The sequence below is a fragment of the Phaenicophaeus curvirostris genome, chromosome 3, assembly GCF_032191515.1.
Source record: "Phaenicophaeus curvirostris isolate KB17595 chromosome 3, BPBGC_Pcur_1.0, whole genome shotgun sequence".
NCBI classification, from domain to species: domain Eukaryota; kingdom Metazoa; phylum Chordata; class Aves; order Cuculiformes; family Cuculidae; genus Phaenicophaeus; species Phaenicophaeus curvirostris.
In genome coordinates, this window is record NC_091394.1 from 69,945,561 (window position 1) to 70,017,649 (window position 72,089).

Below are 72,089 nucleotides of genomic sequence, written 5' to 3' on the forward strand. Positions count from 1 at the left end.
TGTTTTTATCACAATAGTTTTAAACCTTTTAAAGCACTTCTATTCTGCATGCAGGTGAATGCTCAGTCCAGCCTACCCAGCCTACACTATAGTAGCACAACGGTAAGGCTGCAGAGTGAAAAGAAACAAAAGGTGAAGAAATGTGAAAGCAGGGTTTACAGTATGACTTTGCTGAGCATCCTATGGTAATTCAGTGCTACAGAAGGCTTGCACAAATGGATATTTTTCGTATGTTAGATTATGTCACTAGAATAGCAGGAAGACATTTTTAACTCTCCTCTTTCCCTCGGGCATCTTGTAACTACTGCTTCTGCCTCCTGCTTGCCAGACCTGTGTAACTGTTCTCCCTGGGCTGCAAGAGCAGCTATCAACTTGGATCAGGCATATTTGCTTCAATTTGATGCCACCTTCATACCCTGTCTTTGCTATAGGCCACAGAAGATGAGAGATGGACTCACAACTGGACACAATCTTCCTGCTTGCCCTGAGCCAGTGTGTTTCTTGGGCCATAATACATCTTGAATTTGATGTAGACTTTGTTCAGTATTCACTGATGTCTGCATGATTCTGAAATTCAGGAGATAAGACATCTAAATTTCAGAGAATTCACATACATCCATGGAATTAATAGGGAAAGGTTATGGGGAGAAGTCACACAGCTGACTTCATTTTAATAAAGGCTATTCTTTTTGCTCACATTCTTTGCTTTGTTTTTTGCATTATTTTTACCCCTAGAACATACAGAATACAGAGTCTATTTTTCAAGTCCCCCAGGATTAACAAACTGCAATTAGGTTATGACATCAGTTTAGGAAACCAGTGTCACTATAATAGTAAATAAATTCCTTTCCTTTCTTGGTGACATGGGCATGTTTCTGGAATGGGGAAGAGTGTTATTGGAATTTGTTCCTCCCTTGTTCAGTCTACAGCACATTCTACAACTTTTTGTCCTTCGATTAGCTCCATTTAAGTGATTAAATTCTTTATGATTTGCCTCTCCAGTTTTACTCTCCTTGTGAACACTGACATTGAGGAATAAATAACAGAGAACTTAGAAGCAATTCCCATAACCTAAATTCAAACTTCTACCTTCATGCAGGGAAGAAAATGAACAATGATGAGACGGAGTGTTTTGGAATCTCTCCAAACTTTCATTCAGTGCTACCCAGAAACATAGATATTTTCAGAGTACAAAAGGAAGAAGTTAGATTGTTCATGTTTGCTCATTCAGCATCCAGTTCTTTATGACGAAAGATTATGGAAGAAAGTTGCAATGTGTCTGCACACCAAAATTGCGCTGAACTCAAGGATGAATGTGCAAAACCCATGCATCTTCTTTTTCCATAGTAGCATTCATATATTATTTATGTCTGCACTGAGAAAAAATTAGGTATTAATACAGATTTTCTATTGTCACTTGGCAGTATTTCAGCATCTGTTTTCCTACTGTAGGGCACTAACAGCAAGTTTTTATATTCTTGGTCAGAAAGAGAATAATAACTAGATAACCTGATCTTATCACAGCATATTGTCATTATGCTGTGTTGTGATCAATTATAAAGATAAAAAATTAAATATGAATAAGCCTTGGAGTTTCCTAGGGAGAAATAAAAATAGAAGCCATATTTATGTGGCTGTCTTCACATTTTTGGCTTTTGGACAGAGCAAGAATCTCAGAAAGATAGCACCCTTCCTTTTTAATTTATTTCACTATGAATATCACTTTCCATTTTGTTGGTGGTTGACTATATAGTCCTCTATAAACATATTCAAAACATTTTGCTTGGGAAACAAAGGTGTACCAGGCCAAATATGACCATGTGCTGAAATACTTATTTTTTTTCCAAATACAATTATGGTCAAGCTATGAGGCTGTCTAAGCTTGCTATACTGAAATGGCAAACAAGATGCAAGACCACGAATTTAAGCTCTGAACAAAGCATTGAATGTGGAATAAATAAATGGAAACATAGCAATTTGCAAATGGCATCTAAGAAATTTCTAGGCCCTTCAAGTGCACCTGTTGCATCTTTTAGGAGAGTGGCAGTCATTTCATGATGCCTTGTAGAACCCCCATTCCTTTATCAAACAATGGACATAAAAAATTTAAAAATTCATTCCTTCTACATATTCCTAATAGAATTAAGACCTATACCTCTGTTTGATACTTCAAGGCCAGATGGAGTACCTAAGTAGCTTAAGAAGAATTTCATAGACAGTGGCATGTGTCATATACATTCATTCTTTGATCCCTGATCAAATTGAAAAAAAGTGCTGCTCCTTTACTACGTCAAACATTTTTTTTCCTGCTTCAGAAAACAGTAAAACAAGATGGGAACTTGATCTAGGTAGCTCGTTCCACCTAAGCTAACATTTTTTCTGTTTCCTCAATGAAGCCATGCTGGCTGTCTGAAAGCACTTCCCTGTCCTACATGCATCTGAGCATGGCTTCTAGGAGGATTCCCAGACACAGCGGTAAGGCTGGTGGGTTGGCATCTCCCAGGGTCCTCCTTTTAACTCTTTTTAAAAACTCGTGCAATATTTCCCTTTTTTCCCAGTTACAGTGGACTTCAGTTGACTGCCGTGACTTTTCAAGCATCATGGAGAGTGGCTTGGCAATTATATCAGCCAGTTCCCTCAGGACTCTTGGATGCATCTCATCAGGTCCCATAGACTTATATATATTTGAGTGCCTTGAGTGGCCTCAAACATGATTTTCCCCTAGAGCGGGAAGGAGTTTGCTTCCCCAGGCCCCGTCCTGTGGTCCATCCGCTCGAGAGGTGTGGTAAGTGAGGTTGCTGGATAAGACTGAGGGAAAAAGTTGTTAAGTACCTCAACCTTCTGCTTGTCCATTGTTATCAGTTTGACAGTCATTTTTATTAGGGGCGTGCTTTTTCTTTGACCTTCTTTTATGGCTGACATAACTATAGAAGTCATTTTTCTTTGCAACTCTTGTTAATTTCAGCTCCATTTGTGCCTTGGCCTTCTTGACCCTACCCCTACACAACCAGGCAATGTTCCTACACTCTTCCCAGGATACCTGTCCCTGCTTCCACTGTCTGTGCATTTTTTTCTTGGCCTTTAGTTTGACAGGCAGGTCTCAACTCAGCCACACTGATATTTTCCCTTCCATTCCTGTTATCTTACACCTAAGGATCAAGAACTCTTGCACTACATGGAAAGTGTCCCTGAAGATCTGCCATAATTTTTTGAGTTATTTTTATTGTTACTGAATGAGTAAAGTGCATTCAACACCCGTAAGAATCTTCCTCATAGGCACTGTCACGTATGACATTGTCCATCATACTTTGTAAAGTTGACACAAAGCTCCCTAGAGTTTGTTTAGATGATGTAATTGAATTAATTACTTATAGGATGTTGCTCTTGAGAGGGATATGAAGTAACAAATGTCAAACCTTTGCCAGGAGAAAACATGTCATTATTAGTAGAGAGTTTGCATTATGCCCAGTGGCAAATTTGTGAAAAGTCTTCATATTTCATGTGAAATTTGTCTTTTGGTCTCACAAATTTAACCATACATTTCGGTGGCTGAACAGACATAAAATTTCAAAGGTCACTAATGATAATGCTAATTGTAAAGACTCATAAGTGAAGGGGAGAGGTAATTTTTAAAGATTCATGTGTGTTTCTCTTTTACTTGCTATCCACTTCTATTTAATTCACTCAAGGTGGATAGCAATTGGAATATCCACCAGGATAATTCCATCGAGTGTCTTAAGATGACTTTGGGTACCCAAACCAGCGGCATCCAAAAATTAAAGTAAAAATTACTTTGGATTCCAGTATTATCAAGGCAGTTGGATCTTACCAGTAGATCAGCATGAATAAAAGAAAGAAAAAAAGAAGGAAGATCTCTCTATTATGCAGACTGTATTTAATTAAATGTGCAAAATGTTCTTATGTTTTGTTCAGAAGAAATAGGAGGAAAAAGAGAGTTTGCAACATATTCTAGCCTGAAATGACTCTTCAGCTTATATTTCATAAAATCATAGAATCATAAAATCGTAGAATCATGGAATGATTTGGGTTGGAATGGACCTTTAAAGAGCACCTAGTCCCTTCCATGAACATGGACCTCTGTCACTTGACCAGGCTGGTCAAAGCCCCATCCAACTTGCACTTGAATGCTTCCAGGGAGGGGGCATCCACCACTTCTGTAGGTGACTTATTCCTGTGCCTCACTACCCTCCTACTGAAGAATTCCTTATATCCCATCTAAATCTACCCTCTTTGAGTTTAGAAACATTGCCCCTTGCTCTGTCACTACAAGCCTTGGTAAAAAGTCCTTGTCTTCCTTTAGAATGGAGTAGGATGGAATGGAATAGACTAGAACAGAACACAGTCATCTAGTCCAGCTTCCTAACCAATTCAGGGCCAACTAAATGTTAAGGCCTATTATCAAGGGCATTGTCCAAATGCTTCTTACACACTGACAGGTTTGGGACATTGACTACTTCTCTAGGAAGCCTGTTCCAGTACTTGATCATCCTCTCAGTAAAGAAATGTTTCCTAATGTCAAATCTACAGCTTTCCTGGTCCACCTTTGAACCATTCTCATGAGTCCTATCACTGGATACAGATCAGCACCTCTCTCCCTACTTCCCTTCCTCAGGAATTTGTAGAAAGCAATAAAGTTGCCCCTTAGCTCTCTTTTCTCCAAACTAATCAAACCCAGAGTCCTTTGCTGCTCTTCATAGGACATTCCTTCCAGACCCTTCACCAGTTTTGTTGCCCTCTCCTGGATGCATTGGATGACCTTAACATCATTTTTAGTTTGTGGGCCCCAGAACTGCACACAGTCATCAAGATGAGCCTACACCAATGTTGAATACAGTGGGATAATCACCTCTTTTGGGTGGTTGGTTACGCTGTGATTGATGCACCTCAATATGTGGTTCGCTCTCTTGGCTGCCAGGGCACTGCTGACTCATATTGAGCCTGCTGTCAACCAGTAGCCCCAGATCCCTTTATGAAGGGCTGCTCTCCTGCCACTCCTCTCCCAGTTTATACTTCTGCCTGGCATTACTCTATCCTATGCACGGAATCCAGCATTTGGATTTACTAGATTTAAGCCAGTCACCCAATGCTCACATCTGTCTGCGTCCCTCTGCAAAGCCATCTGTCTCTCAGAAAGGTCAATCAGCACCTCCCAGTCTGGCCTCATCAGAAAACTTGCTAGTGGTTCATTCAACTCCTTCATCCAGACAATTGATAAATATACTGAACAGAGCTGTCCAGAGATTTGAGCCCCAAGGAGCACTGCTAGTAACTTGTTACCAGGCATGTTTATTCCCATTCACTTCAACATTTTGTAGCCTGCCTTTCAGCTAGTTCTTCAAACAGTGCAGTGTATACCTGCTCATGATACAGCTGGACAGCTTCCTCAGAAGGACAGTGTCAGAAGGCTTACTGAAATCCACAAAAACTACATTCACCACCTTCACTTCATCCACTATGCAAAAGGCCTTATAGTAGAAAGATTTAGAGAAAACTTTCCTTTTGTATGTAAGCTGCCTTTAAGTACTGAAAGATCACAATGAGATCTCCCTGGAACCTTCTCTTCTCAAGGCTGAACAACCCAAACTCTTGACCTTTCTTCACATGACAGATGTTCCAACCCTTTGACCATTTTATTGGTCCTCCACTGGACCTGCTTTTGACACATGCATTTCTCTCTTATGCTGGAGATCCTAGAGCTGGATGCAGTACTCATGTGAGCAGAGTAGAGGGAGAGAATCACCCCCTCAACCTGTGGGCTACACTGCTTTATATGCAGCCCAGGATATGACTGGTTTTCTGGGTTGCAATTATGTACTGCTGGCTCATGTTCAATTTTTCATCCCGCTCTATCCCCGAGTCCTCCACAGGACTGATCTCAATCCATTTACCTCCCAGTCTATACCAATATTAGGGATTTTTCTGTTCCTTGCATCATGGGATCTCAATCCACTTTACTAAAACCCAAATATTGTCCATGAGAAAATGTGAAATGATGAGGAATGGTCCAACCACAGACCATAAGGAATGTTTCTGCAAGTTGCTCTCTTATGTAATTTTTAAATCAATATAATTTATGTAATTCAATACAGCTAGTTAACCATTACTATTAAAATGATCGATAAATTAATTCTAATTTATTATTCTCCTTTTAGAAGAAAACTGTAAACCCATCGGGCACATATTAGATCATCTGCTTTTTTGAATAATACCATTGGAAAGAGTTACATGTTTGATTAACTGCTTGCTCCTAGAAATATCTCAGGATTTCTGAGTTATGTGTATTATTTTCATTTGTTTATAATAATGCAGGAATTAAGCTCAGTTAATGCTCATTATAAATGGGAATTTCCAATCTTTTAAGTGGAAAGATGAATGGAATATATAAGAAAAAATAAGGTTTGGGTTTGGCTTTTTTATATACAAGTTGGAGTATCTGATATTTGAAATATATTTCAATAATGGGGGGAAAGGAACAAATATAACCAAGCCAAAATGTAGCTATACTTTTTTCAGTAAAAGAAGATAAAAATATTTCAAAGAAATGAAAAACCATCTCCACTTCTGAAGAAACTAGGAACTAAGTAGAAGAGAAAAAGTACAATATTCTTCAGAACGGGCAATGGTGAAATAGTATTTTTTGATCCTATTTTATTTTTTTTTCCAGAAATCTTGCCTTAAAGTTAAGATCTTTTAGCTTGCAGAACCTGCTCATAAGTTTATTTCAAATTTAGTAGTTCATCAGTTAATGTATGCTCATCACAGGCCGTGATTTTAATATTGCAAAAGACTAGGAAAATCTCTCCCTCAAAATGGTAAAGTATCTCAGCTCAATCCCTATCACACAAACGTACAAGGTAAGACTTACAAAGTTATCAGACAGTAGAGGGAGAATAGCTAATTTCAGTTCCCATTAAAATACCGTGTTATGTAAATTGTCAGGGAACTGTGTGTTCAAGTACTTGAAATGCATAGCCAGCTGATGTCTGAGATCTTTTAATTATTTTTTCAAGAAAATTTCAGTGTCATTAGTACATGTCCACAGAGCAAAGAATTGGTTAAATTATTTTACTACATGATTTGCATTAGGTCTCTGGATTTTAAGCTTTTTATGAATATGGCCAATTTTATAAAGGAACTCCTTCAGGAAGCCCCTGATAGCACTTAATTTGGTCTTCTTTGGTGTCAAATACGCTATGAACATAATTCTTCATGGTGGTAGATGAGAAATACTTAATATGCTGTGACATATTTGATAAAATGCACCATCCCATGAATTTTGCTATCTTTAAGAAGCAAATTCTTCTCTTAGCATTCTTTCTTTTTTATTAGTTCTCCTGTGATAGTAGAGAGCATTTCTAAGCAAAGACAACAGTTCTTACTTTACTACCTAGTGTTTACTATGTAAACACACAGATAAAACTAACCGATTGTGTACAGCATAAATATTAAAATCATTTTCTAGAAGTTGCACAAGCCGGCCTTTATTTCTTGTCATAAATTCTTCTAAACAAAAGTGTGTGTGCAATAATATTATCACCCCAAAATTATTAAAATTATGCTGTGTCATCAAACTTCTGCACCAATATAATGTAAATTGTTTTTTTATTCATGTGCAGCTCTCCATGACAACAGAATGCTCTTCCTGAGTTCAGAATGACTGATACTCCTTTTATGAAGTAATACGACCAATACTTTGATAGTCCAACCCTTTAACATCTTCTATCCAAGTCATCTGTTCTTCCCATTAAACTAAGATATCTCCTTCTCTGACGGTGAGAATTTGTGTTCCCACAATCTCATAAGTAACCAGTGAATAAAGGATTCCTCAACTTTTCAAATGCATAGTTTGAATAAGCTATAAATGTCCTGTTATATTAAGTCTTTCACTCTAAACTCTTTCACTCTGACTGCCTCCAATCATTAGTCACTTTTGAAAACACAGCCTGGAGTCTCTAGAATATCACATGAGAAAATTATTAACTCAATAGAAAAAGTCCACTGCAAAGCAAAGGTTTTCTACTACTCTGTGGTAATGAGCACACAGAAAACTTGGAATACCAGCTGTAACATCCATGCATTACTAGGAATCCTCTATCAAGATGTTATGCTGGTTTAATTCTTGTATTTTTCCATACTTTAAGGAGATTTTGCCACTTTAAGGAGATCCCCTCATCTTGTAGTCACTGAATGGATGTAGCTTGCTCCCCTAAAGATTTTACCAATCCTGTACCAGTTTTCTGCTGAGTCTAACTACACTGATTTTGCCTATATTCAGGTTCCAGTACTTATAGTCTATAGCACAGAACAACACACATAGAAAACAGCAGGGCAGCTTACATATTAAGCTTGTTAATCATCTTGCTTAGACCTAGTTGTACCTTCTATCCTACTTCAGAGTCATTACATGAACAAATTCCTGCAGCAGCACGATTGTTTCTGATGAGAAAGAACAGTAACGTTTGAGTTTCAAACCACTAGATAGAGAGATAGATGGAAAGATAGGAAAAAAATTAAATAAAAGCATAGGATTTTTTTTTTTAGTTCAGTCCTGGCTTTCAGAATTCCCTCTACTCTTCAGATGAAATGTATCTTCATTTACATTGTGAAAGCTGAGAGATAGCAGCCAAATGTTCAAAGATGCACATAAATATCTACATATGTGTAACTATAGGCCAATAATTACATTATCAGCCAAGGCTTTAAACAGAAAATGGTTCTGCTAAGTGTCAGGAACTTTAAAATTTAAATTACAAAGAGACATGTTCTTGACTAATTCCCATCAGTCTTCTGATGGGCTGGAGAAGAAATACATGTTTATTAATGCTGACAGTAATTATCCAGCAACAGAAAGTGATAACTGTTAACATGTCAAGCTCCTCAAACCTAAAATACACAGTTTCTGAGGTGCTGCCAAGTGCAGTTAACTAATAAGAGCTATGCTGGAATGTGGTGACAGTGCTGACAAGCTCCAAGTCTGTGTAAGATCAAGGCAACTTAGAACCTTATACCAATTAGCTGTTGGATATATAACAGTCTCCTACAACTGCAATGTTTGCAGAAATAGAAATGAGAATGGGGAGAGGTACCTTAATGAGACGTATAGTGCAATGGTCTCTAGTGCTCTGACCTAAGCATGTGTCATAGATACTGCCAAGGACAGAGAATCGCTTCTACTTTCATCCTTCACAAGGTGCTGTATATTTGACTGGCTGCATAGGCTGTCTCAAGGTATGCTAGCTTAGACTGGTTTTAGAGCTGACAGAAAACAGAGTGATGTTACTTGGTGCAGAAGAATCTCTCACAAAACAGTATGCATGCAGACTGGCATGACATGAATCATTCCTTATACAACAAATAAATAACAAGAGTGAAAAATGAACTCAACATGTTTCCTAGCAGTCATCTGGCAGCATGATAGGAAAACATAAATATTTACAGTTATAGTCTTTGGCAGTGAAATCACAGTAGGTATTGCTAGCAATACTCAATTTAGCAGGTCAGCCAGTTGCAGTTATTAATCTCTAAATATTGACCAAAATGATAAAAGAAAAATGTTATCTTTATGAAAACCTTGAAAAGCTGAGCATTATCTATTAGTCTGAATTTTTAAGTCTTGGTATGGATGTTTTATTCATTTCATTTTTCACAGAAACAATTTGAACACTTTAGGGCTGAAATATTAAACTTCCAAATATTTCAGTAATTAACTTGAGTTAAAAAGTTATTTTAATATCAAAAAACTATTTTGGAAATAAATAGATTGACTAATGCTACAACTAATAATTTGTACTACCAAAGCTTTCTTGGATTAAACTCACATAAATCCCCAAAGATATTTGTGTATAGAAATGGATAGATTAAACTTTTGAATAGTTTACCTAACACAATGAAATTGAAATCAAGGGTAGGTGAACTAGTTCAGGATATTACTCTTATCTCTCCACTCCCAGAATCAAAGTAATCAGAAAATTAAATGTGAATAAATGTTTTATAATTCCAAGTAGAATTTCAAGGAGGCAAACTATTTTGTCTTCTCTATCAACCCCCTTTACTCAGCACCCTTTTTTCTAGCAAAAGTTCATACTTTGGAGACAAAAACAACGGTGGGGAACAAACTCAAAATGAGTATTATTTTGATACACAGGACTTCCAAGTTACATTCTTGCCTTTAGTATTCATGGGTTAACCTGACTGCACGTTCCCAGGTAGCTGACAATACCTGTTCTGGGGTTCATGAGGCTGCACTGAGGGCATTGCTGCAACAACAAAATGAGTCCACAATAAGTCACCAGAGAGAGGGTGCTTTCTGCATCACATCTGGATGGACGGTAATCAAAAATTCTGCATGATAGTTTGTTCAGCTACAGTACTGAATGTGAAAACTTCCTGCTTATTTTCCCACAGTCTTTTACTTCCTCTACATTTTACTTTCTTTTAAATAGTTAATTTTTGAATTCTTCTTATAGTATAGCCCATTTTTACATTTCGTGTCATAGGTTGGCTTTTCCCAGTATTTTGATTTAACTAACTGTATTAATGGTTGTAAATATTCACCGTAGCCACAGAGTCTTAATTAATTCTGCAAGATCTTTTGCAAACTTACTGCAAAATTCATGTCCAGACTGATCATGACAGATATTACAGTATCATGCTGAGTACATCTCAAGGAATATTTTTACAGGCTTCAAACCCAAACTGTAAGACAACATTTTTAATTTGCCTGATTCTATTGGATCTTTGAAGATCATTGGAGAGAGACAGGGTCCTGAGACCTAACCGAGTACTTTTACAATGGATCAGAATGTATTATATTAATGTTACTTTACTTTAGTAAATATTTTAGGCTGGGCATTAGGAAAAAAAAAATTCACAGAAAGGATCATTGGGCACTGGAACAGGCTGCCCAGGGAGGTGGTTGAGTCACCTTCCCTGGAGGTGTTTAAGGCACGTGTGGACGAGGTGCTGAGGGGCGTGGTTTTGTGGTTGATAGGAATGGTTGGACTCAATGATCCGGTAGGTCTTTTCCAACCTGGTGATTCCATGATTCTATGATTTCTGACATTGACCACATTATGCCTAACAGATCAATAATTTTCAGCTGCTTAATTATGTGAGTGACTCTATTTCCCAATTCAGGCATAAATAGATGTCTTACCTGATCAAATACTTTATAGAGCTTGAGAGATTTTCTTCAAACAATAACATCTTGTTGTCTTAAGAAGTGGCAATATTTCCTACAGCACTGTCTAATTGACATTTTTTATGTATACTGATATAATTTTTTAAGCATTTCTATTTCAGAAGTGGGATTAAGGATCAATTAGCTACACTATAAGAGAATCACTCAAAATGGTGTTATGACGAGGTTTATTTCCAAATTGTCTTTAAGAGAATTTAAGAACACAACAAAGATGTAGAGTACAGATAAGCATAATAGTAAGGGCTGCCTCTGGAACCAAAAATTAAACTACATCATTCTAAAGAACCTGGAAATTAAATCAACCAAATAGGCAAAAAAACCCCCAAACCACACCAAATTTGATTTTTCAGTAATGCAAAGAAATTCTGGCAAAGCTTTTGCTATGCTTTTTGTCCCCAGCTAATTAAAGAGAACTTTAAAATATGATGTAACGTGAATATAAAAAAATGTTTATTTCAGTCAACCAAGATAAAATCAGCATATCTGTTGCAATATTAACATGTTAATTTTAAAACAAAAGTTACATTGAAGTTCATTTCAGTTAAAATCCCATGTATATGAAAAAATTAAATGAAAAATTTAGCTTAAAATGCCCCATCTAGCTGTTTGCCTGAAGGAAACTCACATATTGTTTCAAGATTAAATATTTCTTTGAAAGTTCTAATAAATTTTGTTCCAGAAATATCTATATAAGATTCTTCTGACTTGCTTAAAAACCTCTCATCTGACTGAAGATTCAATGTCAGGGAGCCATGGCAGCTGAGAAACAGTCATTCTTTTCAAAATACATGGGTGTTTGAATTTGTTTTACAGGAACTGCATGGGTGTTAGTATAACATTTCTGACAATTTTCCTTATTCATGAAAGGTTAATCTACTCCCCAATATTTGGCCAGGGTATCTCTAAACAGAAGGAGGAAAGGATAAAATAAATTATATTTCTCTATGTAAAACTCCAGTGGTTGCAGCAGACCTTGTATCCTACATTTTTTAGTAAAAAGAACCTGTATTTTTCAATGTTCTACATAAAGTCTCACCTTTCTTTGCCTTTCTTTGATCTGTTCACCGTGTAAGGAATGTAGATCAGTTTAGCATCATTTATTATCAAAATTGTAGAAGCTACCTATTTTACCTTTTGTGTTTTAAGAGAGGTATCACTTAAAGAACTGTAAGTCTACATGTATTTTACATTTTGTTTTACTTCATTTGATCAGATGTACCTGGCCTCAAAAGCTGCGTCACCATTAAGGATAAGGAAAATATAATGTACTTTAAATAAGAGGATACTATCAGTCTCTTAAAATGGAATTTCTTCTACTATTTCACTTTTTCACTACCAGCTGCCTTATTGATTTATGATCTGTTTTACTGAGAAATATGATTCTTAACATTTGGCTAAGATGTTGTTTGCTTGCTTGCTTGCTTGCTGTCTGTCTGTCTGTCTATCTATTTATCCATCTATCTATCTATCTACCTACTTACGGCATAGTATTGGATAATGCTAAGGACTATCAGTTTTGGTTATGAGTAGCATTCAAATACAAAACCAAATGGATTATTTGCTGGTTTCATCATTAGAATTTATGGCAATCTGGATTAGAGTGCTTATCAAAATGTACCTGTAGCTACTGTGTCAGCTAAGTGAAAATATTTACTACTTTTGAACACCAAACTGAAAGGATGCTGGATGTAAAACATATATATGTTCCTGCTGGAATAATGTTTTATATGTTTTTCCATAGCAAGCCTTAGACTTAAGGAAGGCTGCAGTTTATATCATTGTGCCTCAGACAACTGAAAGGACAGTCATATTTCTCAGTGCAGAAAAATCCACCTTTTTCTTACAGCAGGGGAAAGAGACAGAACAAGATGACACATTCCTCAATAAAATTTCTCCAGATGAAACTGTTTTGTTCCTTTCTAAACGGTGCTATGGAATCACTGCATAATTTTATGTTTGTGCCTTCTTCTGTAGCTTTGGATACTGAATAGTTTTGCTATTGTAATCCATAGAATCATAGAATAGAATCACTAGGTTGGAAAGGACCCACTGGATCATCGAGTCCCACCATTGATTTCTTTATCAGTGTTAAACAGTTTCATCTAAAATGTTTATATTGCAGGTGAAATGAAAACAGTAGAGCAGGTATTGGGTGAGTCTGTAATGTTACGTTCTATGGCTCCTATGCCCTTCTGAAAACATATATTAGCTGTCTGAGCAGCTCAGATCCCCTCTGTAAAGTAACTTATCCACAATGTAAGTGTTGTAAGTCCAGTTGAATCCATTTAATTTAAAATACCTTGTGAGACAATGTGAACCAAATTTATTAAAATGCTGAAACTGTTCTAATATCTTACACAAAGTCTAGCTTTTGAACACTGAAATGATTAAATATTTGTACAAAGCTACACTCAAATTTCATAAATTTGTACGCATACAAATTCAACTTCTTTTTCTTTGGCAAGATGCAGTTGGTAAGTACATCTTTCAAAATTCAGTTCTGCAATTTTTTGTTGTTTAAACTTTAGCTCCCAGAAGGGAATATATGTTCCTTGACAGAAAGTCAGCAAGCTGTCAGACAGAATTCACTTTATATGAGCAATGTGGTTTCATTTTGAAGAAATATTCCAGAGAATTTAAGGAGCCATCAAAAGGAATTCACTTTATTACTGATTAAAATTAGATTCAGAACCAAAGTCACACAAAATAATTCCAGGAAATAAGAATAAAAAACACTAACAGTACTCCTGTCTTTCATTCTAGACAGCACAGTGGAAACAAACTGCATCACTTCTGTTTTCCTGTGGGAGTTTAGACTCTTAACAGAATTTGTAAATTTGTGGGTAGATTGATTGCACTGCTTGAGATTTAGCATATTCAGAAAGGGAAATGTAGATGTGATAATATTGATTATAAAAAAATGCTTGATTATATAAATTAATACTCTCTGGTATTTTAAGAACATGGAGTAAGCCAGTGTGATTAAAATAAATAAATCCTGAAATAAATATAGCAGCTTAGTCGCAATGCTTTATTTAATGATACATGTAAAATGAGAGCAAATAAATAAATAATTGCATTTTCTTGTTAAGTGAGCATATGATATAATTAAAAAGATATATGGAGAATATAAACTAACTAAAAGTGTGAATCTGACTTATATTAGATTCTGTGAAGTCAGTATCAGACCTATGGGAAGTATATTCAATAATGTTGACAAAATTTATTAATATTATTACAGTAACATGTACAAATCCCAGGAAGTATCACATGTAATGAAAGTTGAGCTGCTATTTGTTTTAATAGTCTAAATAGTCTAAAATAGTTGATCTTTAGCCTACAACTCTCAAACTGACTTCAAAATGATACATGGACTTACATAGTTCTGGGATCTACCAAAGTGTGGCATTTGCCAACACATTCAACGCAACAAGTTTCTAAATAACTGATCTGAATATCTTAATTTGACAGCACATGCCAAGGACTGGCAAAGGTACCCATGCCATCAGTACGCTCCTTTATATATGCTAATATATTTCGGTTTTTTTCAGAATGAGATGCTTTTCAGGTCGTGTCGAAACATTCATACATTGGTCTTGGTATATTTCATTATAAACAAAGATAGAAGCAATACGTCAAAGAGGAAAATATAGAAATAGTCAATTTCATTTCACTTAAGTCAGTCTCTCCTTGAAAAAGAAAACCCTGTATTGTTATAGATACCACAGAAAAAAATAGTGGCTGTTTCTGTATTTTCTGTAATTCTTTTTGCAACAGATGATGCATTTCTAAATATTCTTATAAAATGCATCTACATTTTTCATGCTTCTGGTGAATAATATCCCAAGCTATGGAGAAAATAATTTAATGGAATACATCTGCTTTTTTAAGAAGACAGAGTTGATACAAAATCAATATACCAAGGTAGCTCTTAGCTTTTGAAGATCTCATTTATAAACCTGACAATATCTGCGGTGAAAGGCAGAAAAAAGTTCCCAGTCTTTGGAAACTAGTGGAAAGGCAGCATTTAATCCTAGGATATATTTAATTTAGGTCAGACTTCTGTGTATTAGAACTTACTGCACAACCACCATAATAATAATTAGGTTTGACAAAGGTAAGTGGATATTTATCTTTACAATATGACTTGTTCAAGTAAACTGCATTGTTTATAAGTGTCAGCCTTATCATACATATTTAAAAAAGTATATGCATAAAGAAAAGCAATCAGGAACTAATCTAAGGCTCAATTTTAGTTCTGATACTAATATGTTCATAATTTTTTAATTTTATAAGTAATGTTCAGAATTTTCTTTATATGTAAAACCAAAGGTTTTTAAAACTCTTCTATGAAGTTATAGAAGTTTAAGTTATATGGATTCTCTAATTTATAATAATCAGTTTAAGAACAATCAATATTTATTTTCAGGGATTTTTTTAGAAATTTCTTTACATTATATTTATGGAGACAAGGGAACTGGTCTTTGAAAGTCATCAGCACCTACTTGTGCAACTTGTATTTTCAAAATTGACAGAGAACTTGGAGAGCAAATGATGCTTTTTTGCAACAGAACAGAATTATATAAAATGGAAGTTTTTCCAAGTTCTCTGATGCTAACCTAGTAATACATACATGCCTGTAAAAGTTAACACCAAATAGAAGCAGTAACTGCAGGATCTGTCCATCCAACTAGCATTCAAACCTCAGTATACCTGAATCAAATGCTTTTCAACATTGAGATTACAATTATTATTTTTTAATATATATTTGATATCAAACCCCAAAAGTTATACTGTGTTGTTTTTGCTGCAAAGAAGTATAAGAGTCAGTCAAAGGATTGACTTCTGCCTCAACATTTTTTCATCAGGTGCTAAGCCTCAGAACTTGACTGTATAAATCACAGATGCAGGCCTTATGAAAACGGCCAAAGCTGGTACGGAATGAATGCTTTGTACCTATCTACCTGTATCCACCTCCTCATCTCAAAAATATTTTGTATCTGTCTCCAAGCCTCCCTGCTCCCTGCCATTGTGAAAGATCCATGAAGCAAGGAGGAAAAAGACAGGAAAATTAATGACGGGGCTTACCACAGATCCGTACCCCAACAGAGCATGCAAGAACAATTCAACCAGAGTTCAAAGTGATGATTACTACTGGCCTTCATCAGGAGACCCCCAGATTGACCAAGGCTGCCAGGAGGAGCGCATATGCAAGGGGAGGAGACCTGCCTCCAAAGCAGAACATGCCCCAGACACTCCTCTCTTTGCATGTGTGACCTGCTAGGTGGAGATTGGCACATCTCCACAGGCAAAGGCGGGTCACAGGTGTTTTGACTAGCATGCAAGACAGCTCCGCAGCAGCTGAATTTTTGAAGATCTTCCTCAGCTTGAGATCACCTCGATTGAAAACAGAGGCAGTAGAACGCCTTTTTGACCGGGACCCCCAGAGACTACAGACATCTGTGGATCCATGGTGGTAGTGATAAACCCCTTTTTCTTCCCTTTCCTCCCCACCTCTTTCCTTATTCTTTCTCTCTTTCTATAGCAAGCTGTTTCACTGGCACAATTAATAAAGTTCCAATTTGTATTGAAATTTAACTCCCTTGACTTGTTGAATTATTGCTTTTTCCTCTGCATTCTAAGATCATAACTGAAATGAACTTATGAGTGGACCGTGACATAAATTGGTGTCATGAACAGAATCCACTTAGGAGTGGATCATGACAAGAAGGCATTAAGATCAATTGGCTGCAGCATGTGATCCACGACTTCTTAATAAAACAGAGGTTTCAGTGAAGGCTGTAGCTCTGAACGATCTACAAAATTCAGTATATTTTATCCTCTATTTAATGTATTTGCCTAGAAGAAGAAAAAAATCCTATGCAAAATCTGATGAAGAATTGGATCAAGAAAGGCATTTTCATATATTAGAATTTAATTATTTAAATTAATAGATTAAAAAACCCCACCCAAAGCAGTATCTCTGTGTAAATGGAAGCAAAGACCTGATATTATATGAGACAGGAAGTATTTATTTCGGCCTTAGCAAAGACAAACATGTTAAGAAAAAAATGCAAAACCAACTCTCTACGTTATTGATGTCTGACTTACAGAAGTCCACATAGGCCAGACTTCCTCTGCTATTTCAGACAGGTTCACAATTCCTCATCTCAGACCCAGCCAGAAATGCCTCAAGCTGTGCACCTCCTGGTTTTCAGCACCATGGACAGTACCACAAATTCCTTCTGTGCTGAGTATGACCCATATTTTACTGACGTGAAAAGTGTTGCAGTCACACACTGGAGACTGTAAAACAGGATAACTATTTTCTTGTTGTTAGCAGATCTACCTCTTTCTTTCCAGCAGGCGGGGAGACTTCAATCATCAAGGAACACACTGGGCTATTTTTTCACACTTCCAGAAAAATGCTTCTATTTTTCTCTAGGCACTGTGTAAAGCCAGCAAGTAACTTTTCAGTAATTAATTTTGTTTGAATAATAATGGTTTCTGGCTTGACCAGTTTCAGTATAATTATCAGGTGGGATAAGACCCTAAAGCTTGTCCTCAGTCTTTGCACTTGTTCTTGACTGCTTGTTTAATAATGAAAAATGTAGGTAGAGACAAACCTTTATGCCAGCAGAAAACTATCCTCAGGCTGAAGCCTAATGTTGAAGTTGATAATTTATTTTAAACCTCTTATATGCTAGTCTTATTAACAGGAAGACAGACCTTCTGCATTGTTTATTACTCAGAAAGTTGATCACTGAAAAATGTTTTTTTAAAAATTAAACTATTAAAATCTTAAAATGTGCTACTAAAAGTCCTGCTTAACACTGTGATTTACTATTGTCATAGCTATCAAAATATGTTATGCTACAGAACAATGAACTATAATTGAACAATATGAAAACAATTACATGTATATATTAGAAATATCTCCTTGAATTAACTAGGAATTATAAATGGTTTAGATAACTAGAAAAGACTGAAATAAACCAAACAGTGTGTAAAAGCAAGAGGTATAAAAGATCATCCCTTTTACTGTTTTAAAAAGCAAATGGATCTTATGAGTGTATATTCTGTATTGTTAAATTCTACATAACTTCTCCACGTGGATATTCCAGAAGACTTCTTCTGGTCTGAATGTCATATTGGCTCACAAATTCTCACACTGTTTTATATGATCAGCCATGCCTCCTGAGGATAGGGACAGAAATGAGCTCTGGTGTCAAAACTACCTAAAGATGATAGCCCATGAAACCCCCCCCGAAAACTTCCCTGTCCTGTACGAAGGCTATCTCACTGTGCTTAGTAAGGTGCCTTTCCACTCCTCAAGAGGATCACATAAGTTGCCTTATGCCTAAGGCAGCTCATGTGCAGCTAACCCTGATGCTAAAATAATGCTAAAGGCTCTCAGTTCATCGGGCACGATTGTGCTTAATTATAAATGAACTGGAATAGACAAATGCAAAGAATCTCTTCTGACACAGTGGCACAAAAAAGCATAGGCATTTAGAAAAACAAATTAACATTCATAACTGAACTGATTTAAATTCCTTCTTGCGAAATGGTAAAGTGATTGAGCAGATACAGCTCAAGAGTGTTTAGTTATGCACTGTGCCTGGGCAAACTGCTCATTAAATGAGCAAAGCAATGAATCAAGGTTGGTGTAAAAGTGGTATTAAGTAAAAAGTGCTGTTCTCCAAGGTTGCAAAGTCTTTGGACTTTTAGTTGTGAGACAGTTATACTGACAATGATGATTTTGTCAGCAGTAAAAGGTTGACATGGTACCACAGATAGATACTACTTCAATCACAATACTGATACAGGCTTGAGGTATTGATCAGAGATCATAGTCACTGAATAATGAGAGTTTCAAACACTGAAGAAAGAGTCTAAAGCTTAAGAGGAACTCTCTCCCATCACAATTTAGTCTTTTTAACTGGCTATTTTTAAGGTATTATTTGAATAAGTACATTCACATATTAGGGGTTAGAAATAAAATGATTTATCAAAAGTGCAAAAGATACATGTTACTGTTTCTTACCGTCACTTCTTGATTTATGGTTATCAACTAAGTGATCCAACCAAGCAAGACTGTATTCCGGACGGAATACACATCTTGACTCTTTGACCTCACCGGAAGTCCTCAGATGCTTTCAGATCTAAATATAATCAAATGCATTTCTGATTCAAAGTTACCAATATTGCATTTATTTTTAAATAGCTTTGAATTAATAAAATAAACCACAAAACTGTCTAATTACTAACATGAAATGCATTAGGAAAAAACGCATATCTAAAAAAGTATTGCAAGTTCACCTTGTTTATAACCCTTTTTTAGGCTCTGAAAGGTTTCTCACTTGCATTTGGATAAGGAGAGATGCATTCACTAATATCTTTGGAGCTTTTAAAACTGCAATACTAGTTTTAAGACAGTCTAATGCAGTCACACATTATTACCAGAATATATTAGAGAGGAAAAAAACATAAAAACATGGTAAACATAATAAAGAAGATCTTCATATTCGCTAACCTAAAAGGCTGAATTACCTAAATGAATATATGCAGCTGTTGTATACATGTAGTGTATAGAAACAAACAACGTGTTTTAAAAATCTTTAGACTTTTTTGAGTATAAACAAATAAAAATATAAATAAAATTCTATTCCTGAAAAACAGCTAATTATATATCACAAGGTTTTATTTCTGTAATGCTCAAGGCATCTGCATACTACAATTGCTGCCTTGATTTGTAAATGTCATAGAGTAAAAAAATCCCAATCTTTATTGGCTTCTACAAGCGACTTTTAAGTTTATGAAGTGCTTTGGAATGTAACTCATTTGTAAATACACTAGATAAAGTTAAGTAGTGTTACTATAAATTTGCAATGACAAAAGGAATCTAAAAATATTATTTCATTGATTTGCTAAAATGACAGCAAGAAGCTGGGTTTGTTCTTCTGTACAAATGTTTTTATGTTACATTGCTGCAGAACTTGTTTTTCCAATCATCTTGCCCTGTCCAGGAAAAATTACCTCTGTGGAAATGTAGAGCTGTGTAAGCAGGCACTAAAACTAGGGCCTTTGATAACACATTAGGAGATACAGATGTGGCTGAGGAACTCCATGGGATATTAATTCCTCTGGGAAAAGTTGTAACTAAATTACTGTGGAACAATCCCTGTGCATTTTTTTCATTGTAGACCTTTAGACCAACATTAAGAACTCAATAAAATGAAACTTGATCTGAAGAATTATGAGCCAAAATTTATCTCAAACCCAAATGGATCAGAGCAGGACAGTCACTGCATCTGAATGCATGGCTTTTGTATAGAAAGAATCATAAGCAAATAATTAGAAATTTAATGCCAATTTAATTTTTTTCCAACACTGCACCTTGGTTAATAAGCTGTGTTGTAAGGTATGTACTGAAAATATATAGTATTTAATTTAAAACTTTATAGTTTAAAAATATCTGTAGTATTCTATTAAAAATATTTTTTAAAAACCCAACCAAAAAGTGAAAATCTTGTGAAAGATTTTATTGGTTTCTTCCTGCAGAAGCCAAAATTTTTCAGGTAATCTCTGTATACATAGATTTAGTATATACCTCTCTGATTTTTTTTAAACTGCTAAAGCGATGGTTCATTCAATGAGTAGCAAAACAGTATTAATCAAACAAGAAAGATTTTTCCAGGCTATTTGAAGGATGGTGTAGTTTTCTTCAACTCACAATCAAATATTTATTTCTTGAATGAATGCAAATAAATTTCTGAACACAAGGTAGAGGGTTCCATAACATGTTCATGTCAGAATATACTAGCTCACTCTCTTTTATGAAAAAATGATTTCTCATTCAGGTTAAAGTGGTCTTAGACACTGAAAAAGTAACAGGTTTTGCTTTGAATAAGATAGAAGCATAACTCAGAAATGCAATGAAATGTACTGTAAATACAAGTTAAGAATCCTATAATGCATGAGAAAACCAGTTTATAACTGGACAAGGACACACTCTTTATCTGACAAATCTGCTTGGGTCCTACTCTGCCTAAAACATATTTAATGGTAAATGGAGAAAGAATGGATATTCATCATCGGCAGGGAAGTTCACAGGATAGCACAGCAATTCAAATCAAATAGAACAGGCATTACTAAAAAAGGACATAAGATTTATTTTTATTTGAACTTTCATTGCTTTAATGCTGGGGTTTCATGTTAAAAAGTTTGCCTTTTGCATCTCATTCAGCAGAAGCCAATTACTGTCAATATTTTGCCCTGTTGGCAGTCAGAACTTTGCCAGGGAATTCATCAATACTGCACGGAATATTTTGCCGAAACTTGTATACATCAGGAAAAACAACAAAACAAAGAAAAGGATTAATGTATTTTATGATAGCCACATCTCTTATCTGTGACTCATTAAACTCTTCTCATAAGGATTTAAACGAGAAAATAGAATGATGTTTTATCTCTTTCTAGTTAGACTGTTGTTTATGTAGGTTCTTAATGTGGAAATAAACCATGAGAAAGTATATTGTGTTTCAGTCAGTTCTAGGACAGCAACCACTTTCTGTGGGAAGTCTGGCTTGATTAAAATATTAAAAAATCTGGTGGCTATTTTTTTTTCAGAAATCATTCACATAACACTGATGTAAGCACATATATCACTGAGCAGGTCATTATGCAAATAGTGTAGCATTAGCATATGCCTGAGCAGTATTTATATGACTAGGACATTAAAGAAATTATTTTTGTGGCAAGACACACATTTCTAGCACTTTTTGAGGTGGCAGAAAGTTCTATTGGTCCAGAAAAGCATCTTCTGCATCTTATCTCCCAGGCCCATGTAAGTGTCTTGACATCCTCAGGCCCTTATGTAGTATACATTGGCACTTATTTGTCAGTGCGTGTGGAGCTGAATGGCATCCTAAACTAACCAGCACTTATTCATCTAATCCAATTTAGTCATGTAGGTTCCATTATAGTAAAAAAGACTGTAAAAGAAAGAGGGGGTCACCTACAGAGAAAGATTTCTTAAACAGAAAATATGAGTAGTCTTTTGGAAATCCTTTCTCTCTACTAGTACAGAGGAAGATGACTAATTTGCTCTACCACCCAGGCTGTTTAGGAAGATGAAATTTACTGCAAGGTATCTTTTGCAATTCCCTATTAAGAAATAGTTGATTTAAATTCAATTCCAAGTCACAAGAAGAAGCTACCAGATTTGTTTACTTGTTTTTAAATACATAGCTCTTTTCTTTATATCAGTGACTATTAATGGAAAATTGGACTTTGTATTATGGGAGAAGCAATCAAATAAACAAGCCCTAGATTTTCAATATTTTATGCAAAAATGTAAATATTATAGTGTTTGCAGTGTGCACAGTGTGCATGTATTTTGACACATCACAGTGTTAAATATTAGCTAAAAGGGCAACTAAAACAAGTGAAAAAAATTGATATATGAAATGTTTATTCATGCCCTGACCCTGAAATGTGATAAAACTGTAGATTTAGAATGCATAATTTTATCTAGGGGTTTAAAAATAGGTTAAGTCATAAAGACATTTTCTCTTAGATGAACACTGTAAACAATGAAGTCCACTGTGATATAATATGGGATACGGGATGAAATGACCTTCCCTTTTCTGTCAGACATTTGGTCATTACATTGACAGTTTGGTTTCACTCTTTCTTAGCTGTTACAACTTTGTTAATAGTGTTCTTCCCTTTTTACTCCCTGTAGAGTTGCTGGTGAACATCCCAAGTATTTCTGGGGAAGCAGGTCTTCAAGGCAGTGCTGAAATTTCCCAAATGATAGAATGAGGAACAACATCTGCAAAGATTCAATATTTGAAGGAATAACAGGAGGAAGTGGAAAAATAAACAACCAAACAACAACATAATAGACTTAGAGGGCACTGCTGCCATCCTTCCAAAATTTTGCAAAATACATTTTTAATACTGACATGAATAAAGAGTGGTAGCCTGTAGTTCAGGACTATTGCTTGGACTCACTTGGAACAGGTAAGCATTGGATTCCATGCAAAAATTTACTGATTAAAAGAAAAAGAATGTTTTTTCACCTGACAGGAGAAGGGGATGGAGGAAGGGAAAAGGCAAGAAAGGCGTGAAATGAAGGCGATTGGAAAGACTCCTAGTTCGTAAACATAACTGCATGAATTATAAAGAGCAGACTTGGGAGTGAGGGCAAGTGACTAGATTCCAAAGGAGGGTGAATTTTGGGGTGAGTTGAAAGACAGGAAATCTAAATTTCACATAAAATTTCATATCATTGCACAGACTGCAATTCAGTCAACTATTGTGAGGAATTGCAAGATGATATCACTCGAGAAAGACTATTTTAGTTGATGTGGCATAAAAACAAATACAAAAGTGCAAGAATATGCAAAAGAAAAGGAAACTACCCATTTGAGGGTTCCAATGGCAAAATGCTTATCTAACATGTGCATAGTTTATGATGCTTCAAGGATCTCTGCACAGAATTATATATGTATTTTACATGGCTGCATACCTATTATTCTCATTACATTAAGACTCATGGAATTACTAGCACCCATGTACAGGTGTTGTGTAGGAAAAGGTCTAAATTTCTTAACTCCATGGAATGATAAATTGATTATGAATTTTTAAACAGGAGAGTCTTCAAAACACTACAGAGCTGACTTGGTAAAAGGCAATATATTTTCACTCAGATATGCTCTGCCTTTGTGTTAGTTGAAAAATACTCAGTTTGTTTCCAAGTTTTCACAAAATAAATGCAAAACTGAATGATGCAATCTAAGAAGTGTTCTGAAACATTCAGTCTCCATGTTTGGAGAGAGATGGTGGGGGAAACTGGTTCTCTTCTGATGAAAACATCAGGGGAGGAATAGAATTAGGAGTGAGTTACAGGTAAAGTGGAGTATGGATGTCCTGGAAAAGAATTCAGCTGGGCCATCAAGACAGGCAGATGGAGCATTTACTTTCCACTCACCATTATTACCTTTTTTTTTTCTGGAAGTTCAGGTAGACCCTACTGAGGTAGTTGCACATATATAATATTATTTTTTTTCATCACAAATAAACAGGTCCATTTTTCATAGGAGAAGTGTTTATTATGAAGTATTTATTTCTGAGATTCTGATACACTGCCATTATTTTAGAAGAAGGAGTGGCAATTACATGATTATAATACAGATGTCTTAACCCGGTACTGTTATATCTCTATATAAAAATGCTCACATTCTTAGTTTGCAAAATAGTTCATTTTTCAAAAGAATGTGCATAATTAGCAAGGCAAATAACCAAAGTAAAAAAATATTATTTATAAGCTGAAAAGAAGAATAAAAGTGTAGTAGACTGAGTTTGCTAGGCAATCAGAAAACAGAGAAGGTAATCAGAGAGGAGATGGGCATTTCAGAGAATCTCAGTCGGTTCTTTGTACTATTGACAGAAGCTAACCCTGATTCTGTTCTTATTTCTGTCTTAAATTCCATTCATTACATTGATATAATTGTTGCCCATAATGACTTAAAGACACTGAAAAGCAGAAGAAAAGGTATTCTGGAACAGATTTAATTGTGTAGAACTCAGAAAGATCAACAGCTTGCAGATAAAACAGAAAATTTGAAAATTGTGTTTAGTACTCAGTAAATTTTTCTAGTTCTGCTTCCTACAGAATGTTGCAAATTCCACTTCTATCAAACAGAGTACATAGAATATTTTTAAACAAAAGAATGAAGAATAATGTAGAGGTACCAAGCATATCTTGTGCAGTAGCAGCAAGCAAAGCAGAGGAAGTATGGGAAGCGGGAAGTGAAAATTCAACACCACTTCTATGGCTAGACTATTGTGTAGTGATTGTCTCTTCTCACAAAATGTGGGAAACATTTGGAGCACACTAGCCAGAAATGGCATATTTACTTTTGCTTGTACACGGTTGAAGAAGATTAACAGAACCACTTTTTCCTGAAGCAACGTTTTGCATGGCATTAGGATAATTAGATGTGGGTGCTAGGAGAAAAGACATGGTTTTAGACATGTTAGACATGGGTTTGAAACAGCTCCCATCTCCTGTGACACAAAATGTGGGATGCACTGGTGAGTGCGAAAGGTAGAAAGGAAAGAAGGGGTTGCAGTGCTTGTCACCGTCCCACAGGCATATCTATGAACACAGAGATACGAAGTTGACAAGACTTACTAGGGCTTTTCAGATGTAAGCGGTGTCTGAGGTTCCAGCTTCTGGATTGCCTAAAGTAGCAGTTAAGGTCTGCAGTGTGACAGATGACGCTAGACTTAAAAAACAGATATAAAAGGACTCTTGTAAAACAGAGAGGAGTGGAAAGAGTAGAAGCAAAATAGACTAAAAAAATTCCTGATGAGGCTGCCTCGACAATGAGGATAAAATATTGATTTAACTGGTTTTAAACTGTGAGGGAGAGTGAATGATACTATTAAAATTGGTGAAAAAATAAAGTGCAGAGTTCTAAGGGTGATTCATGTAAATTCTTAAAGGGAAATCTGTAGTTTGACAAGGGGAATTTTATAGTTTCACTATCGACCTCTTATCCTGGAGGCACCCTTGAGCCTGGGGAGTTCCTTATGTATTGTGATTTTGGCAGAATCAGCTGTACCTGCTTTAAAACTGTCTACCTCTTCTGAATAACATGCATATTCTTACTGCCCTCCTGCAGAAAGGTTGCTTTGCAGTGTGACATAAAATCTATATACATTTTTACCCGACATGCATTTTCTAAAGCTCAGGATGTTTCTGGAGTTTGTTCCTAGAATCACTTCAGGCTGCCTAAGAACACCACTTGTCTTTGCAACCATTGACACTAAAAGTTACTTCAAAAGCTGGTTTGACAGTCTGATTTTAATGATGTGCACTGCAGCAAAGATAGAATACAATGTTTCAGATGGACTAGCCTGGAGTAGAAAGCCAAGCCTTCTGCAGTCTGATGAACAGCAAGTGAACAGTCACTTGGACTTTGAAGAGTTATTCTTCCATAGCACTAGAAGGGTGACTCCAGACCTGGCCATTCAGGCAATAAAATTTTTAAATAATTTACATGTATTGCAAATCTGATTTCAAGACTTGCCTCAAGACTGTATAGTATGGCTTTGTAGACTGAGCCACTTAGACCTGGAATTACACCTACTTGACTCCATGGTTCTAGTGCTACACTTATAATCTGAATATCAGAAAAGAAAGATCATTTTGCTATGGTAAATTCTTAGTCATAACACTGATACTGAGGACAGAATACTTCAGTTGAGCGCAAAACAGATTATGTGATTGGATAGTATTCTGTGGTGATCATGTTTCATACATTGGTATTTACAAGATTTTATTTGAAAGCTAAAGTATTTGACCAGAGTGAATGTTATGTAAAATTATATCTGATATACAAATTCCAGTATGGAGCATCAGATGATAGCAATGTAATTGTCTTTCAGGTCATCTGGCTTGTGTTCTTGGATCTGTTACTGATTATTGTTCACAAAATGGTGGAGGACAAGCCAAAATTATTTCATGGTGCCTCAGTTCTCCCATTTATAAAATTAAGGCAATGATGCTGCTCTAGGTTTTCTGGTTGATAACTCTATATCAGACTGAAATTATTGAAAAAAAAGTACTAATACGCCAATTTACACTAGATGAGAATCTGACTGACTAAAAGTACTTAAGTAATAAATAGAAGGAATAAAAGTGAAAGTAATTTTCAAATTAATTCTCACCCTTTCTTAGCTAATTTTTTTGTAGAAAATAGTAGGAAAAAGATGTTATGATTTTCCAACCCAGCTTGGATTAATATCATGATATTAATGTTCTCTTTGAAAATTACTATAATTTTGAGTAATTTTCCAGTGTGAATGAAAGAAAAGGGTTATGGTTCATAGATACATATTAATTTTGTTAACAGAAAGCAATTTACTTTTCCTCAATTAAACTTAACCACTACAGTCTTTGTTTTAAATTGATAAAGGGATTACAAAAATTATCTTTTCAGGTTTGAATGGCATTTAATGTTTGAATAAAAATGGCTTTTGCCTGAACTTGAGTAACATAAAGGAATTATAAAGAGAAATGCTCTTGAAAAAATTAAAGCCATTTATGTTTCTTCATTAAATAATAGAGTTCCCTTTCAATCCTAAATTATAAGGTTTGTATGATTGCTTGAAAACTAAGTTGAAGTACATAGGTAGAGCCTGTCACTAAAACTGCAAATTCCATTAATTAAACACATAGCTACTTTTTGTGACTATATTAAAAAAAAAAATATCTTTATGCCAAGAGCCAGACACTCTGAGTTTGTGGTGAGATTAATTTCACCAACTTCAGTGGAAGAAATGTTAATGAAAGCAGAAATGTCAGTTTGAACATACCACTCTCTGCCCATTAACTACTGAATAATATTGAGTAAGCAATAATGACATGAAATCTCTTTCTGACTCTACATCTGGGATGTGTCCTTGAGTGCAGGGTAATAGTATTCAGTGAGTCTGAAAGTAAAACTTTGTTATATATATCCCAAAATACTGAACATATTAAACACCTATGATGTACAAGTTGAAAGCTGAAGCTTATTGTAGCTGACTTTTGCTATGATTTGTCAGTTTGGAACATTATAGCTTCATGTAAGAGTTACAAGATAATGAGCAGGAGTGCTTAGTTTGAAAGCATAAGGCAAATGGGCTGGGAATGGCTTGAAATTGAGATAGATGAATAACCACCTAAAAATAAAATTAAGAGCATGCTGAGGGCCATTCTTTATTTGAAAAAAAAATGAAAAAAAATAAAAAAAATAAGAGTTTGATCAGAAAGACAAACATGTTTTGAAGACAGGAAAATGAGGACAGGATTAAAGTGAGTCCTGACAAAAGCTATGCTTAGCCACATAAAGTTATTTAAAATAAGTATTAAGCATGTCTTTTAGGTATAAAATGAGGCAAGGACAGAACATGGCCAAGGATAAGTGAGAACTCAGTTCAATAAGAATTAAATTTAATATAAGTTTAACATATATAGGGTACCCAGACAGGAATGTTTTGTCTTAAATTTTCACAAGGACAGTTATGCTGAGCAAAATGAGTAAACCAGAATGGTTTTGAGGTGATAGCTGTTTGAAGAATACTACCCACAGAACATGGGGGACCAGTAAAACTGAAATTTGGAAGGACCAGGTAATTCTCACGTTAGTCTTTGGAAAGGAAATGTACTAGAAATTGCATTCCCTGTAGTCAGATTTTTAAAAATGAAATCTAGAATAATATATAGTAAGAACAGGAAAAAGAATTCTCAAACCTGGGAGAGTAATTTATTTTACTGCTTATTAATCTGTTCTCAAGTAGAAAGAAAAAAAAAATACAGAAGGTATGTGAAAAGAAAATTAAATAGACATTGTGTGATTTCCTTAATATTTTCTTTTGCCAGAACAATAGTGGTCACTTTAATTTCTCCTTCTTCCTTAAAGTTTCTGATAAACTGCCACTAATCAATTTTTTTATGTACTTTGTCAAAGAAAGGAATTTAATAAAATTCACATGAATGGATATGGAACTGAATAAAACATAAAACTAGAATGAGTTGTGTTGCAATGTGTTCTGTGGGCCAGTGTCTCTCTGGGACACGGGGGGTTGCGAGTAATAAGAACTCCCCTTGCGGGGCTGAAATAGGGTCCTAAACTGTGGACAGGGTGGTGGGATCCCTGGAGGGGCCAGGCAGGTGCAATCAGCTCCAGTGCTCTCCTGGTCTTGTGGGCTCTGAGAAATTGCGAGCCATAGTTGTAGAAGACTCCCTGCTGAGGGGAACACAGGATCCAATATGTTGAGCAGACCCTGTTCACAGGGAAGTCTGCTGCCTCTCAGCAGCCTGGGTTAGGGATGTTGCTAGGGAATTCCCCAGTCTGGTAAGGCCATCAGACTACTACCGGTTACTTCTCTTCCACATGGGAGGTGACAGAGCTGCAGTTGTGGATGCTGCATCGCTGGAAGTGTTTAAGGCCAGGCTGGATGAGGCCTTGAGCAGCCTGATCTACTGTGAGGTGTCCCTGCCCATGGCAGTAGGACCGGTGTTAGTTGATCTTTAAGGTCCCTTCCAACTCAAATCACTCTATGACTATGAAATCAAAAATACTTGTCTGGAGGGTGATTTGCAGTTTTGTTTTAATATTGCAGTATAATGAGTGTAGCTGCTGCTGATTTCCTAGCTAACATCTTCAAGTAACTTCTGGATCAACCTGAATCTTCTGGAGCAACTACAGAGGCTGAAAATCTCACGTTGTTTTTGACCGTTCACATCCTTCCTGTAAGGTGGAATAGCTTGCCTTGTTTTTCTCCATCCATTACATTCAACTCCATTTCTGTTTTTGTGTTATACTAAGAATAAAAATATAAACTATTTGCTAAAATGTGTTCCAGTAGTATGTATAGACTCTTTCATTTAATGATCAAAGGTAAAAAAAAAGAGAACTTTGATTTTGGTTAGACAAAATATCTTTAGGGCTTTTTTTTCTGCTTGAGAAAAATCTTTGAAGCTTTTTCTGAAAGCCATGTGCTTATTTATATTAAGGCTGTCATCATTCAGTGAAAAAATAAAATCATATTTATTATCCAGATCTTTTGTATGTGCTATTCTTGTTCATATATGTTTCACTATTTTACTGGTGACTTTTACTGTCAGAGAGGAAAATTATCCGTATATTACTCACTTACACAACTTTCTTCAGGAAATGTATGCATCTTATTTCCTTAAAGGCTAGCTGTGATATGTAAGTTTAGAAATATTACTGTTACACCATAAATTTTCTCTTTTTGTATAGCTCAGCCCTATACTCCATTCTTTTATATTGTCCACAAGGTCAGGAAGCCAAATTAGTACAGTCCCTGCACCCAGGACCTCCTCCTTGCCTCCTAGTCCTAGAGGTTTACCGGCAAAAGAAACGTGCACAACACCCCACTGATTAAGCAGAATACAGATATTCACCTCTGCAGCAGCCTGCACTGGGAACGTAGGTTATGACCTGTGGTTCCACTCCAGCTGCTGACACTAAACCCCTCACTTCCTTCATGCCAGTAATTCCAAGTAGCTGTTCTTTTGGGACACACACCTTTCTGGCCGCTGTGTCTGGGGCTGAGCCCCCTCACCTGTTTCACTATCTGACATTGGTGTAACTGCTTACACCTCCTGTCTTACTCCAATAGCTGGTATCTGGTCCAGTCCAGCAGTAACTAGAACTTAGGCTGTGCAGCACTCATACACATGGGATAGAGTGAGATTACTTGGTCATTTTAAAAAGGATTTAATAAAAAGGAAGGACAGATGGTGATGGTCAGGCACAGGGCTCTGTCAGACAATCATACTGACTGTCCACATTTTATGTGCAACTGTCCACTTTTAGACACTTTTCCTTCTTTTCTTTATTTTGTTCCTTCCAGTTTCTTTCCTCTGCACGTTCCCTCACAAGTTTGTGTAGTTCCACTGAATCCCCTCCAACAATGCTCCGGTTTACATCCTTATCAGTTGCAAAGCCTGGATTGTCTGCAGTTTCCTGATAACCCACCAGAATTAGTGTGACTGACAAGGTTTGTAACTTGTCTTTGTCTCCATTAATTTTGCCTGTCACATTTGTGTCTCTCTGTATTTTGTCCCATTTCCTTAGTATCCCATCTGACAAGCTCCCTGATCAGATAATCTTACTGAAATAGACATTCCCACAATTCGCATACCCTTATCAATTAGTGTGGCTGACCAGGTTTGATTCCTACTACTGCCTCCCTTATAATTTGTCAGTGAGGTTTGTGTCTTTGTATGTTCTTGAACAGGCCCTTGATTAGATACCCTTGAAAAAGCAGACACTTTTTCCTTCCTCATACCATTGCACGTATGACAAGACTTGTTTCTCATTCCATTTTTTTCATATCTTCCCGATTCTGTAAACTTTAATCACGTCTTCTCTGCATCCTTCTTTCAAATTACCAAACAGACTTGGTTTCTGTTTGAAAAGTCGCTGCCTTATAATTTTCCTTTATTTTTTCTTTTCTTTTCTCTGTATCTTTTTTCTAAACCTGATAACTTCTGGAAAATCTAAACCTTTATAATATTTGGTCAATCTTTTGGTCAATCTTTTTCTCTTTTTGTCACTTTCCATCAGGAATGGGAGGATAAGGAAGGAGAAGTAAGCATTCTTTAGTTACTAATCCAATATGTTTGTCCAAAGAGCTTGACAGGAGTTTCATATGCCTTCTGTTTTCTTGTAGAACCATGAAGTACACCTTAGACTAAGGCAGAGATCCCAGTATATTGCAGTTCAGCCAAATCAGATTTCTGCAACTTTCTCCTAGCTGTTCCCTAAGCTTTCTTCTTCCTCTTTTTTTCCTCTCTCCTAGGCCTATTGCTGCTTTTTCCTTAGTTTTCTTTAGTACTGATGCTTTCTTACTCTACCTGCAGAGATCTAAAACTTGTGCTACTGTCTCTTTTTACTGGTACTCTTTACACTTGGTATCTCCTTGCCTGCTGTCCTTGATAGACCAAACCAAAGTTACTGAGTGAATCCCAAACTTCTCTGTACCTCTCCCCTCCTTTAACTCAAGACATCAAGATTTTTCTCAGGACAGGAGCACAAAAGCCACACAACATGTTAACTGTAGATTAAAAATTCCTTAATTTGCTCCTACTATTCTTGAAAGCACTGGTATGAACCACCACATGCCTGATATCTCCTCTCAGTAATCCAACCATAGCAAACTCTAGATAATAAAATATTTCACCTTCCAAAAGCTATTTATCACTACTGGAAGAATTGAGATTTGACAGCGATAACAAACAGAAAAAAAGAGTTAATTGATATGAATTCTGGTAGGATTAAAATGGAAAAATATTTCTATTTTCTACTACTACTATAGACAGATGATTTATAGAGTAGATTTTTATAAGACTGACTACATACAAAACATAAAGGCTGTCAGTAGAACAAAGCAGACTTTTAAGCTGAAATATCTGTCAGTCTGGCCTTTCTAAAGAAGCAAATGTGCTAAAATATGCCATGTCTCAGTTCACAAGAGGAGTTCAGACAAAAAGGATGTTTTCTCATTCCTGTAAACAAATCTGTTCAGCTGATACTTGATTTTACAAAAAGATATATGCTATGGGTGCCTGGGATTTGGTCACAGAAGCTGGAGAGGAAAACATAGTAAAGAGAAATAGCTATATGCCACCTGGGAATGAGACAAAAACCTTAGTAGATGTATGACAAAACCAGAAAGTGCAGAGATTCAGAAGAGTTGTCAGACAAACAAGAATGGCTTGCTGAGGAAAATTTCTGCGTAGAAGAGAATAAATTATATGCCATAGTGTTAGGAATACAAACAGTCCTGAATTTGTGATTGAAGAGAAAGATGTGGTTTTGGAACTGATCAATGTTTATCAGATTCCTTGCAGCTATTAATGTTTTGGAAAAGATATAAGAATGCTATGGCAGGTACACCTTCTCCTGGAGGGAGTTGGCCTGAAGCATGGTGCAGAGGATATATGACTCGGGTTACAAACTCCACACTGATACTGACTCTGAGACTACCTCAGTGGATAACTGCTACCATGACCACATATGAACGCAAGCCGAAATTCAGCTTGGGTATAAGTGGAGGCCCTGCTGGAGGCTATTTTGAGCCCTCCTTAAGCAACAGACCTGCTGCATGAGGTCCTCCTTGTGGTAGGGTCAACTTGCACGGTCTTCTCCTCACTTCTCCTCACATGCACTATAGGATCCTCCTTCTCTGAATCCTGAAGAGATTCTGGTTACCCTTGTGGTAGTCTCATCCCCATTCAGTGGTCCTTACTAGCTTATAGCCAAGTGTAGACCAGCTCTTGTGACATACCTACTTGGGAATTGTACAGACATCCTAGTTTTAAATAAATCATTACTGGTTGTTGTTTGAACCTCAATAGTCAGAGATTTTATGGGTTCTGTGACAAATGCTTACTTCAAGATGTAAATATTTTCTGAAGTTTAATAGTGCTTGAGATTGTAAAGTGAATAGTACCAGTAACCAGCTCAACTCAAAGAGCAGCCTTGCTGGGTATTAAGATGTTTTTATCAGACCTGTCATTGAGAAGTTGCCACCATGTCTTTCAGAAAAAATGGCAGAATATTGATAAGACATATTCAAAATGTCAATTTGAGAAACAGTTTTCCAGAGACCAGAAACATGGATAAGAGTGTGCTTATGTAGATGATATTGAATATGATATTATTCAAAATATGATCTCAAACTACAAGATAAAATGGAATGTAATATATAGTGTATGGTGTATAGTCTATGTTATAAGCAATATTAAATGTGAAATCCCCCAAAACCCTAGAATAATATGACTATATTAATTCATATGAAAATGAGGGCATTTGTTTCCATAATCACATTCTTCTAAACATCTGACTACGGGTACCACTGCCCAACAACACCATCCTGGAACCTAATTGTATTTTTAGAACATTCTTTTATTGTCTAGTTCATATTTCCATGCATTCCTCCTTAACTTGTAACCTAACATAAGATTGTGCGTGATAATTTCCATTACTTGTACTATTCACATGTGTTTTTAAAAATTACTTAATTTTGATACATTTCTATAGCTCAACAGAAACATAGAATTAATGCAAATAGAACTACACAAAAATCAACACAAAACTAAATTTATGAGAGGCATATCAATAAATGATCAAATGAGAAAAAGATGCAGTAAGAAAATTTTCACAGCCTCTGGAATATATAATTTTATCCACAATTTTGCAGTCACATAATTAAAAGTACAGTAAATTATTGCAATCAAGATGATGAATATTTTTTTCTGATCACTAATTATGTGTAGTTGAACAAGAGCAAGAATTGAGACAGTATAACTCAGTGTCTGATTGTAAGTTATTTACTTTTTTGAATATGTTTCAAAATCAAAGTAATTTTCTTTTTCCTATGTAGGTTTTTTTTCCTATGTAGGGTTTTTTTATATGGAAAACCTAATGTTACTGTCATATCTGGGATATGCACAGCCATAGGATGAAAAGAAACAGACACAAATTATTACAACAGAAACTCTGATTGGATATAAATATTTTTTTAATAGGGAAGTCCACAACTTCTCCAGGCAACTTATCACAGCATCTCACCACCCTCATTATAAAAAATTTCTTCCTTATGTCCAATTTAAACCTATTATTTTCCAATTTATAATGGTTGACCCATTGTCACGGCCCACTTCTAAGTGGGTGTTGTCTGTGACAACAATTTATGTCACAGTCCACTCATAAGAGGATGCTTGATGGCTCATTTCAGCTATGATCTCATAATGTAAAGGAAAAAGCAATAATTTAACAAGTCAAGGGAGTTAAATTTCAATCCAAACTGGAACTTTATTAATTGTGCCCATAAAGCAGCTTGCGATAGAAAGAGAGAGAGAATAAGGAAAGAGATGGTGAGGAAAGGGAAGAAAAAGGGGTCTATCGCTACCACCATGGGTCCACAGACTTCTGGAGTCTCTGGGGATTCTGGTCCACTGCCTCTGTCTTTGATGGAGGTGATATCAAGGTGGCGAAAATCTTCAAAATTTCAGCTGCTCCAGAGCTGTGTTGTATGCTAGTAAATACATCTGCAACCCACCTTTGCCTGTGGAGATGTGCCAAACTCCACCTAGCAGGCTACACATGCCAAGAGAGGAATGACTGCTTTGGAGGCAGGTCTTTGCCCCTTGCGCATGTGTTCCTCCTGGCAGTCTCCCGATGAAGGCCAGTAGTAATCATTACCTTGAACTCGGTTGAACTGTTCTGCTCTGTTGGGGTATGGGTCTGTGGTAAGTCCCATCATTAATTTTCCTGTCTTTTTCTCCTTGCTTCATGGATCTTTCACAACGGTAGGAAGCAGGGAGGCTTGGAGACTGGTACAAAACATTTTTGAGATGAGGAGGTAGTTACGGGTAGATAGGTGCAAAGCATTCCTTGCTAGTTTGTACCAATTTCGGTCATTTACAAAATATTCCTTGACCTTGGTCGTTTTCCAACATCTGTGTTTACAGTAAAGTTCTGAGGGTTAGCACCTGATGAGAAAAAGTTAAGGCAGAAACTGATCTTTTGATCGACCCTTACACCCATGTCTTATTACTACAGGCTCTGGTAAAATGTCTTTCTTTATCTTTCTTATGATAACCCTTCAGTTACTGAGAGGCGACAATAAGGTCTCTCTGGAGCCTTCTCTCAGCTGAGCATATCCAAGTCTCTTAGCCTTTATTCATGGAAGAATATTCCAGCCCTTTGACCATTTTTGTAGTCCTCCACTGGACACACTCCAACAGGTCCATGTCTCTCATGCTGGAGACTCCAGAGCTGGGCACAGAACTCGAGATGAGTTTTTGTAAGTGTGGAGTAGAAGGGGAGAATCATCTCCCTCAGCCTGATGGCTACAATTCTTTGTATGCAGCTCAGAAAATGGTTTGCTTTCTGGGCTGCAAGCACACACTGCTTGTTTATATTCAATATTGCATGACCCAGTACCCTCAAATCCTTCTCTGGGAAATGGAGGGCTGCTCCAATTCCCTTTGTCTCAGGCTGTATTGATATTATGTTTGCCCTGACACAAATGAAGGACTTTGCACTTGACCTTGTTGAACTTTTAGAGATTTGCATGGGTCCACTTCTCAAGTCTGTCAAGGTCCCTCTGGATGATATCCTTGCCCCCAAAGCATATCAAACTGCACTACTCAATTTGGTGTCATCTACAGACTTGCTGAGGGTGCACTTAACCGTGCTGTGTATATCATTAATAAAAAACAGTACCCATCCCTACATCAGATCCTGAAGAACACAATATAATCAATAATAGTCAAATCAGAAGCTAGCACTCCATTGAATCATTATATGGGAAAATGATAACTAATAAATGGTAAATAAACAAATAAAGAATTTACCCTTTTCTTCTGCTTCTGGGTTATTTCCAGAAAGAATTATTTTATTAGTTGACTTTAGTCAGTGGCAAAATTCTGACTAAGTAAATAAAGGATCACATCACATACACCTGTGAGGAGCAGCTAAGTCCATATTTCCTTTGGATTTTAACTGTCTCCAAGTGCTTTAAGTATAAAACTTTCCATAGATCCCCAGGTACAGAGAAAATGTAGGTATATAAATCATAGAATCATAGAATCATTAACACTGGAAAAGACCTCTAAGATCAAACAGTCAGCCCAGCACCACCATGCCTACTAAATCATGTCCCGAAGTGCCAAATCTATATGTTTTTTGAGTAACTCCAGGGATGGTGGCTCTACCACTTCACTGGGCAGACTATTCCAATGCTTCATCACTCTTCGAGTAAAGAAAGTTTTCCTGATATCCATTCTAAACCTCCCCTAGTGCAACTTGAGGCCATTTTCTCTCATCCTGTGACTAGTTACTTGGGAGAAGAAAGAATAAAGATTCTAATGGCAGTCACGGTGTCACAGAGAGATCTACTTCTACAGAGTAGATGTTTCAGTCTGTGATATCCCTTAGTTGTCCTCTGCTCTTCAGCTTCCAGCTGTATGTTCCAGCCAAGTTCTAAGAGTATGTGAACTAAGATGTTTGCTGATGTGTAAAAGCTGTCTTCAAACTTGAGTAGGGGTTTTCAGTCTTGCAGAACAAATAACAAATCATCCTTTCTGTCTGTTGAATTTATCCAACAGCTGCTTTATTTCTGTTATCTGTTACTGCAGGCAAATAAGGCCTTATTTTCCCAGGCTTGGGGAATCATCATCATGGGTTAACTTTAGTTAATAGAGACAGCCATTCTTTAAGCAGAACAAAAACGTGTTTAATTCCATGAATGCCAGTACATCAGGATATCAGCAGAAAACTGAGAGTGTAGCTCTTACTCTTCCTTAAAACTGGTCAGCTTTTTTACCTGCCTTTTGATCATGCATAAAAATAATTTCATGTTTTTAGAGAATCTTCTGAAAAATGAGTGATAGAATTAGGATTTAAGGTCTGCTTTCTCTTCCACCTTAAGATACATTCGTGTTCGGCATTTTGATAAAGAATACGTGAATATTTCATAAAATCTCTTCATTCAAATCACTGGAAGCTAGGAATCATACTGAATGAGTGGATCAAGAAGAGCACTAGATTCAAGATATAAATCATACAAGACCTAAATGCTCTTTTATTGCAGTCAGAACTACCACAGCCTTCAGAAGAGACAGGAAAGACTCTTGGTATCCACCCCTGCAAAGGCATTAAACAAAACACTGGAAAGTTGAGGGAAATAACTTTAAAGAGATAGATTAAGAATCCATATCTACTTTTACAGAAATCACTAGTCACAAGCAGGCTAAATTCCTCTATGGGTAAATAACATCAGTGAGGAAAAGTAAGGCAAGGTAAAAGGAGGCAAGAAGCGCTGTATAATATGATCCTGTTACTTCTAATGGGGCAGACTGTTTTGCCACTTTTATATAGGATGAAACACTGTTAAAAGTGAAACATGTTTCTGAGAGGATATGAAAGTGTCAAGGTTTTCCTTAATTTTTTCCTTTTCAGTAGTATACAGTAAAAAGGCAAGGTTATTTTTTCTTGGAAAATATAAATGTACTAATGTAAAAAATAGCCTTATAACATTTAAGAATAATCTGGGAATATTACCACATGAAACATGTTAAGTAGAAAGTACTTCTTGGGCGAACTCAAAAGGAACAAGCAACATTTGACTTCTATTGTAATTATAAGTACAACAAAATGCTGAAAAAATAATGAAAAACATGCCATTTTTAATATGAATTATACTATGGAATAGCCTGTACTGTTGGAAATAACAGCCACCTCCCTTGATACAATCATTTTACAACAGAACACAGCAGGTTATTTTCTTCTCAGAATTCTGTATATATGACATAGGCAAGTATCCTGTACAGGAAAAAAAATTACCTGATATAAACTGCATGAAAATACTATTTTCCAATGAAGAGAGTGCATGTTAAAAAAGTGTAAGAAAACAGCTCTTGCCTGCCTCTTAGGCAGGATGATCCAACAAATTATCTTAAGTTAAATGAGATAGTGACACAACTACTATGAAATGACAGAAGGATCATACTAGATAATGCAAACAAGAAGAATTAGTAAGTTCTCCTGAGATCCTCATAACTGAAACACCTCCTATTTAGGCAAAAAGGGATTTTTTTATGTTCCTTGAATAAGAGCTGTGTATAGGTGTTACTGATGGAGGTTTTCTTAAATCTAACAGAAGACTGGAAGGAAAAGATACTTTGTATCCTAGCACTGCAGTGATAGTACCAAGGGAAGAAACTGATCATGTTAACACTTGATATAGAAATTAGAGTTGATGATACACGGTCTTCGGTGATCAAGAAATGAGACAATATGCACACATCTTTTGAAGGAATTCAAGTCTCCCATGAAAAGAAATTACATGATGTGTTAATGACATACTTGGGATGCACAGTTGTAAGTATAATAAAACTAGAAAATATGAGCCTGGGAGTTTCAGTAGCTATCGTAAACCCACCACATGAACAGTTGGTGTTCTACAGCTTATTTATCTGTAAAGAATTATCTAGTTACTAGTACGGAATCCCATATAATAAACTTCTTTATTAAGTGAGGTTAGTCTTGCAGTAGGCATAAGTAGTATGACAGCTTTGAGATACCATGAGAATTCCAATAAATGATGACAATTTTTAATATTTGATAATCCAAAAGAAGTCAAATAAGCAGCCTCTCTATTGCTAGCATAGTATTTCAGGGGAAAGATTTGAGTTCAGGGATTTCAGACTCCTTTCAAGTTTCCTGACTTTGTAGTCTCCTACATTTTTGTGAGTTTTGAGCAGGGGAGCATAGGCTCTTTCCATTTACAAGCTGACCTGGAACCATGACAGTAGAATTGTGTTCATGGTTTGTCACTCTTATGTGATTTTCAAAAGAAGCCAATGTTTTTATTCAGTTCTATACAGCTAGCCTTTGGCCATCTCATGCTGTGAAATAGGCAACAGAGAATTTAACAAGACCTGAGTCTCAAAAGGCATTTGATAAAGACTAGCAAATTGGCAATGAGGAATCCTTTCACTTTTTAAATTACTTGCTTATATACTAAACTGCCTCGCTACATAGAGAGAAAGTGATACAAACCCAAACATTTTGACAGCAACTTTTCTGTTTCAGAGCTTTAGAGAAAGAAAAGAAATGACTAAAAAACCCCCCATCTGTTAAGATAAAGAATCGTATTCTATGTATTCTCCAATTATATATCCTGATAGCATAATTCAGACCAACAAAGTGGTAAAAAAAATCATTAGAAGCCCTTCTTTCTTCCACCAACAGATGTTATCAATTACGATCTTTTTATTTTAATGCACACAAGTGCGTATACATACATATCACTTAAAACAGTTAACAAAAATCATTCATTTGGGAGTCCAGATACGTAAGTATCCATCATCTTAAGTCAAAGCAAAAATGGCAATGGAAATTAAATGCTGCAGTTCATATTCCATTTCTCAAGTATATAAACATAGCTTTGAAAATTATATGAGTTGCACTCAACAACTTACTTTTTCTGTAAATATTCAAAGCAACCTCATTCTACATCAATCACGTATTCTGTATATTTCCACAAGAAAGTTCAGAACACCCGGTAAACAAAGCCTCTTAAATGAAAAGTGAAGAAAAAAAAATCATGTCTTTTTTTTAATGGGACAAATGACTGATGCCTTCAGTTCAATTTTCCTCAAACTGAGTTACGATACAACCATTTTAGATGTGGGCCTTATACACAGAGCAACAAAGGGAGAAGGTATAACAGTTTGGATTAGCTTGATTTCTTTCCTTGCCTCAAATCCTAAAACCAAAGCAAAATAAAGAGCTGTAGGGATTTTTAAACAAGTACTATACAGAAATAACTGTAATATATAGAATAAAATATTATAAGGACTTGTGTAAGATAACTTTAAGGGATGAGATAAAATGAAGAGCAATCTAAGAAAGACTGTAATTGTCAAGAACATGCATTCGGTTCAGCTTTAATTACTTAGATTGACATAGTTATGCTAACAAAAAATAAAATAACTGGAAAATACTGAAAGGTGATTCAGAAAGTGGAGGTCATAGAGCTGATTTAGTTATAATAAGAGTAATATATTTTGTAGATATCATGGCATTGGCAGTGGATAGATTTATTTAATGTATATAGATCAAGAACATTTATGCAATTTGTAATGTCTGGTTATTTTATAGTTTTCATGTTAGTAATAATAAAAGAAACTGTTTGTGTTCCTGTGACATTCAGACTTTATTTTGTTATTTCTCAAAGCCTTCTTATTCTCTGTATTTTAATTTATCAAGGTTTTCCTCATGAAAAGCTTTGTCATTCATTGGTGTTCTTTGAATAACACTTTTAAAAAATCTAAATATGTACTCCTCTTCTGTCGACACCTGTGAATTAAAGCGCGAAAGCCTGATGTCAGCCATTCAGGAGGCTTTGCAGTTGTCCCCCAGATACAACAGAGAGAAATTCTGTGAATAGGCTTAGCTTTTCTTTTTCTCTGCTTTCTGCCCACTAGGTTTTCTAAAGAAGGAAATTATGCAATTTCAAGTAATATCAATAAGGCAAATATAAGAATTTCAGAGAATCTTGGCCTACGAGACAGTGGAATAATTTCTTTGCTTGAATACTTGACCCACTCGCATGGTTACAGCGGCTAATGATATTCTGCCCCATCTATAGAGTCAATGTTCAATCTGCTAGAGCACTCTTGTCGCCCCCCACAATCTTCATCTACATATTCTGCTTTGTATTGAAACATTAGCTTCTGTCACCACCCATTATATATTCTGTGGGAAGAAACTGCTCTCACAGTGATAATTCATAATTCTTGGAATTCTTGGAAATCCCTTGAAAATCTGGAAAAACTCAGCACCTGGCTGCTCTATTTTGAAAGGTGGCTAAAGTAAGGCAGGGTATATGGTCAGTTAGAGAGAAGTATGTCCATAAACATAAGGTATTATATTGCTTTTCCTATTTGCTGTGCTTCACAGGACATGTTTATCAATGCTGGGTATGTTTTATGTGTATGTAAATATGTACTGGGAATCTGAAGATTTTTCTGTCATATTTGGATATATAATTACAATTTATTTATGTAGAGTGACAACCTAGAGAAACTAAAATGAACCAGGGTTTTCAAAGGGGTTTCCATTTCTTTACTAACCCTCCAAAAGATAATGTGATACTTGTAGTTTGTTTTAAACTCCAAGTTTGTTTTCAGCTCCTGCAAAGTACACCACTACCTGCTAGTGAATATTATACAGTAGAAAGTGCTCAGTCTCTTCTTTCTGTCACAGCGGGCCATCTTCCGGATTGTGCTGCAGTCCAGCCATCTATTGTTTTTTAAATGTTCTCTGCACAGACATAAGAAACCAGAGGATATTCATACTTGGTGGAATATCTATTTTGTTTTTTTTCTCTTCTCTTGCTTTCTGTCTGTGCCTATTTTCTAGCTGCAATTCCATCCTAATGGAAGTGCAAGTAATACTATTATGTCCCTTGCTTACAAACCTCCTAATTACAAACCTCCTAAACCTGCTACCTTATTAGAATAAATAAGACCAAATTTTCTTCACCCATCCTTTTACCTTCTATTCACATATCATCATAGTTCTATTCATTCTGTAACAGAAACATCCAAAGCACCCAATAACCCTAGTCTTTGAACCTAATTCTTGAGGAGAACTGCCTCCAAAACTCCTCCATAGCTCCAAGGATGTGAGCAACATTATAGGCTTTCTTTTTCTTTCTCTTTATCTTAGAAATCAGGATTACTTAGATGCTTCTACCTACAAATCCACTAATCTAATAAAGTGAATAGGTTACTTTGGGTCATTTGTTTAAAAATGCCTTCTTGATCTGGAAAGGATCTTTTGGGCTAACCAACCTCCCTGCAGTACTCATTTGAACCAATAAAGCAGAACAGATTTCTAGGTCTTTAGTTTATTTTTTTTAACAAAAACCAGTCAGTTTTCAACAATTAACATCCATTATCCAAAGTAGATTATGAGTTTCTGCTCTTATGTAAATTTGTTTCTGTAGATAAAAGCAACAAAGAACAGTGAAGAATAAAAAAATGAAAGCTACACATGTCTATAGAAAAAAAATCAGGCAACAATTTATGACCTGCCCCCAACTTTATCTCAGAGACTGACAAAATCCCATAAATTTACTTACTATGTCTAAAGATGATCAAATATTTACCTCTACACCTAATGGGTAAACTGGTGTTACCCAGACGACTGTTGTGAATTTGATTTTGATTCCCTAGCAAAGCTTAAAGAAAAAGTAAAAATGATAAGCACTGCAGTGACCTGTGTTTTCTATAACTTCTGTTTAATCAGCAGACATTTTCATGCCTTGCTGTATTTTTATTCAATAATGACTGCAGATGCATATCGATGTTGACTTACTTTCATGTCAAAAGAGTCCTTTAGCAGAAATTGCATGATTTAAATGATGCTTTGTACTTTGGAAAACTATATTTTAGAATGTTCATGATCTTACAGTGTGGGACCTATTGCTACTATAATGAACCTAATATTTAGGAGGTATTCTTTACATACTTATGAAGAATGCACCACATTCTCAATTAGAAAGGCAACTTCTAAGAAAAACTGTCAAATAAACGTGCTTATATTTTCAGCTATTTAATTCACAAAGCTATTTGTAATAAGAAGAACTGATGCAGATAGGAACTCTTTTCTGTCATTAGAGAAAGGGGTACATAAGAGGATTTAATATTTAGAAGGAATGAGAATTAGAGCACGTACGTGCTTCTGTGATTTGACAAGGAGATTTATGCACTTTCACTTGCTAATTGAGAATTCACAATCAACTAATGAGTGAAAGCATGCTCTTTATTAAATATATTACATGCTATTTATTATTGATTATATTATTTGGATGCCATTATAATAAAATTATAATAGTAATACCTAATTTACGATTTATATTATAGAATTATGGCATGAACATATGCTAAGGATGATAGTGAAGAATGAATTTGGCCATTTCTCTGAGATTAGACTTATTCCCTTAATGTAGGAAAACTAAGGTCAGTACAAAGTTTAAAAGAGTGTAGAGGAGGAATCTGGTCTCTGGATAATCAGCTAATGCTATGTAAAGTGGGTATACTAGCCAAATATCATATTTGTGATGAGTCCTCTATCAACTTGTTCAGCTATGCTACCTGAAGCATTACCTTATATTTCCATGGCGGTGATGATAAATCATCTTCAATGTGGTACATGCGCTAAAAATGGCACATATTAACAGAGCGGTGTGAACAGGGGGTGGAATTTCAGATGATTTCTGTCTTCTCTCTGACTTCACTAGTTTGTTGTTTTCTTTTTGCTCTGTCTCCTTCCTTTAAACTCTGATTACTAATACGTGCTCAGAAAAAAAAAAAAGAACTTCTGATAATTGACAGCTTTTTTCAGCTTTTCTCTTCAAAACATGTTATCGACTAACGTGTTCATAATAGGGCTATAATAAGTGGACCCTGCCCTAACAAGATCTGGACTTCCTTAGTTATACATAGTAGAGTGTAAGGAACAGTGGTGTAATCTTGTGGGTGGCTGTTATTATTTTGGGACTTGTGAGATCATCTGTCCTCTATTGTGTCCTAGACAGAGAGAATAACCTCATCTTGAAGCACAAAGAGAAAAAAATCACAAATTTTCCTTAAAGCCATCCTTTTTTTTTAAAAAATGAATCCCAAGGGAGCATTTTATAACAGATTTGCTTTGATATTTGCTTGTTTGTTTCTATCACCTTTGCCATTTACAATGACAGACTAAACCCACTGCAGTGTGAGCTAACCTGCTCACTGTGACACTGTAATCAATTAATCACTTCAGCATTTCTGCCCATCTTCCCACTGGTTAGTTTGTAAGAATACTGTCAAAAAGTACTCACTGCAAGCCCATTCAACAGTTCATTCGCTGTTTTACACCATTGGTAAAAAGTAGGTCTCTAGAAAAATATCAAAGCTCCTTACCTAATACCTTTATTAAGAGCAGATGTGCTTGATTCCAGCCAGTGCAAGCCTTACAGAGTGTTCAAGTATAGACACACAAACAGTGCACTGGACAATAAATAGTCACAACCCTTTAATAAATATTTTATCAGGGAAGCGGGCTGAAAATTTTTCACAGTTCTGTATTGTTTTCACTCTTTGGTGTATGTGTGTACATATACATATAGACACACGCCTCCAGAGCCATATTTATAAGTTATTGGATTGGCAGACCCTCCATCAACTCTAAAAGTTTGACTTGAAGCTGCATTGACAAGTAGAAACTGTTTCCTAACATAATATGTGTCAGGATAATCCAAGTATTCCTGTATGCATAGGAGGGATTTATATAATGCCATTTGCTGTTTCAGCCCTTAGCTTCATCTCTGCAAAATGTTTTGAAATGTATTCTTCCATCATATTAGAGGAGAATTATAAAAATATTCTTTGTATTGAAGTACAAAACATACATTGCTTCTGGCTATGCTTGTAGAGAAACTTAATACTCTTATTTTTAACTTTCCCCTCTTCCCCCACCCCGCCCAAAGGAAGAATTCCTTTGTGGTCAAGGTGCAGCTGGCATATCCTATCATATACTTACTCGTGTGCAGACGTGTATAGCTCAGAGGGAGAATTATGACCACCTAATCCCTTACACAACAGAAAGGTAAATAAGATGTAGAAAGGTGAGGTTACATTTTAATCTTGAGTTTCACTGATGTCACCCAGACCTAAAGGGCTACCTGAGCATGTTGTCAGGGAAGTAGGAAACATAAATAATGAAGTCATAATGATGTGGCTTATAATTAAATTAATATACTAATTATATGACACCTTCAGATGTCAGTAATTCCACAAATGTAATGATCTACTTAAGCTAACAAAATACTTATTATTTTCCATTCATGTTCTGAGTCAATGCTATAACCTCAGCAGATCTGTCTTTGTTTTGTAATGCTGTGGTTCTTGGAACGACAAGTTGCTGATACTGTAATTTAAACTTTGTAGAAAAGGGATAACTATGAAGGCCAAAATTCTAGAAACAACATGGATTTACTTTTTTTATATACTACCTTCTGATAGTTCTCTTTCAGTTACACACAGCACACTGTCATTCTGTTATGATCAGTATTAGTTCATCTAGGACAAAACGTGTTAAATCAATGTTAACCTGAACTGTCATCTCACTTGGTTTTAAAGTTCTCAGGCTATGACAATCAGTTACAGCAGCATGGTTCAAGGAGACTTGACTGATGTTTTAAAGCACTGAATGGTTCAGATTTGCATTTAAATATACCCCTTTCTCCTTTTTGGCCTGACTGCTTAAAATGCTGTTTATAACTTGTGGATGCATTCCACAGCGTATATTACTTGCAAAAAAGACAGCAAGTGTTTAGATTTCATCAGCTGTCATCTTAACCTTTGTGTTTAAGATTAAATTTATATTATTGAAAGAGTGCTCCTGGGCTTCATACCATTAAAATACATCTTCATGTTCCTGATGAATAGAAGCAGACTAGCATAAAGTGTAGACTATGACTCAGTCACCTGGTACTATCTGGGCAATTCAAATTGTTTTGTACAATATTAAAGCACATACAAATCTGACACAAAAAAAATGAGACTAACCCTGTAGCTTGGCAAGCAAGAATGGGAGGGGAGAGACAAAAGGATGGTTATAGAACATGTTCTAACCCATTATAGTGAGACAAGGTTCAACTCAATTGCTCCACTCATTATGAGAGGGTGCATTTTCAAATCTAGACATTTTCTTATCCTGGGTCAGAAAATGTTGGTGTGCAAGGGAGAACAGTGAATTAACACCAAGTTTCTTGTGCAAATGAAGAAATCCACGATGGAAACGTTTAAATTATTGCCTGAAGCCTATGGTGAAGAGATCCCAAAGCTGGTGCTCAGAGGAACCAGTAGAAGATGTGAAAGCAAAAATGATGCGGATCCTTTCAGAAAGTGCTCTGCAAAATTGCTTTGAATGTTGTCAGCATTTTATGCAGCTATGCGTCAACTCAGAAGGGAGCTACTTTGAAGGTAATAGTAGTTGTTTTTCTTAACTTGGTAGAAGAAGGTAGTTACAGGCACAGTCTCTTCTTTTTTTGTGCTGGACCACACATCAGCTGATGTTTGAAGTGAGTTTCTCCTGATACTTTTATACTGAAATGTATAAGCAACAGGCCATTACACAGTCATTGACATTGATCAAATTTGCAGTGTTCATAGATTAATAGATCTGCTGCTCTGTTATCAATTGCTGATTAAACACTCTATCACATTTGCTAGTGTTACAACTTCTTATTCTCTTTATGATGGCACTTGAACAGCCCTAAAAAACACAGAGCTTTGCTCTAGCTTATGTGACATTCTGTGGGCACTGACACCAAAAATGACAGAGAACTGTGAAAAGTAGCCCACATTGGACTAAGAAAAGGACTTGAGAAAAGAGCATCTTACTACTGTAAGAGACCTTTGCCCAGTCACCCATGGTCAGAAGAAGGTCTCTGAGAAATCATATAATGCTAATTTTAGTCTTAAGACTAAAACCAGCTTTGTTTCCTGGCCCTACTGTTGTACTGGTTAGTATGAATTAGATGTAGTTAGCAAGGCTGTTGGCATGAACTGATTAAGTGTTTTCTCGCTGTGACAGAAGTAGACAAAGTTTTATGATCCAAAGCTGTTGCAAACAACAGAGTAGTTTTGGTGTGCTCAAAGGAATGTATAGACAAACTACACCCTCAACCTGTCGGACATCAACATATTCAAAAGCGACCAGAACAAGAAGATGGAGAGCACTGACAATGGCAGCAGCAAATCAGAAAACAGTGCAATTTGAGAAGACTAATCTGTGGCAAGATGTTCTGTACTCAGATCTTTAATTAATGATACTTACGTATTTTTCATGATTACATCACAAAGGTAAATCTTCTTATCTTCAGTGTTGATCTCCAGGTTTATAACACACAACCTTTTTGACCTATATGGAGACATAGCTTTTTTCTTTTTTGCACTATTTAATGTCATCTAATTATAATTTTTTAACTTCACCTAGTGCTTGCTGATAGTCTGACCCTTACGTGTTTAGACAGTACTTTCTGAGACACTAACAAATTTTGTTAGCTGGTAGTTTTTATGATAGGATCACTAAGAAAAGGATCTTAAAGACAAACATTAAGATAACAAAATGATCTCACTGCACTTATCTTTTGTTTACACCGTGTTTCACAATCTTGGCCTCAGCCTGGAATATGAAAGTAACAGAAATGTGGTTGTCATGAAAACTGGAACTGTAATGTTTTTATATAGTTCTGCTATCTCCATTTGTCTAAATGGCTGGATACTACCTTGTACGAGCCCTTAAAAAACCCTAGAAGAAACAGTGCTGGAATTCCTAAGTACAACACCTCAAAAAAGATTTTTCTTGTCTGTATGTTGATATTCAATCAAATAACAAATCAAATGAAGATACAAACACACAGAATTTTTATACCACTTTATGGACGGATAGAAAAAAATCTTTTGGAAGAGAATAACATATCTTCAGATAATCAGTCTCAAAGTTCAGTATTTTTTCCTATTTTATCTGAGCAGTTTTACATCTTTGTTGTAACTAACTAGGTATTTTTTCTTTGTTTTGTTTTTATTTTAAACTAAATTGTTTTCAACATGTGAAGCCATTTTAGATGGGCAGAGGTGAAATTCCGCTTTCATTGTATAGGATTTTTTTATAGCAGAAAGCTCTAGGAAAAAAAAGAGAAATAATAGCCATCTGAAATTGAAAGCTCTTATTAAAGTGGATCATTATATCACAAAACCAAAATAGTTTTGTGAGTGCACAAATTTTTTTCTGTGCAAAATGGCAACAATAATTCTCTATTTGTTTTAACCGTCAGTCAAGTCCATGGAAACAATGTCATGTCAAACTAACAGAAAAATTATTTCACTGCAACTATGCTGTAAGACATTACTATGTCAAGACAATGGTAAAAGGATGTTAATAAAAAATACAATAGAAGTCCAATAATATGTCACTCTAATAGTTTTGATGTAGAGATTTTGAGATTATGTTACATCACCGAGATGATAGCCCACTATAAATGCAAATTGTACTTCTATTTAAAACCAGAAAAATAAATCAACATCATATTAGGAAACATCATGTAAAAGCTCGATATAATTAAAGTTGTATTCATCATCCCTTAAACAACCTGCTGTCTATTGGCCAGATCCATGGTTGATTTCATTTAGCACAGGTCTACTAGCTTACCTTAGCTGAATATCTGTTATTGTCCTCTATTAGATATCATCTGAATGCCAGGAGGTGGAGGAGGGGTCATTTGTATGCACTAAGTAGATGATTAAGCACAAGTATTTCATTAGATAAAGATTAAGCAAAGTATTTAGATCTTACTGAGGGTTAAGCTAGCATTTGTATTTCAGGTCAAACCCAGTTTCTGTAGAAATATCTCCCATGAGCTGGCCTGGCAACATACTGGCTTTATCTGAGTGGAACCTGGAAAGAAGCCTATTTTGTTGAATCCAAGAGAGAAGGAAGTTGTTATTACAATTTAAAAAAATTGCTCAGTAAATAATGTTTCAGTGTGGGCTGCTTTTGGCCTCTTTCCTTTTAATGCATATCTAAAATTCCATATCACCTTTCTAGAAAAAAAGAAAAGGAAAAAAGTTATTTTTTTTTATTTTGGGAGGAAGTTTCATTTCTCCTCATGCTTTGCAGGGAGGCCCCTGTACCATAAGGAATCCCTATGTCAGTATGCAGCCTGCCTACGTTTGGTGTCAAATAATATTTGTTACAATATAGTTTCTGCTCCACTGGTCATGACAGTCCCTCTGACAGACCTTATAAATTCAGTCTGCTTGAATAAGACTAGTGGAAGGGTTTATTACTTTCTCATCCCTGACTGTGTTTCTCCTTTTCCTCCCCCTTCCTTTTGAATTGTTTACTGCAGAACTTGACTTTCTACATCAGATTGTGTTGGAATATGGTGCTATGACTTCAGCTTAACCTTGCTCCACTTAACACCTGGATAAAAATACAATTACTGTCTCTCTGTAACTGAAGACAAATGTTGCCTTCATTAACTTTTATAAGCATTTTTATTAAAGGAACAGGAGGAAACTGCTGCATTGTGACGTTATGGCTTAAAGAATGAAATTCACACTGGTACTAAATTTTTGTATTAAAACCCTCACACCTTAAGGTCTTCAAAACCAAGACAGAACTGAATTTTGTGAGCTTAGTTTAAGGTTTTTCTGGTATTAATTTTTGTGCATTCAGAAAGGGTGGCAGCCAATCTGTTGCTGGGCACAGTGAACTTCTTTGAAAACCAGTGTTGTACTAGTTGAGTTAGCTTTTTAGGAGAGCAAACTGAAAACAAAAGCAAGACAATGTGTCTGTCTTGTGCCCATTTGCAAAAAAGAAGTAAATAAAATTATTTTCACTTCTTCCTTAGAGTAATAAATTTATTATAACATGGAAAAGGTGGAAATAAAAACTTTTCTGAGTCTTCTTGGAAATTAATCAATAATTTTAAAGGCTAGCATTCAATTGTTTTCGTAGCAACAACTCCTAAAATGTTGGCAAAGTTTCAAAATCAATATGACTATTGACAGATTAGCTGAAACAGCTACAAGACATACAATTGAGGAAATCAAGCAGAACGAATTACTCCTACCAGGTTAAAATGTACAACATCGAGAAAATATAGTTACTGCTTATAGAAGCCACTTGTGAGAAATGTTAGTTTAATATTTTTCTCTCTATACTTAGACTTTTTTTTTAAGTTGGCAATTCCAACAAAACCAATCAAAGTAGAGAAAAGAAAGATAATATCACTGATATCTATTAATTTTGACAACAGGTGTCCAAAAGTTATCTGTAATTTATGTATCATCAAAAGTTTTAGGTTTTTTTTGAACTGCTGTTTTGAAGTGAAGGATCAAAATTTTCCCTAGCAACATAGTGTCTGTTAGTGCAAAAAAAGTGGTGGAGGTTGTAGAAAAAACTATGAGTTATGAGTCAGTTATTTTTCATTTTGAATCACAATACAACTCCAGCATTACATGAAAGCTATTCCTTCTAACTTAAGGTGAAGACCAAAGAGGAATCTGAAAAAGGTTTTCTGATATCTTTTGTGTCAGATATTATTCTCAGGAATGGGACAGGAATGAGACATGGCAAATTAGGAATTTTCTCCACAGGAATGTGATCTCAACTTAGTCTTGGGAGGTACCATAGGTGGGCAAGGGTGTCTGAAAGTGATACATGGCATTAACAGTTGCTATTATGGGAATGAATCTTGACTGCTTTTTCTGGTTACTGGCAACTTTCCCCTTAGAATTGAGTTTCCCTGTATTTATTACATCAGTGCATTGATTTCACATTCAATAATTAACCTTGCTAGCTAAAATCTGTTATAAAGTTTTCAGCATATGTTTGAAGTAATTAATGTTAATTGCTGCATGAACTCTGGGTGATCCACCAGGAACCAGTTCATTCCAAAAAAAAAAGCCATTTTCCATTTGAACACACAGACATTAAAATACATTAATCTATTAATCTTTATACCTTTATGTTGTTCCCCTTTTCTTCTCTCAGGAAAATGGCAAAAGGAGAATTATCCCAGAATAACCATTGATTTTGATTGTATAAGGAAGAGTTGAAGAAAATACATTTAATAACCTGGAGCCTGGAATTTCCATAAAGGTAATGGTTAAATAATGTCCCTATTTGTGAATACTAACAAGCCCCGAAGTTTTGCTTTTTAAATATGAATTTTTATGTTACTAATTAGCTGCGGAAAGAAAGAGTGCTCATACTTCTTTTACCACAATATAAATATTGTGCATTTCAGAATACATCCCAAAATTTTACTTCCTAGTGCAAACAACAGGAAAGGACTGAGAAGCAAAGAAATCAAAGTCAAGTAGTATAGCTGGAAGTTGGAATCAGTTTTTCCAGAATTGCTGTATGGTACCGTTGGTAAAGCTACCAAGTTATCAATAAATGCAGCACTAAGTGCCTTCAGGCTGAAACAAATGTTTGGGTTTTGCCTACAACTGCTCTTGTGAAGTGCTATGTTTCAGTCTCGGACATTAGCTCTCCCAACATTGATGGACAGTTGAGCTTCAGTCTCTGTGAAGCTGTCACCCAGCTTCTCTGTTGGAGCATGTCCTTAGAAAAGTGGTGGAGAGAGACTAGCCATGAAGCCTGGGGGAGAGCACAGTGCAGGTTCGCTTGCAATGACAGAGGAGTGCTCAGAGTCCTCTTCTTTTTTTTTGGTAGCTGGGGAGCAGCTGTCTGGAGTACAACACCAAAGTGCATTACCAGTTCTGTGCCTAGGGCACAGGACAGAGAGCTAATAGCAAAATTATATCCCCTTCATCCTTCCAGCTATGTAAGTATTTGTCAGATTTTTTTCAAAACTTCATAGAAGGATTTTGTGTTAGTTATTTCCTTTTAATGGTTGTCTATAGATTATATTGCCTAGTAATGTTTGTAAGGCTTTAATAACTAAGTTTAAAGCTCAGGAAAAAAAACCCAAATAATTGCTAGATAAACTTGTAAGTTTTTTGGTTTCTAATAGGTCCTTTCTGAAAAGTTATGATAAACTACAGTTAGACAGCCACTGCAGCCACATTGAAATCATCTGGGATAAATGAGAACAGTGTTTAGCAATAGCTCTTTTCAGAATTTCAGTTTTTCATTGACTTGACGAAGGAAACAACATTTCTCCAAACTTGCACTTGGCAATTTGCACTTCATTTCTGTGTTGTCCTGATGTGACCTCTGTAAGCCTAGGGGTTTCAGTAAAAGAATGAAACATCTACACAGAAGATTAGTGAGCAATTTCTGAATATATCTGCTGGGTTTGACCATAACAGTTCCTGGAGATGATTGGTAGCTCAGTCTGGAGGCTAAACTGGTCATTAAATCCAGGATGTACTACCAATTCACTTTTTTTTTGATAGCAATTTCAATGCAAATGACCATTTCTGAATGTACGGTATCTTAAAGCCAAATTAGATTTTCATGAAACCAACGGGAAAATGAAAAAAGATTTTAATGATCTTCCCATCCTAAAAAACTCTGGTCCACTTACAACACAGAGTTATACTGAGGTCTAGTTAGTTTGGGAAAGATGCTGGATATACCGCTATTTTTCTGGTGAGAAATTTGGCAACTATGATCACGAAAGACTCAACAACTTACTAAAGTGCACTGGCACTGTTCTTCCACATCCTGGGTTTGCATCTTCATTCTTAGATTCCGAAAGAAACAGGAAGAAGGTGAAGGGGTGCTGCATGGTGTGTTAGGGAGGATGTGTCTAGAAACAACATCTGGGGTGCTGCTGGGAACTCACTCAAATTAAAGCACTTAAAATTTACTAACTCCAAGATTAGAGTAAGACCTCAACCAGCCACTTTACAGTTCTACAGAAAATGCACAACTAAATAGGGTGCCCTCAGTGGCTCTTTCTCTTACCTAGGACATCTGCTATATATAATCAACTCACATCATGAATGGGAGATAACACTTCTGCTTGATGTCTCCCGATGAGAAAGGAAAAAGAAAGGATCAAAACATAGCAAAACCTGTACAGTATTTATGATTGCATGTATCAATACATATTTGACTTGAGTCATGCTGCATAATCCATCACAGGTGCAGAAGACTGTGTGTAAAGGAGGTCCTGAGCAGAGGGTAATTAGTATGGATGCCAGGTGAGGCTCATCAGGGTTTTAAAGCCCAATTAATGCCCTCATGCCCCTGACAATCTGTGATTCTCTTATATGTCTGAAGAATTTCAAGTGGTTTATGTTGTAGTCCCACACAGAAGGCTTACATCTTTGTACAGGTTTTATGGGACATGTGCAGGGAAGAGCAAATGTACAAAGTGTATTTGAGTAAATGTCAGAACTGCCATGTACAACTGTAGCATTTACTGCTGATGCAGGCAGTAAGTTGCTCTTTTTTTCTGCGTTTGTTGCAAGGGGAAACAAAGTTGTACAACTGTGAGCTTTTCTACACAAAAATTTGCTCTATTTCAATGAAAACCATATGTTGAATCAAATTAGGTTATGGTCAAAAGATCATAAGAAATCAGTGTAAAATAACATGAAAAGCTATAGTCATTACCTTGGGATTGATCATACTGTTTCTTAGGCTATTAACTTAAAATTACCTGGTTGATTGCTTACTATTCTCAGTTGTACCCACAGGAATGGCTCACACACATTGAAGCAAAGGTTGTGGCAGTCAAAAGATTTACCTCCTAGAGCAATTGTGTTCTGGCTTTCTGAAAACAGTACAATGGAAGTGAATTTAAATATTCGCTACAGCTACTATAACTGAAATATAAGCATAAGTCCACCTGCACCTGTAGTTTGAGGGATGATGTAATAACACTGCTTAAGAATCAAATGAACATTTGCCCTGTGCTTACCCAGGGTCCTACAGATTGTGTTGGCTGTGTCCCTAGCCAATCTCAACACCCCCTTTCTGTTTTTCTTGTCTGGGTCCTTTCTACCTGCCTACCACACATACACACCTGATTCCAAGAAATTACATATTTCAGGAGTATATTTTTTTATCTTTCCACAGTAAATTAAAAAAAAAAAAGAAAAACACAAATAAATCCTAGAGTTCCATAGTGGTGCTCTTATTTTCTTTCCACTGCTAGGCAGATAAATTTTGTACCTTCAGTTTGCTGTCAAGGACAATTTGCCAAAGTTTTAAAGGTTTATTTTACTGACCTTCTTAAAACTTGAGACATATTCGTGATGTATTATTATGCTTTTGTTTATTTCTGATAGCTATTGTTAAGTATTGGAAAAAAACTTTTCCAACTTCTGTTCCAAATTTAATGAAAATATTTTCATTTTTATATTTTAATCATTAAGGACAGATAGAAAAGCTTTTTTTCTGTAGCCTTTTAAAAATTTGTATAAAGAAGTTGATATTTAATTAAAATAATAATTGAAATATTTTAATATGGAAAATACCTGAAAATGTTCAAGTAAACATATTTTGATATTTTAATTAATATTTTATTCTATTTGTTTTTATTTTTGTCTATATTTATTTTGCTAAATATCTTTTTTACTAGCCAAAGCATAAGTGTTCCCATCCAAATATACATTCTTCCAAACTACATTCTGAATAAGTTATGATAGAATTGATTCTACTTTCCTGTTTTGACCATTTTTTTCTCCTTGAACTTATTCTCTGCTATTAAACAAAAGAGAACCTATGAATGTAATTTATTTTCTTCTCAACAGTGCATATTGAACCCGGAGGTATTTTGGTGTCATATAAATTGTACACAGTGCAACAGAATGGCAGCAGGTCACTATCTTCTTAAAATAAACTCCAAAGAAAATGAGGTAATCGTAACATCAAGTAGGTAATCAGTAAATCTTACAGTGAAGCCACCAATATTAAAGATAAAATGTTACTGTAATGTTGTCTGCCCTGGAGGAGACAGAGAGGTTATAAGCACTAGGTGAAGTACTTTGCAATACTAATAAATTACTTCAAGATCACATACAAATGTGCTTGTTCTGTTTGGGTTGCTTTGTTAAAACTGTCAGAGAAACTATTGTCTATGACTTGGTTTCTTTCTCAACAGACTCTTGAAAAACTGCTGGTTTTGAAAATTTCCCAAATAAAATGCTACACAGAGAAAATAACGATATATCTATTTATTTTTATTAAGTGGCCTATTTTAATAAATTGATATTTTTAAAAGGTCCTTAACTGTCATGAAATTCCTCAAAGTTATCAAAATCTAAGTTTTGATTCAACATCAATATGTTGATTCAAATACAAATTAAAATAATGTTGAAGAGACATTGATTTGGACATTTTTCATTCTGAAGAAGTTCCTAAAGTTGTTGTACTTAAGCTTTGGAATCTTCAACGATGTTTACTCACTAGAAGGACTGGACAGGAAGACAGATAAGGAAGAACAGGAAAGAAATTTTCAGAAGAGCATCTGTCACATTTTATGTTAGAGTAAATGCACACAGGGGAGCTTCCTCAGGTTCCTCACAATTTGACCAGTCTGTCAGGACCTTTTTTGACATCCTCACCAGGACAATTACACTTTGCCCAATCTGTCAGGGCCACATTTGACAGTGCTACAGGAACAAATCCCTTCTAGAAGGAGGTTGCCTTGGGTGCTTTACGATTTATCTAGTCTACCAGGTCTGCACCAGCAGTGGCACCAGAACAAATCCCTTCTGTTTCTTATAAATCTCTTAAAGATGTTTCTGGAAACTTAGAGGTATACACAAATAAATTTTATTAAATAAACTTGTGACAAGATAAGGGTTCAATGGCAGCTGGTGTTGAGGTACTAACTGCGATTTATATCTTAAATGATATAAAAACCAAGCCCAGATAGAAGCAATATACACTTAAATCCCAAGTATAGATAGACACTAACAGGTGGTGAGATGTCAGTATAGAGCATGCATAATGCAAAGTGTCCCACCTGGGTGGGGAGGCAGGGTCCAGTTTGTCAGATGATCTGAGAGGGAGAGTCTTCCCTAAAACTTTCCCCTTTGTGTTTCATTTTATGAAGTTTTTATGTCTTTAGGAGGAGCTTGGATGGAGCTTGTGTGACCTTGGGCATACAGTCTTTTACTCCTGATTGGTGTAATAATCTCTCACTTTGTGTTTAAAGGTATAGCAATAAAAATTTAATGTGTATGGCCAGTGGGAGTGGTTATGGGAATGGTGTGCCTTGGAGGTGGGGAGGAGGTGGGTAGATGTGGGACAGAGGTGCGTCATAGTATTAAAATGACATTAAATGACATTATAATGAGAAAAGTTCAGATAAAGCACACTTTTGTATCGTGGTTGCTGAGACAGCAATAGTGACCTATCTTCATTGATCAGAGTTATGCAGTTTTCTTTGTGAATCCATGCACATAATGCCCATGTCTCACAATGGAGCCTGGTTGTACTATTCCAGTGAGGCAAAATGTACCATTTGGCCGAAACAGGCCTTTTCCATGGCAACTGCATTCCTTTTGTTGGGAAAGGCTTGTTGCAGCAACTGTATCTCTTCACTTGAATTGCTTTCACTTTGATATACTTAAGTTTGAAGATGGGGGACTTTGGAGAAATTGAGGTTCTTATTTCTCCGCAGATTTCTTTATTTTTGCCACAGTATCCTTTACTGGCAAGTAAGGCCAATAAAACCATGTGTCATATACACTAGAATGTTACTTTTCCCCAAGTTAAAGGCCCAAAGCCAGCAGATAGTCTTGTTGCTCTGAGAGCTGCAAAACAGCCAGATGAACCACCAAAATCAATAAATTCCCTTGTTGCTCTAGAATGAAAAAATCTGGACATTCAGCTATGGTTGGAAAAGACCTACCTGATCATCGAGTCCAATCATTCCTATCAGTCACTAAACCATGCCCCTCAGCACCTCATCCAGCCGTCCATTAAACACCTCCAGGGAAGGTGACTCAACCACCTCCCTGAGCAGCCTGTTCCAGTGCCCAATGACCCTTTCCGTGAAATTTTTTTTCCTAATGTCCAGCCTAAACTTCCCCTGGCAGAGCTTGAGGCTATTCCCTCTTGTCCTGTCCCGTGTCACTTGGGAGAAGAGGCCAGCTCCTTCTCATGTCTTCTTACAAAAACATCTGAAAAGTACAGAGTGATCATTCATTGTCCTTGTTACCTACTCACAGAATCCACATGTTAAAAGTCATACAGTTGAAAAAAAAAGCAGGAATTAACAATAATATAATATTATTAAGAAATATATCATGAAGAACAATTTGCTTATCATTAATAAACTATGAGTTGTACACTTTGAAAAAGCAAGGGAAAGATATGCAAATACGTCATCTCTTTTCACGGTCATCACAATATTATTAAAATTCATGGCAAGCATGCCTATCCAACAAAAGTGTTGATTTTTATATTTTACATAGCTTTATGCATGAATTATTTTTATTATTGTTTTAATGATGACACGATTTAATATATATGGGCCCTTCTTTATAATGCATTTTCTTGTCTATTTCCTTTTTAATATAATTTGGTCACATTACGTAGAAGATATTATAACCATTATGTTGAAGCATTAATGTCATGGGCAGAATAATGTCAGTTTTTATTAAAATGCTATTAATACACATTTATTCTAATGTCTTTACAGAAAGGACTCTGGAATATTAATAGCCCTCCCTTATCTTTATGTTACATGGTGTGTATTGTACAGTGTTTCAGATACGAATTAGTAAAGTCATACATTTGATTTTAAAAACAATATGGCAACTCAAAAAATAATTTAAACTTCCAAGTTTGTTGTATATTAATTGTAGTTCATGGAAATTTAAATGATATGTCAAATTGGGTTGGTGACAACAAAAGAGAGTAGAGCGAATTTTCCATTCCTTGCATGGAAGGCATCTAATTCTTTGTACACACAGGTCGTTCACAGAAACATTCATCATGCTTGATGTTGATAAATTTGTCTCCAGTATGGAAAGATTGTGCATAACTGACAAAATGGACAAGGTCTGTATTATAACTAGCACTGAATGAACAACTGATAAGGAATAATTTATTTAACAGAAAAAAAATATTCCTCAACTCTTATACTTTTTGATTTTCCAACTGTGGACAATCTCTTCAGTGAACAATATTTAGCATACTCGTTATTTAGGCAGGATGGGCTGACAAAAAAACATCATCTGTTGCTGCTGTAAGATCAAAGCATGTTGTGGCAGGATCAAATCTTCGCACTAGGAGTTGGGATTTCCATCACCCCTCTCATCCAGGAAGGGAGAATGAATGAATTCTTGTCCAGTCTGAAGCAGGTGAGAGAAAGAGGAAGAGCCATCTTTGGAGTTACTATGGGTGGTGTATATCTAAAGAGAGCACTAGGAGTGGCAAGGAATTAGCTTGCTCTGTCAGACTACATGATGCATGCTTTGCTTTAAGAATAATTCATTTACAAGTACTTACCACAGAAAAAAGATTAAAGTTTCTTGATTAGAAAGCCACGTGATGTCGTTTCTTTTCTTCAGTGACCAACTGGACTAATTGAAAGGGTTTCCTACTTTGAAGTCAAAGAATTTTATGTGTAAGGTTCAATTGGCGTTATTGTCTGCTAATACTGCTTTTTGAAATTCACTTGTGAATATTCAGATCTTACAATTCACATGTACATTTTACACACACGTAAAATTTGTGCACAATGTTTTCATTATGCAATGAAAACATAGAGGAAATAAAATCAAAGTTAAGATATTTTAAAATTTATATGAACATACATGAAATGTGCTTTTTCCTCCTATTTAGCACTTAAAGCATGCATTACATTTTATTTGAATACTGTTCATGTATATGAATGCAATAACCATGGGTTATTTGAGACTCTTATACTTGTTTGTATATGTGTAGAAAAGTGCAAACTAAAAAAAAGCTATAATTTCATCATTTATTTGAGTAATGAACAGTCCCAAAGGCTGGTCTCAGAAACTTAAACACTTAAGTAAAACAAGTAAAAAGCAAGTAAAAAAAAAAAAATAAACAAGTAAAACACTCGGCTACGACACAAGTAAAAGGAAAATTACACTCAAGAAAACTGAGAGAAGTCTGACAATGCAGGTTTTACGGCACTGCAGCTGAATGTGTAACTACAGCATAGCATTTCACAGCACCTTACATTTCTGATATGGCTCTTTCTAACTGGTAAGCCATTATGAATTTCAGTAACCGGAAAAGATGTAGGAAATATGACATTTAAGGTGCAGATTTCTGAGTACTTTTGATTGCCTATTGACAGAAGAATGCAGATCTGTGTTCCCTATTGAGAAGATTTGTGTGGGGACAGAATCTTATATAAGTAAAATATAATACAAAATTCTGTAATTAATAATAATTTCATTTTGATATTTTTGTGTGGATTTCACATTGGGATACTTGACATTTTCATATCACTCCCTCTCCTTATACAATTTAGTACAAAAATACCCTTTCTTATAGGTCTGGTTTTGTTTGTTTCATAATGTCTCCTGTGCTCCCTGCAAGAGCTTATTTGCCATAGTTTATTATTATAAAACAAAGAGCAGCCTCTCCATTTTCATCTTGTTGTAATTCCATTGATTATGCTGTATTTTATTAGTGACTCTGCATATGTTTTGCTATGCCTTCTATTCATATCTGATCTGTTGTTTCTCCAGTCTGTTCATGTATATTTCAAAGCTCATTTGTTTTGAAGTTCTAGATATTTAGTATTATATTCAAGTTTGCATTTTCTCCTGAAAACTTCAGTTATTGCAAATGTTGAATTCTACTTTTCCTGCAACATGTGGAAAGATTGATGTCTTCACTTCCACTTTTCTGCTCCATCTGCCATTAAATATATTTCAAAATGCTGTCTAAACTCTTTTCCAGTTCTCTGCAATGTTATTACCATACAGACTGAGGTGCTATTTCTTCTATTTTGTATTTTTTTCAACTCGTAAACTGAGAGTTAGATTAAAGGATTCTGCAGTTAGGTACCATGAGTAGCGACCAGATCTTGTCTGTATTTATTACTTTATGACTTTCTGCTTCTTCTTTTAGCTCTTATGCAAAGACATTTTATAGTTCTAGACAGTACTGCCTAGAAGATCCATTCAGCAATCGAACAAGAGTTATATGCATACACTGAAATTAGATGAGCTTGTGATCCATATTAAATAACTCTTGATTTGCCATGCAAAATCTACCAGGGCCATAGTTTCCTGGATTATGTGGGGGTTTTGTTGTTGTATTGGCTTGGGGCTTATCTATTTATTTATTACTGCTACTTTGAAGTCCTAAACCTGGAATTTGCTGACTGAACACTTATCAGAGAAGAGGTACAGTTACATAGTATATATAACATCTTAAAGCAAAAAGTGTCTTTATACTATTTGTTTAAATCAGTTAGAGTAGAAGCATAATATCATGGCAAAGGTAAACATGTTTTCTGAAGTTATAAAATAAACTGACTTTGGAAAGAGCTTTCTGGGATATCCTGTCCACTGATTCAGCTCAACTGAATGAGGACTTTTGGGTTAAAGAGAAGCAGCCTCAAAATTGAGAATTAGGTTACAGCCAACCAAGTTGTGTTTGTGTTAAACTGCAAGAAACATTTACATTAGTACATCATTCTAGGCCTTGAGATTCCTTTCCACACGCTTCTAGAATCCTGGTGGGATTCAGATGTGAAGTGCACAAGACTTAGCTTGGTGTTTCTGTTTGTGCCTTTTCAGTGGTTGGTTGTCTCAGCTAAGTATTATTTAAATTTTATAAATTTGTACCAAAACTTCTCTGCCATGGTTGGTTTACCCCTCTTGTGTCTCTTTGCAAATTTTTTAGGAAAAATTTTAGTTTAACTACCACTTTTCATCCTATGCCTCAGCTGCTGTGACTTTTCCTCAAGTACCCTCTCTTACACAATTTACTCCTAGCTAAAAAAACTCTACCATTCCAAAAAGAACCACAGCAGAAGTAACTTGAAAACATATTGAATTAATACATGTAATGCTCTTGTTATTTATGTCTGTAATGCTTCCATCTTCTCTATTTTCTCTGTAAAACTGCTACCTAATAATTGTACATCACACAATGGACCTGATTGACTCTAGTCTCTCTATTACTAGAAAAATAATAATAATTTTTCAGTAACTATTTCTGTTACACTAATTTCTATGCTGGCTTATGTTTGCTGTTCTACATTTTTAGCCTGTAGTTCACTCAAGTTCCCATTATAGCTTGTTCTGTCTGCACTGACAAGTGAGACTATCTGATCAGAAGTGAGATGAGAAAAAAGAGCATCATTAAAACAGAAGAGGAGGACAGCCCAAGAGTCATAAAATTAAATTAGAAACTCTGATTTATCTGGAGCTTGCAATCTGTCATAACTTTCAGAGCTGGATAAGTTACCAACATAAGTTACGTCTTTTATGATTGTCCTATATTGTTGTGGATACAAATATTTGTCTTTTACTAAGGAACAGAGGAACTGTAACAAGCCTCACTTTCTAAAATATATTTCTTCTGCAGCAATATTTTTTTTTGAAAGTTATGTTATGGTAGAGCTTGCTCCTTTCTCTATTTTCTCTAATGTTTCCTGAGATTCAATGTCTGCATTTCTTTCTGCTTGACAGGCTAGGATGAAATCATTCCAATACATTATTTGTTTTCTCCTGAGCGAGCTCCAGTGAATACTTGGCTCAAGAAATGTGATGACAGTCAGGCCTCTCTTAATTCTCCCTTTATGCTTTGTTGGCAGTCATCATAAGGTACTGTAAGTTCAATTTAATGAAAACCCATTGCTGCATCAAGTTCCACTCCTGTCCAAAGAGAACTGAAACCCATTTGATTCAATAAAATAGAATAAGAAATTCTAATAAGAAGAATATAATTCTATCTGGAGGAAGAAAGGATGCGTACTTGCTGTACATTTTTTTTGCCCCGAGTGTCATAGTAATTCTTTTGAAATTGCTTTTGTTTGGCATAAACTTTCACTCTTACTCTTGAAAAATTTAAATTGTTCATTTCTTGAACTGCAGAAGGTGGTTCACTAGAGATATAGGCATGATCAGATACGCCCTTTAGAATTTTTCAGGATCACTATCGTTTGTCTGTAAGACTCACAATAAGGGAAAAGTCATGCCTAAGGCTGAAAAGCAGAGGGGAAATCACATCTACGTCAACATAAAGATCCACAATTTTCAAGTCTCTGGACTTGTCAAAGTCCCACTTGGCCAGATGAAGTGAGTCCTGGACACTGTGAGATGACTTGTAGTAGGCTCTTATCATCTTTCTGTGAAAGCGGAGACCACTTGCTGACTTTGAGTAGTCCACGGCTTTTGCCATCTGATTGGGGCCCAGGGCGTGAGTACATTGAGTAAGAAGCATAAGTAACAGTGCCATGGAAGATTAGCTAAAATGACATTGATTATACAGCTGGAATTAGCTAGGCAGAACCATATTTCATTTCATCAACAAAGTGCTGATGCTGCTAAAGGTTATAATTCTTACTGATGTGTTAGCTACCTAATGTATCCTTTCTAATGAAATAAATAAGTTTTATACTTTTTAGAATATGTGGAAATTAATCCATATAAATCTTAGCCTAAACACTGCTTTTTGTTATGCTCCATTGTTCTGCCTTGCTCTCTCTTGATTTCAGTGGAGTTCAATGCCAGCATTAATGTGTGTAGATAATTAAGGTTGGAGGGAAAAAGGCTGAAAGCGAATATGATGTCTGCATATGATTTTTTGTCTCTCATTTGGACAAGATCTGGGGGCTGTAAAAAGGGGGAAACTCATATTGTTTAATTCATGCTTTTCTACCTTTTCTCTAGAAATATTCTCTTGACTCATCTTTAGGTAGACATACAGTTTTAAAGGTCTTAATAGCAGTGCCCTACTCAAGGGAAGACCTGACAGTGTTTCTCCTGAAAGCTGAAATTGTTAACGTACTTTGGAAGTTTGGATAAGTTCCATACAGTCATCCAGAACTAATAGAGAAGTTCTAGGGTTCTCCTGGCTATATCTCTGTCCATTAAATAAACATAATCGTGACCCAAAGTTATGATTTGGCAATTAAATGCAAATACCCTACAGTACATTTCCACGAAGTCCTATGTGAAATTTCAAAGGAATAGTATTGATAACATTCCATTAAAAATAGAAAAGTGATAAGATTCTGAAATACATTCTCATTGTGGTGTTCAGAAAATTTAACTGGTCAAATGACGTGGATTTTAAAAATGTATATTGCTGTCCTAATAAAGGATAACAGCTTATTCCAAATAGTCACCATCCATCATGGAAATTCGTATTTATGGACTTCTTTGCTGCAGTCTATGGTTCTGGTACATCCTTTAGTAAGCAGATTTTAGACAAAATAGACAGTTACATTAAATTTATAACCTTTGTAAGTCACTGATCATTGATATGATGTGCTGTTATGGCTCTCAGATGTTTCTGCTATTGGATGACTGGTCTCTTAAGAGATTATTTCAGTGTCTAACATTCACAGTGAAATCACCCACTAAGTAACCCTGTGAAAATCCTGCAGAAACCTTCTGCGTGCACAAACTTGATAATCTTTTCAAAGTAATCTGTTTGCATTTGTATAAATTAATCTACTCATTTAGGACTGAAGCTCCTAAATTCTTAATAGAAAAAATGATGAAATAAACATTGAAACCAAGATCCACTAGAAGGAAGTGTTTGCAGTGCATTTTTATCCTGCTAGAATTTCAAATGAAGAAGCAAAGGTAGTAAAGTATATAAAAATGTACCAGCTGTGTGGAGACTGCATCTGCACTAGCAATTTAATTTGAATCAGCAAAGAGATTTGGAAATGAAACTCCCAATTCTTTCCACTTAACCCACTTCGTTTACATCATGGAGTGCTTTTGAGCACATGGGTTCCTTTTGGATGAACCAAAGAAACTTCATCAAAGTGGTTTCTAGTTGTGATTGGAAGTTTGTCCTTAAGAATGGTCCAGAACTACTTCAACATGATCACTGCACACAAGAGGTAATGAAACAAGCAGTGTGTGGATTTCAAGCCCTCAGCACAAAATCTTCTACTATACTAGCCTGTTTCTATCACAGCACAGTGGTTACTAATATAGAAATACGCTGATATTTTCAGTATTAATTCTATCTAACATAGAAATGCTGTGCACTTGATAAGTCATACAAGCTTGGATCAGTTAAAAACAGTACTATCAGCTTATTAAAATTTGAACGTCAAAAAAAATCACTAAATATTAAATATTGTTCTTCATGAAGAGGTTGCTCAAACTCATCTAAATCTCTTTGGGGAGAAATAGCTTGAGGATGAAGCTAACATCAATACTGAAGCTTCCACTACTTCTAAATTCCAGCTGGAATAAGAAAACCCACAATTCAAAATTCTCCTGTGGTGTTTCTATAGAAATGCTTTCAGTAAGGGTATTGTAATCTGCAGATTGCTTTATCCACTTTTGTTAAAACCAGCAATTTGCATTGATGTTTGATGTGAGGCAGTCCTTGGGAAACAGATTTCAGAGAGTTCATATGCAGTAGATATTGCTAAACTCAAATAGATTTTCATTTGTATTTCATACAGATTTGTGAAGAAAGGAAGAGAGAAGAAAAGAAAAGAGTAGACATGAGTCATTATTTCTTCTGTAACCCTTTACTGAATTTTTATTTTCAAATAGGTCTGTACTAGCATATGAAGAAGAGGTACAGATGATTTTTGGGTTTGTTTTGATTTTGGGGTTATTTTTCCCCATTTGAAGCACAAACAGGGAGGGGAAAAAAAAGGAAAAATCTTTTATTTGTGAAACATAATATTTGCTTGTGAGGTACATACAGGAAATGACTTCTTTTCATGATTACTATAAAAAGATAAAATAGAAACATGGCTTCTCTCTTGAGTATTTCCTCAATTTTTCCTTCATCAACTCTAAAGCATATTTTGTCAGCAAAACTAACCTGTGTTCTAAAAAATGAAACCTATATTTTTGCAACAATTTCTGCATGGAATCGGAGAGAAATAAGTGAGAAGCTTACACAGTGTTTCTTTTACATCTTTATCCATACAGCTAGATTATGTAGTCACCATCCACAGTGACTTAATATTGCATGAAGAAAGACCAAGTCAGCCACAAACATTGTTGTCAGCAGCTGTTGTAACACTCAGTTATAACATTATTTGTCTGACAAGTCTGCTGATAGATTAGCACAACAGGATCATACTGAACCAGCCCCACATATTAATCAAAACAGATCCCTATGGGGATAAAATGGTTCAAGAGGTCACAGACAACGAAATGCTTCTAAAATGATATGAAATAAAAGAAGTAAAATTGGGTAAATAGGTGCATGTGTGTATAGATGACAGAGAAAATGTCAGGAAGAAATATCTGCTGTATTGTGACTGGCTCCTTTGCTCTCTGTATAGAAAGTTTCTGTTCCATGGTTATTTCAGATAGTCAGGTAGCAGAATTCACTATTGAAATAAAATCCCGTGGTAACACAAAACAAAGCAGGTAGGCTAGGGTTTTCTGGGTAAATTTTTAGCTGGCACAGTAACTGGAGAGTTATCTCAATGTACTGCTTCAGAAGATGAGAGGCTGCAATGTGAAAGCCAGAGATGAAGGATGCAACCAAAATGTACCAAAACATTCCTTCTACTCTAAGCTATATCTGGAACAGAAGAGTACTTGCTGTTTTACAGGTGCTTTTGTTTGTCCTGGGTTCACTAATTTCTGTGCTAGCATTTTGAGACCACAGAAGGGATATGCCTTTGCAAAACATCGAGTTTAAGTAAGCTTGTTGTACATTTACTGTGAAAGTGCAGGTTTTAGGTGCAAGGTTCAGCTTTTTAATGAAGGAGTAGACATCTAGGTAAATCTTTGAAGACTGTGACTCAGGTGGTTTTGAGGTAGGGAAAAACTTCAAGGGTCAAGTCCAGAAGAGGGAAAGAAGACAATGTCGTTTCAAGAACTGAGGAGGGGAATTCAACGCTTGCCCTTTGAGTGATTTAGATTTCTAAAAGAATCAGGAGAGACAAACAATCCAGCAGCTGCTTTGTGAAGCAGGGTAACAGTGTTTCCTTTATCTTTACTTGGAGAGTTATCAGAGTCAAGGCTGCTCATGGAACCATATCTGCTGTCATGTAAGGATAAGCACTGTAAATAAGTACATCAGACAAAGGAAATACCTGTCTCAGGTTTCTGCTTCAAATTACAAAATGATCTAAGGCCACTGAAGGGTATCATATCTTGAGAACAGAAAAATTTCACAGAATCACAGAATCACTAGGTTGGAAAAGACCTCCAGGATCTTGGAGTCCAACCATTCCTATCAACCACTAAACCATATCCCTGAGCAAATTTGTCTTGTATTACCCAGATAATGGAATGTAATAGCTACGTAACGGAATATATATTTCAGAATTTAACACTATTTGATCAGTTTAGAGTTTAGAAATGTTGATAAACAAATAATATTTAATATGCAAAATAAAGAATGTTGGGCTAATAAGGATATTGACTTCTTGTACAGTTTTCATTAAAAGTCCGAGTCTCTTTATAGAAGCAGCTTGATATCTAGTGGACAAAACATGAAAATTATATTTTCAGTGCACCTCCTTAGAACACCAAAAAATTTTGATCCAGTTTCTTCAGGAAATTAAAAATTATATCATTGCCATTGAAAAGATAAATGATTGTTGTTACATGTAATTATATGCACACAAAAATGTGCTTTACTATCTGAGACTGTATTCTTCCTGGAGAACAGTCTGAATAGACAGTAGCCAGGATAAAAACTAGATAGAGAGTGCAGTAAAGAAGCAATATGATGCAGAATTCTAAATGAATCCAATATTTTTACTGACGTATTATATTAATTTTCACTAATTATCTGTACATACAATTATGTCCCCATTTTAACAATAAAAATAAACTGGACCCCAGTTTTAAAAAACCTTGGAATTTTTGTTTGTTTACTTAGCCCTTTTTTGCGTAAGACAAATCAAAACTGCAGGAACTGGAGCTTTCCTAAGTACAGTCTCTTCTTGCATCCTGCTGAACTTTAGAACAAGACCTGACCAAATGTTATCTCCATCTCTGTGTTTGGGGCAGAAAGCTTTAGTTAAGTATCCAGCCACTGACTACCTCTGACATAGCCATAAGTGTATCAAGATATCAGGACATAGCTCTCGATTCACTGTCTAAACATAGCCGGAATGCTACAATGGACAGAACTAGGCAAATCAGGAAGTATTTAGATGTCCTCAGATTAAGACTGGAATATTGTTGGATCCCACTGTAGCTCTTGATATTGATCCAAACTGGAGTTACTTTTTAAATGAAATCACAAGTGGAAAATGCAGAAAGCTAAGGAATCCACAGACTTCTACAATATATTTCTAGCACTTGAGGTAGCTTTAGATTTATAATTAATGTTGGATAATAGAAAATAGAGCTGGAATATGCCTAAAAGCTATTTGATCTCTGGCTTAAAAGATTGTCAGCTACACAGTTGGTACAGTGGATAGCTGATCAGCTGTCAAAGGTAACCAAACTTTCCCTGATGTATGAGAGACCTGTTCTTAAAAGTGTTCCATGATGATGATTATACTGCTTCCTTTTATGATATATTTCAGTATTTGAATACCATTAAACTCTTGTTTCCAATATCAAAGCTAAATCTCCCCTGCTGCAATTTGTCTAATTACTTATTGCACTATCCCCCAAAACCGCAGGGAAGCAGTTTACTACTTTCCTCTTTGCAGTAACTTGTTACATATTTGAAGGCTGTTAACTAATGTCCTTTCAGTCTTTTATTCTCTAGGGTACAGGAACCCAACTGTTTCAGTGGCTTTAATAGGTCATATTTTATAGACCCTCCAATGAGCCATATTTTTTTGAAATAATATCTTGACGACATGGTAAGACTGTTTTTTTAATTGGAAACTCAGAAGACAGTGGGATTAGTTCAGTCATCCACTCAAAGGTAATTACCTGATATTAGATATACATTTTCTACTGTTTGCAGATAGAACCAGCGGACTCTATCCAAGATATTATCTCCTTTTCACATGAAATAACCAGTTACACCACAGTGATAATAATTCCATATCATATTCTCAGCTGGCATTTATTTTGTTCTGTTATTGTAAGAGCAGAAAAATTAGTGGAAAGTTACAGTTACTATGAGGAATTATGCTATAACAACAGCAACAAGAACAACAAAAAAGGGAAACACTTGAAACAAGAAAGTTTATTTCACTTTATTAACGCTTGACACATCTGTCTTGGCACTGAAAATAATTACATGAGCCAAAGGTGTTACTCCTGCATCTGAAAACTGTAAAAAACTAATTTCCTATTTTCTCTGGGGGTTTTTGTTTGTTTTTGGCTTTGTTTTTAAAATAAGAAAGGAATTTCTTGATGACTTATGTTAGAAGACTTACCTGCAAATATTACTGGTTTAACCCAGTTTATGCACTGAACCACACAACTTCAGTTTTGCTGATTCTGCTCTAAATTAAGCCAAGATTTATTCTGACATATGGTAGCCCTCTACAAGGTGGAAAGGGTTCATCGTGGGAGCTATATCACATTGAAGGCTGGCAGAAGGTGAGATCTTGGAGCAGCTTCATGCTGTTGCAGTAAGGAGGGCACCAGCTGATAAGGCTGATGTGCTTTTTAATGCTCTCATCCTGTCCCACAAACTGAACCTGCAGGATATTCTGCATAACTACAGCTGCTGACCCAGCTATTCCATAATAGGGGGCACAACTGAAGCAAGGTCAATGTTATCTTTAGTTTTATATCTGTCCCAGCTAGCAGACAGTTGGTAGAGGGATCTGTGTGGAATGTCCCACTGGTTCCACCTGACAGTATCATGAACAAACCTGGAATAATTACAGTCTGGTGGATTATTTTTCTCACCCTTTTCCTTCTATCTCCTTCTCTTCATCTCAGAGAGCTCCCTGAAAACCTAGTTCTGACTTTTTTGCTCCTGGGATGGAAAGGCAGAAAAGCAGCAGCTAGAGAGGTACACTCATTAGTACCAGCTCCTGTTAAGTATTGATGGTTGGAACCATGCAGATTTTTGTCTTCAAGGCAGGAAGAAAAACAGCTGAGGTCATTCCATTCTCCTATTTATTTATTTTCCTTTCTTTCTGAGATGTAGGGCAGGGAATAACTAGGGCTTCTTACCTTTTTTCTTTCTTGCTCGCTTTTTTTGTCTTCTTTTTCAGTGCCACTTCTCCCTGAGCAGTAGGAGGGTGCATATATTTGTTTGAGCATCCAGGCTATAGTAGAAAAGAAACCAAGTTCTTTCTAAAGACCACAAGAATAACAAATAAAGTACAACAAAACTAAATCCTTTACAAAGTTCATTATTAATTCTCCCAGAGGTTTTTATTGTAACTTCACCAGGTTGAAAAAGCAGAGGATAATATTTTTTCTTGACTAAACTGTGATATTTCTGCACTGACTTCCGTGGTCTTGCTGCAGGCTGACAGACAACACAAAATAAATGAAGCTTGTGTCATAAGTCAGTCATCATTGAAATTGATACTATGTATATGAAGTATGTCTTATTTGCACACTTACTCCATTTCCCATTCTATAGTTTTAAAAATGCTAGGCAATTTTCTAAACTCTGTTCAAATCTGGATGGAGTACTTTACAAGTGTGATTTGGTGTCTGCAGGTAACCTAGGGGTCATTGTTCAGAGGCAGTAACATAGAAAAGACCTTTAAAAGAGAAGAAGGCTTTTAAGACACCACTCTTAATGTTGGATAAAGGACACTGAAAGACCATAATGGGATTACATTATAATCCACAGGTAAGAGCAGGATTAATGTCAAAGGATTATAGCTATAGTTTTAATAAGCTTCCCTTACTTTCAGAGATTAACCAGCAGGACAATAGCTGACATCTGATACAGCAACAGGAAGGATTTCTGTTGTTTTCATTTACATATTTGTCAGTAACACTAATGGCACAACTTGAGCTGAGCAGTTTTGAAAAGTTTACTCTCTGCAGTCTATGAGTTTGTTCAGAATGATCTTGCAGAAGTGCAAAATTCAGAGTACATTTTTAAACCACCTGATTTAAGTAGATTCGGGACTCAAGAGCTATTTAGGAAACATAGTGACCTTGATGTAAAAAAAGAATTTGCTATGGTTGATATGAAAAGCAACATTGTAGATACAACTAGGATAAAGAACTACAACTAAAGGAGCCTCTTGAAATTTTTTCTTGCAAGTTTGAGAGAATAAGAGAAATTTCAGCATTTTCTTGTGCCACTAAGCAATCAGAACAACAACATGCATGAACTGAATCTCTGCACATATGAAAATGAAATAATCAAAATGCTAAATTTCATCAAGATGGAATAAATTTTGTACAGAGCTAGAATATGCATAGATTGTAAAAAACCCATTTGAATTGGTAATGAGGCATGTTGTGATATTTAGCATGCATTCGTCTTCTCACATAAATGACATGAAATCAAAATGACCTCCTAATCTGACAGGTCCTGCTTCACCTCATTTCTAATTCTTTTTTTTTTTTTTCTGACTCTGAGGCAGTTCTGCTCTCAAAACAAAGTGATTGCTGCTGATTTCATTAGTGTGTGCCAATGTCACTTCCAAAACAATTTATAGTCTTACTAGCCAACACATCTTTCTTGTCTTTTATTGCTAAAATACATGGCATAGAGAAGTAATTGTAATTCAAATTGTATTTTCACTGCTGTTCAAGACTAAATATTCTTACTGGAAACTACATGAGTCTTTATTACCCTCATTACTGTATTCTCAGTGAATGTCCATGTAAAACAAAGTAATGTGAGTTTCTTTTGCCCTAACAGAAATGGAAGGAACCTGAACAGATGCAAGGAAGCTGCACACAAGAAAATAAAATTGTGCTGTACAACACATGTAATAAGGAGTCTTAAGGTAATAATATTAGGGATCATTTGTTAGATGCCTTAAAAAAAATAAGCAGAAGAATACACAGGAAGGACTACCTGTTTTTATTTGAATGATATTTTAAAGAAAAATGGAAGCATATTACTGCTGTTGTAAGCAGATCAGCAATTAGAACCCATAGTAATAAAATTTGTATTTAAATGAAATATAACCAAAGGATTTGAAGTTTGACAGACAGTGGCTAAATAGTTTTATTTTATTTGTAGATATCTTACATCTTTAAGGCCAGTAGAAACCACCATAACCATTTGACTGACTATAGAATTAGAATTTCACTAGAGAATTTCAAACTAGACATTACAACAATGATCTTAGAGCTTTTTTTCTATGCTACAGAAAATATTTAAAGAAAGTATCTAAATATGATATACAGATTACAAGAGAGGTAAATTTAGTGTAATTCCCATATAAAGCATTCCAGTTATTAAAACAACAAAAAAAAGTACATCCTATGTCCTTTCTTACTTTAAATTCTCTTACATTTTCTTAATTTTTGCTCTGCTAAAATAGTTCAGTATTGCCATAGAATCTCTTCTGCAACATAAAATTAAACTTATATTTTGTTCCTCTTCCCCTATCACTACCACATACCCTCAGTGCTGGTTTTGTCCTGCTACATTAAATACTTTATAGCAGCTCATCACCTTTGGTGTTTGAAAGGAACATTCCAAAATACATATATCTAGTAAAAATCGAACAAGGATACAATGCGCAGTGGTGATGGCACAGAATATAAGAAGCTAACCAAATTCATGAACTTCAATTAAACGATGAGGAATCACTTTCACATAAATGTTGGTCTTTAAATGCTTCATTCTACTGTAATGAGAAGACATATGCAGGAAGCCGAGCACCAGGAATCTGGTGTTGCAGCTTATTGCAACACCAGAGAACAAATTTCTTGTTAAAATGCCTGTTCAATTCATTTGGACCAGGTCTGTGGCATATTTGAAATTTAAAGGCACATAAACATTGCATAGGTATAATTAAGACAAACAGAGTACTAAAGAATCTATACAATCACAACAGGAATTACTATACATTTTGTGATTTTTGGATAAACAGACCATGGTTTGTTTCCATAAATATGGGAAAAAGACTTTTATGCAAGACACATTAACTACAGTACTGGCAGTCTTAGACTTTCTTTATTTGTTTGGTTTGTTGAAATAGCTTGGTGTTTTGATATGTTAAAATAAATGAATTC